The sequence below is a fragment of the Schistocerca serialis genome, chromosome 1 (assembly GCF_023864345.2).
Source record: "Schistocerca serialis cubense isolate TAMUIC-IGC-003099 chromosome 1, iqSchSeri2.2, whole genome shotgun sequence".
NCBI lineage: Eukaryota > Metazoa > Arthropoda > Insecta > Orthoptera > Acrididae > Schistocerca > Schistocerca serialis.
Window position 1 is genome coordinate 647977833 of NC_064638.1, and position 72089 is coordinate 648049921.

At 42.8% G+C, this 72089-nt stretch overlaps 1 pseudogene; it reads right to left on the bottom strand.

The window, feature by feature from the left end:
• Positions 1 to 10475: 10475 nt before the first annotated feature.
• LOC126420210 (peptidyl-prolyl cis-trans isomerase 5-like) lies at positions 10476 to 50218 on the bottom strand (annotated as a pseudogene).
• Between the last annotated feature and the right edge of the window lie 21871 nt (positions 50219 to 72089).

The following is a 72089-nucleotide window of genomic DNA, read 5'->3' on the forward strand; positions in this document are numbered from 1 at the left end:
TCCTTTGCTGTCTCTGACAGAATTACAATGTCATCGGCGAACCTCAAAGTTTTTATTTCTTCTCCATGGATTTTAATACCTACTCCGAATTTTTCTTTTGTTTCCTTTACTGCTTGCTCAATATACAGATTGAATAGCACCGGGGAGAGGCTATAACCCTGTCTTAGTCCCTTCCCAACCACTGCTTCCCTTTCATGTCCCTCGACTCTTATATCTGCCATCTGGTTTCTGTACAAATTGTAAATAGCCTTTCGCTCCCTGTATTTTACCCCTGCCACCTTTAGGATTTGAAAGAGAGTATTCCAATCAACATTGTCAAAAGCTTTCTCTTTGTCTACAAATGCTAGAAACGTAGGTCTGCCTTTCCTTAATCTTTCTTCTAAGATAAGTCGTAAGGTCAGTATTGCCTCACGTGTTCCAGTATTTCTACGGAATCCAAACTGATCTTCCCCGAGGTCGGCTTCTACTAGTTTTTCCATTCGTCTGTACAGAATTCGTGTTAGTATTTTGCAGCTGTGGCTTTTTAAACTGATTGTTGGGTAATTTTCACATCTGTCAACACCTGCTTTCTTTGGGATTGGAATCATTATATTCTTCTTGAAGTCTGAGGGTATTTCGCCTGTCTCATACATCTTGCTCACCAGATGGTAGATTTTTGTCAGGACTGGCTCTCCCAAGGCTGTCAGTAGTTCTAATGGAATGTTGTCTACTCCCGGGGCCTTGTTTCGACTCAGGTCATTCAGTGCTCTGTCAAACTCTTCACGCAGTATCATATCTCCCATTTCATCTTCATCTACATCCTCTTCCATTTCCATAATATTGTCCGCAAGTACATCGCTCTTGTATAGACCCTCTATATACTCCTTCCACCTTTCTGCTTTCCCATCTTTGCTTAGAACTGGGTTTCCATCAAAGCTCTTGATATTGATACAACTGGTTCTCCTTTCTCCAAAGGTGTCTTTAATTTTCCTGTAGGCAGTATCTATCTTACCCTTAGTGAGATAAGCCTCTACATCCTTACATTTGTCCTCTAGCCATCCCTGCTTAGCCATTTTGCACTTCCTGTCGATCTCGTTTTTGAGACGTTTGTATTCCTTTTTGCCTGCTCCATTTACTGCATTTTTATATTTTCCCCTTTCATCAATTAAATTCAATATTTCTTCTGTTACCCAAGGATTTCTACCAGCCCTCGTCTTTTTACCTACTTGATACTCTGCTGCCTTCACTATTTCATCCCTCAAAGCTACCCATTCTTCTTCTATTTTATTTCTTTCCCCCATTCCTGTCAATTGTTCCCTTATGCTCTCCCTGAAACTCTGTACAACCTTTGGTTCTTTCAGTTAATCCAGGTCCCATCTCCTTAAATTCCCACCTTTTTGCAGTTTCTTCAGTTTTAATCTACTGGTCATAACCGACACATTGTGGTCAGAGTCCACATCTGTCCCTGGAAATGTCTTACAATTTAAAACCTGGTTCCTAAATCTCTGTCTTACCATTATATCACCTATCTGATACCTTTTAGTATCTCCAGGGTTCTTCCATGTATACAACCTTCTATCATGATTCTTAAACCAAGTGTTAGCTATGATTAAGTTGTGCTCTGTGCAAAATTCTACAGGGTGGCTTCCTCTTTTGTTTCTTAGCCCCAATCCATATTCACCTACTATGTTTCCTTCTCTCCCTTTCCCTACACTCGAATTCCAGTCACCCATGACTATTAAATTTTCGTCTCCCTTCACTAACTGAATAATTTCTTTTATTTCATCATACGTTTCTTCAATTTCTTCGTCATCTGCAGAGCTAGTTGGCATATAAACTTGTACTACTGTAGTAGGTTTGGGCTTCGTATCTATCTTGGCCACAATAATGCGTTCACTATGCTGTTTGTAGTAGCTTACCCGCATTCCTATTTTCCTATTCATTATTAAACCTACTCCTGCATTACCCCTATTTGACTTTGTGTTTATAACCCTGTAGTCATCTGACCAGAAGTCTTGTTCCTCCTGCCACCGAACTTCACTAATTCCCACTATATCTAACTTTAACCTATCCATTTCCCTTTTTAAATTTTCTAACCTACCTGCCCGATTAAGGGATCTGACATTTCAGGCTCCGATCCGTAGAACGCCAGTTTTCTTTCTCCTGATAACGACATCCTCTTGAGTAGTCCCCGCCCGGAGATCCGAATGGGGGACTATTTTACCTCCGGAATATTTTACCCAAGAGGACGCCATCATCATTTAATCATACAGTAAAGCTGCATGCCCTCGGGAAAAATTACGGCCGTAGTTTCCCCTTGCTTTCAGCCGTTCGCAGTATCAGCACAGCAAGGCCGTTTTGGTTATTGTTACAAGGCCAAATCAGTCAATCATCCAGACTGTTGCCCTTGCAACTACTTAAAAGGCTGCTGCCCCTCTTCAGGAACCACATGTTTGTCTGGCCTCTCAACAGATACCCCTCCGTTGTGGTTGCACCTACGGTACGGCTATCCGTATCGCTGAGGCACGCAAGCCTCCCCACCAACGGCAAGGACCATGGTTCATGGGGGGGGGGGATACATTAATAACAATCTCAATACATTAATAGCAATCTCAATATAATCTGGTAATGGCGCCTTGCTAGGTCGTAGCAAATGGCGTAGCTGAAGGCTATGCTAACTATCGTCTCGGCAAATGAGAGCGTAATTGTCAGTGTAACATCGCTAGCAAAGTCGGCTGTACAATTGGGCGAGTGCTAGGACGTCTCTCTAGACCTGCCGTGTGGCGGCGCTCGGTCTGCAATCACTGACAGTGGCGACACGCGGGTCCGACGTATACTAACGGACCGCGGCCGATTTAAAGGCTACCACCTAGCAAGTGTGGTGTCTGGCGGTGACACTACAGACCCCACGAAGCCATGGGTCCAAGTTGTCAACACGGGACTGTACAAGGTGGTGGTAGTTCCATAATGGTGTGGACTGGATTATCTGATCCAATTGAACCGATAATTTTCGGCTACTTGAAGACAGTTTGCCGCCATTCGTCGATTTCATGACACCGGACTATAATTGTTTGCGACTGGTTTGAAGAACATTCCGGACAGTTCAAGCGAATGATTTGGTGACCCAAATCACCCGACGTGAATCCCATTGAAAGTTTATGGGACGTAATCGAGAAGTCAGTTCGTGCACAAGATTCTGCGCCGCCAAAGCTTTCGCAGTATGGACAGCTATGAGGCAGCATTGATCGGTATTTCTGCAGGGGCTTCCGACTGGTTTTTCGCCAGGAAAAATAAGACCCTACACTATATTAGGAGGTATCCCATAACTTTTGTCGCAGTTTCCTGTCTCAAGTTACGTGTTTCACGAATAACCAGTCTGCAAACATGTTTTCTGAAAGAGAACCGCGCTGCGTAATCTTTCCTTAGGCAAAGAGTGTGTAAGGCACTTTTCGTACTTGCGGTGTACAGTTGCACTGAAAGGTATTTACTTGCATCGAAGGATGTGGTACACTTCAGGCCAATCTGAAGTCTGCTGGATGCCACCTTCATTGCACAAATACAATTATCGTGTTTGCCGCCGGACTGTATTGGCCAAATCCCGCAATATTTCTTTCTGTTGTCACTGCTGTAAGATACTAGCTGGAACAGTGACAACAGCAGCTACCATCACCTGAAATGTCGAACAGTTGTAACGACGAATTTTTGCGTTACTTGGACAACATGCGTCTTTGTTTTATGTTTTTCTTGTGTCATCAGTCTTCTGACTGGTGTGATGCGGCCCGCCACGAATTCCTCTCCTGTGCCAACCTCTTCATCTCAGAGTAGCACTTGCAACCAACGTCCTCAATTGTGTGATGGATGTATTCCAAAATTTCCCTTCCTCTTCCGTTCTTACCCTCTACAGCTCCTTCTAGTACTATAAAAGTTATTCCCTTATTTCTTAAGAGATGTCTTATCACCCTATCCCTTCTTCTTGTGAGTGTTTTCCTCATACTCTTTCCCTCTGCAATTCTGCGCAAAACCCCCTCATTCCTTATCGTATCAGGCAAACTAACTGTCAACATTCGACGGTAGCACCACATCTCATACGCTTCAATTCTCATCTGTTCCGGTTTTCCCACGGTCAATGTTTCACTACCATACAATGCTGTGCTCGAAACGTACATTCTGAGAAATTTCTTCCTCAAACCGTTCCACGCACGCCGGACGGTGAATCCGTGGATCACGAAGTTGTTCAAATTCTGATTGAGCTTCCTCATCCCAACACCAATTAGAATTCCTTCCAGATAGTTCACATAAACTAGGTGTGGCCAAATTGTCCAATCTAACAAAGCGTCTAAGAAAATTACAGACACCAAGGAAACTACGAACATCACGTTTTGTAGTAGGAACAGCATAATTACGAATAGCGTCTAGTTTCTCTGGATCAGGAAGAATACCTTCTGTAGAAATAATATGACCAAGAAATTTCACCTGAGAACGACCAAATTCAGATTTTTCCAAGTTCACTGTAATGCCAACTCTTGCAAAAATACGTAATAATGAATCCAAAATTTTGTTATGCTCACGCCAAGAACGTTTAGCAATAAGAATATCGTCAACATATGAAGTAATATTGTCACGAAGATAAACAAGTAAAATTTCGTTTAAACCACGAATGAATGCTGCTGAAGATACAGTAAGTCCAAACGGTAATTTCCGAAATCACTTTTGGGTAAAATAGTCATATCCGGTTATTCTTTAACGACTCTCTAGATAGATTGATAGTTGAAGAGTTGTTTTGATAGATACAAAGAATAGTAAAAGAGTAGGCAGCAGTGCAGAAAACTAAAAGGGAAATAGCACCACTACAGCTCGAGGCCCTGTGCACGCTACGGCACATATTCACTTAGTGTAGTGAATCCCCTGAGGACTTAAATAGCCGCACGTAAATTCCAGTTTGTGACTTAGTGGCCAATTTGGTGGAAGTGCGTACATAAATTGATCTAACCATGAACATGGATGTATGTCATTCTTAGAATTGCGAAAGATCTTAAATTTCCGAACAGTTAAAAAGTGTTTGTAGTCGAAGTTTTCGCCTCGTGGCGACAAAGACTTACCGCGTCTGTCCCAGTCAGAATGTCGATTATTGTCAAGTTCGCGAGCCTGGCGCTCTCTTGTTGCATCTCGTAAATGAAATAAATTATTTTCTTCAAAGCTCTCTGCTATCTGTGATTCTAAATTTCTTCTGCTGTCTTTTCCTACGATTTCGCTTTCAATTTGTTTGACTTGCTTTCGTAACGCCTCAAATTCCCTTTTAACGCATTCATTGAATTTTCCCTGATTTTCAACATGTTTATTTATGTTCTGGTACTCTTCGGTTTCTGCAAATGGCAATGGAGCTGTATCATCTGAATCTCTGTCCCCATTTAAATGAAGACTTGTCAATTTATCTGAAATCTCCTCAACTCTTTCCGATAAGTCACCTATTTGTTCTTTCTGTTTATTTACTTCTTCCGTAAGCGTCGCGACTCGGGTTTCAGTATTGACACATTTAGTAATTAACTGTTCATTCTGTTGTGATAGGTTATTTATTCTGTCATTTTGTACAGATTCCTCGATTCGTTCAAGTATTTCTTCCTTATCGTGTGAACGTTGTAAATTTAACTCTGAAAATTTTTGTACTATCACGCGATCTCTTTCTTCCTGTTCTCTATCCTGTTCCTTTTGTCTGATTTCTATTGAAATTAATGTATTATTGTGAACATTCAAAATCGGTTGTGCTTCTTCTCTAATTCCTTTCTTTAATTCATCTTTCATGTTTTTAAAACATCTCCCTATTCGTGAGTCTAACCGTGTTTCCATTGTTCCCATATCAGTTTCTAACTGTGTTGCCAAAGTTCCCATCTCTGTTTTCAATTCAGGTCATAACTGTGATCCCAGTGAGTCTAACCATGTATCCATTGTTCCTATCTCAGTTTTAATTGTTCCTATTTGTGATCCCACTGTTTTTAATTCAGATCCCGAATTTAATATTGCACTCATCAACTGCTCCATATTTACTGGTTCGAAATTCTTTTCACCCCTAACATTTCCCGCAAAACTAACTTCATTCGTCACAGCTGTAAAGCTATCTGTGTTCGATACTATTCCAGAATCTTTGGTCGTTAATCTCGTATTCTGAAAATTTTTGATTGTGAAAAATTTTGAACTAGTTCCGGACTATTTTCCCTGTTTATTAAATTATTTTCTACTTCATTATTCATCATACTGTTTTCCTGTGTTGGTGAGTTCGCCATGTTAACAATTTCGTCATTCTGACTATCCATCATTTTTGCCTTTTTCATCGATCGTGTAATCATTTACAAAACATACAAAACTCGTCACTATACGAAAATTACACACAATATGACACTTTATCACCAACAATACCATTCACACGAAATGCTTCCAGACAAACACACCTAATGAACAATTAAAACCTTCACAATTGCACAAAATTGTCAAAGCCGTATACGACATCAAAAATTAAATTCTGCAAAAATACCATTAGAAGAAAGACAAGACAACTACAAATGTTCATTACCAAATCTACACATGCAATATAGACTACAATTACTAAACTACAAATTACTACGACAATACTACTATCTGCTATTTTTACTGTCAAAAGAATTTCAAGGGACGATCCTGGCAGGGTCGCCACGTGCATGGGGGCTTAATTAAATATAATGCAAATAATTTTAATTTTAGTCGCTGTCTGTCCGGTTACGCAGTCTCGTAACCGGTTGGCTCTGAGTATTATTAGTACGCAATCTGACTGCATAGAATAACAATAAAGAATGAAAGGAAATTTCCGTTAACACAATTAATTAATTAAATCCCCAGCAACTATAAAAGCTACGAAACAACAAGCCACAAGTGTAACTGTTCTGTGTGTGGAAGTGTGATTCAACGTAGACATCTGGCACGGTTCTTCCTCAATACGACAAGATATTTTAAACACCATTTGTAATGAAGTAATTAAAAAACCAGAAATACTATAATTGCATATAGAAACCAGAATTACAGTCTAATACATGAACACAAGCCAGATGCTTTGTTGACTGAACCTGTGACCAAGAGGCATTATTATTTAGGAAATTTGAAATAAAAAAAAATTTTGTTACCTTCATATATATTGACGAAAAATACACTGTGATCATTACAACATCCCCAATCGAACAGCATCTGGTGTCTAGCCCAACAGAACAACTGCACACGACATGCCCTTAACTAGTACTGCTATCGACATTCTCTCAACAAGCACTGCCCATGGCAACCTCTGAACTTCGACTGCCCACAGCAACTTCTGAACTACTACTCCCCAGTGGAGGCGGCTGAATAATACTCTTTGGCGCAATCTCTGGCGCTGTGACTCAGTGTAGCCACCTTTCAAATGCTGTTCTCAACAGTGCTAATCTTATCCTTGCCCTGTTCGTAATTCTTTATTTTTCTGCCTAGGTATCAGAATTCGTTAACTTCATCTAGTTCGTGACAACCAATCCCAAGTTTCTCGAAGTTTTAATTTCTGCTACTTCTCATTACTCTCGTCTTTCTTCATATTACTCTCAAGCCATATTCTGTACTTATTAGACTGTTCATCCCGTTCACCAGATCATGTAATTCTTCGTCACTTTCGTTAAGGGTGGCGACGTCGTCAGCGAATCGTATCGTTGATATCCTTTCCCCTTCAATTTTAATTCCACTCCTGAAGCTTTCTTCTATTTCCATCATTGCTTCTTCGGTATACAGACTGAACAATATGGGCGAGAGGGTAATCCCTGTCTTACACTCTTTTTAATCAGATCACTTTGTTCTTGGTCTTCCATTCTTATTATTCCCTCTTGACTCTTGTACATATTGTATATTACCTCTATCTCCCTACAGCTTACCCTTCTTTTCCTCAGAATTTCGAATATATTGCATCGTATGACATTGTCGAACATTTTTTCCAGGTCGACAAATTCTATGAACGTGTCTTGATTTATCGTTAGTCTTGCCTCCATTATCAACCATAACGATAGAATTGCGTCCCTGATGCCTTTACTTTCCTAAAGCCAAATTGATCAACACCTCAGATATCCCCAATTTTCTTTCCCTTTATTCTGTATATTATTCTTGTTACCAACTTGGAAGCATGAGCTGATTTTGCTTGGATACTGATTCTGCGGTAATTCTCTCACTTGTCTGTCCTTGCAGTCCTCGGAATTGTTTGTCTGATACTTTTCCAAAAGCCAGATGTTATACCTCCAGACTCTTACATTCTACACAGCAACGTGAATTGTCGTTTTGTTCCCAAATGATTTTTAGAAATTCTGAAGGAATGGTATTGATCCCTTCTGTCTTATTTGATCTTAAGTCTTCCAAACCTCTTTTACATTCTAATACTAATACTGGATCCCCTACCCCTTGTTTCTTCTTCAATCATATCAGACAAATGTTCCCCCTCATAGAGGCCTTGACATGCAACCATTTCATCTTGGCTTCCCTGTACTTCCTATTGACTTCATACCTCAGCCACTTACATTTCCGTATTCCTGAATTTCCGTGAACGTTTTTTACTTCCTTCTGTCATCGATCCAGTGAAGTACATCTTCTGTTACCCATGGCTTCTTCGCAGTTCGCTTCTTTGTACCCATGTTTTTCTTTCCCCCTTTGTGATTCTCCTTTTTAGAGATGTCCCTTCCTCTTCAACTCAACTGTCTGCTGACTTATTTCTCATCGCAGTATCTATTCCTTAGACAACTTCAAACGTATCTATTCATTCCTTACTACTTCCTTATCCCACTTCTTTGCGTATTGATTCTTCCTGACTAATCTCTTAAACTTCAGCCTCTTTTCATCACTACTGAATTTCCGTGAACGTTTTTTACTTCCTTCTGTCATCGATCCAGTGAAGTACATCTTCTGTTACCCATGGCTTCTTCGCAGTTCGCTTCTTTGTACCCATGTTTTTCTTTCCCCCTTTGTGATTCTCCTTTTTAGAGATGTCCCTTCCTCTTCAACTCAACTGTCTGCTGACTTATTTCTCATCGCAGTATCTATTCCTTAGACAACTTCAAACGTATCTATTCATTCCTTACTACTTCCTTATCCCACTTCTTTGCGTATTGATTCTTCCTGACTAATCTCTTAAACTTCAGCCTCTTTTCATCACTACCAGATTGTGATCCGAGTTTACATCTGTTCTGCTTTACAATGCAGAATCTGATTTCGGAATCTCTGTCTGATCAAGATGTAATCCAACTGAAATATTCCCGTACCTCCCGGCATCTTTCAAGTATATCTCCTCCTCTTGTGATTCTTGAACAGAATATTCACTATCTGAAACTTACTGCAGAATTGAATTAATCCTTCCTCATTCATAGTACCAATTCAACATTCTCCATAACCTTTTGTCTACTCCTTCCCGTAGAACCGTATTCCAGTCTCCCATGAATATTAGATTTTCTTCTCCCTTCACATACTGAATTACCCATTCAATATCCTCGTTTACTTTGTGTATCTCTTCGTCTTCAACTTGCGACGTCGGCATGTTTTCCTTAACTATTGTTGTTGGTGTTTATTTACTGTTGATTCCGATGAGAACAACTCTTTCACTAAACTGTTCACAGTATCACACTTTTTACCCTACCTTCCTATTCATACCGAATCCTCCCGTTATATCATTTTCCGCTGCTATTGATATTACCCTACACTCATCTATCCAGAAATCCTTGAATTCTTTCTGTTTCACTGCATTAACCCCCACTATATCTAGATTGATCCTCAGCATTTTCCTTTTCTGATTTTCTAGCTTCTCTACCTCATTCAAGCTTCCGTTATTCCACATCCCGACTCGTAAAACGTTATCCTTTCGATGTTTATGCAATCTTTTTCTCGTGATCACCTATCCCTTGGCAGTCCCATCCCGAAGACCCGAAAGGGGGACTATTCCGGAATCTTTCGCCAATGAAGAGATCATCAGGACACTTTTTCAATTACGGGCCACATGTCCTCTGGATACACATTACGTGTCTTTAATGCTGTGGGTTCCATTGCCTTCTGCATCCTCATACTGTTGATCGTTCATGATTCTTCTGCCTTTAGGGGCAGTTTCCCACCTGAAAGGCAAGAGATTGCCCTCAACCTCCGTCCACTACTGCGCCCCCTTTGATAGGGCCATTGGAAAAATGAGGGTGACTTCTTACACTGGAAGTCTTCGGCTGCCGGTGCTGATTTTTATTCAAATGTAGGCAATGGCAGGGTTCGAACTCGGGACTGAAAACAGTTTCATTACTACTCAAAGAAGCTACTCTCTGTTATTCTGTTAATAAAACTATCCTTATTCTTCATTTGTAAAGACACACAAACACAAATGTTCAAATTTGTACAAAGATCATTTATCCAACATTTGTGGAATGATCTGGCCACTGACTTCTCTGTAATTCCTGCTTCTGTGATATTTGTTCACGTCGAATTCTACTTACACGTCTTCATTGCGTGACATCTTCCTTAGCCTCCGTAAATGTTTCAGATACAGTCTCTGCGCCAGAGTCTGCTATAACAACATCTTGGTTCAAAATGGCTCTGAGCACTATGGGACTTAACATCTTAGGTCATCAGTCCCCTAGAACTTAGAACTACTTAAACCTAACTAACCTTAAGGACATCACACACATCCATGTCCGAGGCAGGATTCGAATCTGCGACCGTAGCAGTCCCGCGGTTCCGGACTGCAGCGCCTAGAACCGCAAGACCACCGCGGCCGGCAACAACATCTTGGCTTGGCCTTTCTCTGCCGTCCGCAGATGTGGATTCAATCTTCCTGACAACATCCGGTCCCTTCAACACTTTTTCAAATACCTCACGTCTCCCATCAGGCCATGGTGTTTGATTTGTTGTGTGGAGAACTTAGAGTTATTTGTGTCCTTTCCTGCATTGACCATTGAGAGCCAATCTGCTCCATAGTGCTTTAGCTTGAAATTTTCATCAGCAAACCTGTCTCCATAGGAGCTTGGACCTTCAGGTCCTTCACCCCTGGTAAAATCATCTCCTTATATGATGAAGTTCTTAGTCATTCTAAGAAATCTGCTTCCCTTCTAACCTCCAGCTGCAGGCTTTTGTCCAAGCTCAACAAAATTCTTAAGTGTATTAGGTACAATTTTACCGAACAGAGTGATATCTATTCTGCCCACATTTTCCTTACCTATCTTTACGTCAGACCACACCTTATCAGTTACTTTAGGGCCTTACTTTTGCTCTCCCTCCGCAGCAACAGCGTAGCAGACTACAAAAAGAGAAAGTGGCACCAGAACTTGCCAATGTGCCGTTGTTTGAACGTCACATCAAAAGCACACAAGCAACAATACCTCACTGTCAGTCTATCCCCTACAACAGGAGTGGCGTATTAGCGAACATTTTTCGCCAGAATTAAGAAGCATATGAGTGTAGGTGGAACAAAATAAAAGTAGACGCAAGGCTGCTGCAAGAAAGGAGTTGTCAAAACTGTTTTGTTGGGGGAGGGGGGGGGGGGGGTAGTGTGGTGCAGCAGGTGGTGGGCTGCGTCCGCTCCGGCAGCCGAGCGGCCGTTATTGCAGCACAGGCGGCGCCGTTACGGCTCTCCGGAAGCCGCCCCAGGCGTAATCTGCTGGCGGGACCAACTTTTAATAAAGCCGCGCCAACCGCACAGTCTCAGGACGCAGGTTTCACGAACCTTTCCTGACTTTCACTACTGGCTGTGGACTCGGGAATTGTCTGAATTGTCTAGACACAAAGATTCTAGACTCTTTCTGATACACTCAGTACTTTCCTCTTGTACTGAAGTGATAGTTCTATTTGATTAATTTAAGGAATAATTTACAGTTGCGATAACACATAAGTTCGATTCCCTTCTGCCCCTTGAATTGTATCACTAAAATAACGTACTTCTGCTCTCAATGTGCCTTTTAGAATAACGGACGACTACAGTTCGAATAATAAATTGCGAATGAGAAAGATAGTTCTGAAGTGAGCTTAAGATGCTTATCAATAATAAATGCAAAAGTAAAACCAAGATACTGGACAGACTGAAAAATGAGAGGAAAAAGTTCCAACCTAAGCGAAACTGAGATATTTATATTTCAAATTACCTGTATCAGGAGCATGTAAAAGGTTAGATATGTAGGAACGGTGAGAGTCCAGAACAGTAAAAGATTTTATCACACAACTTGGTTACTTGCAACAAATAGTACGTTTTATACAGCCACTATCAAACAGTTCAATTTGCTAAAGAAACGGATATTCTTCCATAAGATTCAGTGAGAACTCTTTATGGACGAGTATAAAGCGTACATACTTTTTCACTGAAAGAAGTACTAAAACTATCAGGTGAAATGAGTTTGGAAACGACATCAGGAAAAAAAACACTACTGGACATTAAAATTGCTACACTAAGAAGAAATGCAGATGATAAACGGGTATTGATTGGACAAATATATTATACTAGAACTGACATCTGATTACATTTTCACGCAATTTGGGTGCATAGATCCTGAGAAATCAATACCCAGAACAAACACCACTGGCCGTAATAGCAGCCTTGATACGCCTAGGCATTGAGTCAAACAGAACTTGGATGGCGTGTACAGGTACAGCTGCCATGCAGCTTCAACACGATACCTCAGTTCATCAAGAGTAGTGACTGGCTTATTGTGAGGAGCCAGTTCCTCGGCCGCCATTGACCAGACGTTTTCAATTGGTGAGAGATCTGAAGAATGTGCTGACCAGGGCAGCAGTCGAACATTTTCTGTGTCCTGAAAGGCGCGTACACGACTTGCAACGTGCGGTCGTGCATTATCCTGCTGAAATGTAGGGTTTCGCAGGGATCGAATGAAGGGTAGAGCCACAGGTCGTAACACATCTGAAATGTAACGTACACTGTTCTAGGTGCCGTCATTGGGAACAAGAGGTGACCGAGACGTGTAACCAATGGCACCCTATACCATCACGCCGGATGATACGCGAGTATGGCGATGGCGAAAACACGCTTCCAATGCGGGTTCACCGCCAAGTCGCCAAACACGGATGCGACCATCATGATACTGTAAACAGAACATAGATTCATCCGAAAAAATGACGTTTTGCCATTCGTGCGCTCAGGTTCGTCGTTAAGTACACCTTTGCAAGCGCTCCTGTCTGTGATGCAGCGTCAAGGGTAACCGCAGCCATGGTCTCCGAGCTGATAGTCCAAGCTGCTGCAAACGTCGTCGAACTGTTCGTGCAGGTGGTTGTCGTCTTGCAAACGTCCCCATCTGTTGACTCAGGGATCGAGACCTGTCTGCACGATCCGTTAGAGCCATGCGGATAAGATGCCTGTCATGTCGTCTGCTAGCGATAGGAGGCCGTTGGGATCCAGCACGGCGTTCCGTATTACTCTCCTGAACCCACCGGTTCCATATTCTGCTAACAGTCATTGGATGTCGACCAACGCGAGCGGCAACGTCGCGATACGCTAAACCGCAATCACGATAGGCTACAATTCGACCTTTATTAAAATCGGAAACGTGATGGTACACATTTCTCCTCCTTGCACGAGACATCACAACAATGTTTCACCAGGCAACGCCATTCAACTGGTGTTTGTGTATGAGACATCGGTTGGAAACGTTCCTCATGTCAGCAAGTTGTGGGTACCGCCACCAGTGCCAACCTTGTGTGAATGGTCTGAAAAGCTAATCAATTGCGTATAACAGCATCTTCTTCCTGCCTGCTAAATTTCGCGTCTGTAGCACATCTTCGTGGTGTGGCGATTTTAATGGCCTGTAGTGTATATATACTGTCTGTCAAAAAATGACGCACTATGAAGGAAATAGTCGAATGGGAAATCGTTACATGCGATGTATATGTACGAAAAAAAATGGCGAGAAATTCAGAAAAATTGGATAAATTATTCAAGAGAAATAGTTTCACAAATTGAGCGAGACATATACACGTTGGTCCACCTCTGGCACTTATGCAAGGAGTTATTCGGCTTGTCATTGACTCATAGGTTGTTGGATGTCCTGCTAAAGGTTGTCGTGCAAAATTTTGCCCCAAGCAGTAGAAACTCTCGCCTTGTACGGGAGGACATCATCTTGCTGAAATCTTTTAATCCCAGGACGGTTTACCAGAAAGGGCTACAAATCAAGCCGCAGAATATCGTCGACTTACCGTTGTACTGTAAGTGTCCTGCTCTGAAAAGAAGTGGCACCCCAGACCGTCACTCCTGGTATGGCAGGGGACCATCGGATTGCTATCACATCGTTGTCCTGGGTGTCTCCACACTCATGTTCGGCCTGGAATCTCATTGACTAGAGTAGAATTGTCTTCAGTGATGATTCCCGCTTCGAAGTGAGATCCAATGACAAGCTAAGACTTGTCTGGAGACCATTCCAAACAACGATGGGATACCAGCCTTACTGTCACCCGCCAAACGGCCGGCAGCCAGGAGTGGGCAGAGATCCGGTGACCTAGCGGGTCAAGGTAGGGTTCGACAAGCACGAAGATAACCAGTAGAAACTCTCACCTTGTGCAAGTGGTTCTAGGTTGCTATTTGTTTTCATAAGAGAGCAGCTTTAGCTGTCATTTGCGGCATTCTTACAGCAGAGCGGTACGTCAAAGATATTCTACGCAAAGGTTAGTTGCCCTTCATGGTAAGCCATCCTGATCTCACATTACAGCAAGATAATACCCGTCTGCACAAGGTGAGAGTTTCTACCGGTTATCTTCGTGCTTGCCGAACCCTACCTTGACCCGCTAGGTCACCGGATCTCTGCCCAATTGAGAAAGTTTGGTGCAATACGGGCAGGGCCATCCAGCCAAGTAGAGACTTTGACGATCTAACGAGCCTTTTGGACAGAATTTGGCACTATATCCCTTAGGAGCACATGCAACTCTGTCACTCAATGTGAAGCCGAATAACTGCTTGTATGAGCGTCAGAGGTCGACCAACGCGTTATTGACTCACTCGATGCGTGTGGCTCTTTGTCTCCAATAAATAACTGAATTTTTCTGAAATTGTTTTGTCTGTTCGTGTACATCAAATCTACCGATTTCCATCCCATTCGGATAATTCCTCTGTGACGCGACGATTTGTGTGCGAGTATGTGTGCATGTGTGTGTGTGTGTGTGTGTGTGTGTGTGTGTGTGTGTAATATTGCATAGGAATGGAACTATGTCATAAAAAAAGATTTCATGAAGGTAGCAGCGGGTGCTGTGTGGCACAGGAACGGACGCTAATGAACAACCTGCAGAGCGCCCTTAAGGGGAGACTCGAGGCAGAAAAAGAAAAAAATCAATTTCAGTTTGCTTGTTTCATTACAATTGTAGCATCTCCTTCACATTTCTTACATTACTTTATTTGGAGTAGACAGTTTCCTGGTGGTTTTATGGCATCGTTCTTAAATGTATTGTGAGTTTGACTCTTCTCGAATTACTTCGGTTTATTTTACTAGTCTTTGTTCCGAAAGTATTTACTCTAAGAGGCTGTGCTTTTCGTTGTTCTGGGCAGACAACCTGCGATACAAAGTGTTTTGGAGATCTTTGTTTTAATGGTTCTGCGAGTTACGTAAAAAAAATTCGTTGACAGTTTTGGATTAGGCTAGCAAGTATTCATTGTGGGTATTTTCCAAAAAAGTAATGACGAGGATAAGAAAAATCTTTAAGAAAATGTAATTATAGTAATTATAGGGAACAGGTTTTACCGAAATTTGTAGGTGATACTGAAAAATGTTCGAGAATAACACAAGATACTCCTGTGACAAAACAAGAGCATTGCGAACTTCACTCCGTGCTTCAAGAAATATAGTGAGTGGACTTCGGCGTTTATGAGGCACCCACTGTAGAGAACGGCATGGTCAATACTATAACTTTGAAGTTTTATATGTTAAACGGTGTTCAGAATGAAATAGTGAGCTACTCTCTTTTTGTGGTGCAGTAGCAATGGAGTTTTAACACCAAGAAAAATAAAGCGTCCTAACTACATGTTAGCACTACATTTGTATGTACTGGGACAAAAAGTTGAAGATTAGGGACCTATGACGCTCTACTTATTTTTAATAGTGGACCGGTGGAAGATGAGAATGATTGAGAAACTAAAAGTGAGTTTTGAGAAGCACGCAGTAAAAGGAGTTCAGGAAATGTACACAGCGAGAGTAAGAAAAGCTGTGTCAACGGAAAGCATATTCGCTACAAAGGAAAATAGAGTTGTTACTTGATAACAGTGCTGAATATGATCACCCAGAAAATGGAGCAGAGTGTTTTTAACTAATACCAGGTAACAATGAGTATAATAAATATCACATGGAAATTTTAAATGCTTCTTTCATAGCTTGTTCGTTTTCGATACATGTGCCCCGTTTTCTTAGAAACTACTCAGCCTTTTATTCTGGAACGTCTACGGGTTGATACACAACACTCCGCAAAGCTATACTCATGAATATTCTTTCAGCTGTGTTTATTTTATGAAGGTATATGTTATCAAAATTGTAACCAAATTATAGTTTTTGACACAGTAGGTTAGTAGAAGAACAACGCGATCATTAACGTGTGGTAGTACTTACAAATTCCAATATTTAGCACATGTAACGAGTCATGAGCATTGGATATTTAACTTTGGGCGAAATATGGCCTTGAATCTTCCATTAAAGCAACTAATAGAACGCCAGCCGGTGTGGCCGTGCGGTTCTAAGCGCTTCAGTTTGGAACCGCGTGACCGCTGCGGGCGCAGGTTCGAATCCTGCCTCGGGCATGGATGTGTGTGATGTCCTTAGGTTAGTTAGGTTTAAGTAGTTCTAAGTTCTAGGGGACTGATGACCTCAGGTGTTAAGTCCAATAGTGCTCAGAGCCATTTGAACCATTTTGAACTTTTAGAGAGGTGGAATGACCCCCTACTAGCCCCACTCTTCTAAACTCCGCAGAGGTTTTTGAAGTGTTAACAGTTTGATGCCCCTTGCTTCGACCTCGACGAGTGACACGCGTGCCATTGCGTCGGTACCACACATAGCAACTCTTACAGAGCGGTCTTGGACGCCGTTAAGTGTCGAGCTGTTCGACGGAATGTAGACGTTTCGGAGGATTCTCACTTGTTCAGACAGCCGGAACTGAAGAAAAGGCGTAGATGAATCACAAACACAAATGTTTGGGCGGGAACAGACATAATGTAAGACGTCGACTGTTACGTAGGGAGTCAAATATGGGGAGCACCAATACCAGGGTCGGTCCGAACAAGCAGTCCGTCTACCATATCCTAATATACTACGGTGGTTGAGTAGAAAGACAAACATGCAGACCAGGCATCGTCCTGCTCAGATACGAAACGTTGTAACGGCGGTAAGGAGCATTGTACTACGCTCTGGCCGGCTGCCGACGTAACAGGTTGACAGCGTGCTCGTCGGCAGCAACTAGTTTCCTGCTGATTAATACTTTCTTCCGGATCGCGCCTAGACCCAGCGTCCTTGCACTTTTCCGGCCCTACTTTTTTTTGTATTTTCTTCAGGCTTCTAAATGGTTTGATGCAACCCGCCACGAATTCCTCCCCAGCGCCAACTTTTCACCTCAGAGTAGGATTTGCAATCTATGTCCTCAGTTATTTGCTGGATGCAAAAATGGTTCAAATGGCTCCAAGCACTATGGGACCTGACTTCTGAGGTCATCAGGCCCCTAGAACTTAGAACTACTTAAACCTAACCAACCTAAGGACATCACACACATCCATGCCCGAGGCAGGATTCGAACCTGCGACTGTAGCGGTCGCGCGGTTCCAGACTGTAGCGCCTAGAACCGCTCGTCCACTCCGGCCGGCTACTGGATACACTCCAGTGTGTTTTCCTCTACAACTTTTACTCTCTGCAGCTTCCCCTGGTACCATGGAAGTTATTTCCTAATGTCTTAACAGATGTGCTATCAACCTGTCCCATCTTCTTATCAGTGTTTTACATATTTTCGTTTCCTCACTGATTCTGTGGAGGAAGTCACTATCAGTTCACCAATTCTCCAACATTCTTCTGTAGCGTCACATCTCAAATGCTTCTGTTGTCTCCTGTTCCGATTTTCTCACAGTCCCTGTCTTACTACCATATAAAGCTGTGGTCCAACGTACATTCTCAGAAATTTCTTCCTCACGTTAGGGCCTATATTTGATATTAGTTGACTTCTCTTGACCATGAATACCCAGTATTTCAGCGTCTGTCAACTTTCTAAGTTCTGCATGCTCTACCCGTCATACACACATCAAAAAAGGTTTTGCATTACCTCGGTTCCGAGTGTTCCGGAACCTGTACAGAAAATTGGAATAGAGATCAACATAAACATCATTTTCGCCCTTTGTATTGCTCATGAAAACCACACATGGTATGTTGTACCACCATACAGACAGACCTTCAGAGGTGGTGGTCCAGACTGCTGAACGCACTGGTACCTCTAATACCCAGTAGCACATCACTGATGCGTGCCTATATTCGCCGTGGCATACTATCCACAAGTTCATCAAGGCACTTCTGGTTCAGATTGTCCCACGCCTCAACGGCGATTCGGCGTAGCCCCTCAGAATGGTTGGTGGGTCACGTCGTCCATAAACAGACCTTTTCAATCTATCCCAGGCATTTTAGATAGGTTTCACGTCCGGAGAATATGCTGGCCACTCTAGTCGAGCGATGTCGTTATCATGAAGGAATTCATTCTTAAGACGTGCACGATGGGGAAGCGAATTGTCGTCCATGGAGACGAACGCCTCGTCCATATTCTGCCGATATGGCAGCCTGTGGCGGAAAGTTTCAGTCGTAACACGACGTCCTGTGGCTGCGCTAAAAGCATTATTCAACATGGTCGCGTTGTGTCAGGGTTCCTCCGAGCCATAATCCGTATGTAGCCCTCATTCACTGCAGTAGTGGCCCTTGGGCGGCCTGAGCGAGGCATGTCATCGACAGTTCCTGTCTCTCTGTATCTCTGTCGTCTTTCTTCCATTTACTCTCAATCCTTATTCTGTACATACAGGGTGTTTCAAAAATTACCGGTATATTTGAAACGGCAATAAAAACTAAACGAGCAGCGATAGAAATACACCGTTTGTTGCAATATGCTTGGGACAACAGTACATTTTCAGGCGGACAAACTTTCGAAATTACAGTAGTTACAATTTTCAACAACAGATGGCGCTGCAAGTGATGTGAAAGATATAGAAGACAACGCAGTCTGTGGGTGCGCCATTCTGTACGTCGTCTTTCTGCTGTAAGCGTGTGCTGTTCACAACGTGCAAGTGTGCTGTAGACAACATGGTTTGTTCCTTAGAACAGAGGATTTTTCTGGTGTTGGAATTCCACCGCGTAGAACACAGTGTTGTTGCAACAAGACGAAGTTTTCAACGGAGGTTTAATGTAACCAAAGGACCGAAAAGCGATACAATAAAGGATCTGTTTGAAAAATTTCAACGGACTGGGAACGTGACGGATGAACGTGCTGGAAAGGTAGGGCGACCGCGTACGGCAACCACAGAGTGTTTCCGTTCGCCGTGTTGCAGCTGCGGTCCAAATGACGCCAACGTCCACGTATCGTCTCATGCGCCAGAGTTTACACCTCTATCCATACAAAATTCAAACGCGGCAACCCCTCAGCGCCGCTACCATTGCTGCACGAGAGACATTCGCTAACGATATAGTGCACAGGATTGATGACGGCGATATACATGTGGGCAGCATTTGGTTTACTGACGAAGCTTATTTTTACCTGGACGGCTTCGTCAATAAACAGAACTGGCGCATATGGGGAACCGAAAAGCCCCATGTTGCAGTTCCATCGTCCCTGCAACCTAAAAAAGTACTGGTCTGGGCCGCCATTTCTTCCAAAGGAATCATTGGCCCATTTGTCAGATCCGAAGCGATTACTGCATCACGCTATCTGGACATTCTTCGTGAATTTGTGGCGGTACAAACTGCCTTAGACGACACTGCGAACACCTCGTGGTTTATGCAAGATTGTGCCCGGCCACATCGCACGGCCGACGTCTTTAATATCCTGAATGAATATTTCGATGATCGTGTGATTGCTTTGGGCTATCCGAAACATACAGGAGGCGGCGTGGATTGGCCTCCCTATTCGCCAGACATGAACCCCTGTGACTTCTTTCTGTGGGGACACTTGAAAGACCAGGTGTACCGCCAGAATCCAGAAACAATTGAACAGCTGAAGCAGTACATCTCATCTGCATGTGAAGCCATTCCGCCAGACACGTTGTCAAAGGTTTCGGGTAATTTCATTCAGAGACTACGCCATATTATTGCTACGCATGGTGGATATGTGGAAAATATCGTACTATAGAGTTTCCCAGACCGCAGCACCATCTGTTGTTGAAAATTGTAACTACTGTAATTTCGAAAGTTTGTCTGCCTGAAAATGTACTGTTGTCCCAAGCATATGGCAACAAACGGTGTATTTCTATCGCTGCTCGTTTAGTTTTTATTGCCGTTTCAAATATACCGGTCATTTTTGAAACACCCTATATTAGATAGTTTATCCCATTTAACATATGTTTGTAAACGTTCTTCACTTTTACTGAGAATATCAGTGGTATCAGATAATCTTATCTTCGATATCCTCTCACATTCAATTTTAGTCTCAATCTTGGACCATCCTTTTATTTTCATCGTTGCTTCTTCGATGTATAAAATCAACAGTAGGGACGAAAAACTAATTCACTGACTTACACCCTTTTTAATCAGAGCACTTTGTTCTCGGTCAACTGCTGTAATTTTTCCCTCTCGGTTCTTGTACATATTGTATATTAACCGGCTTTTCCCGCAGCCTGCCCTTATCTTTCTCGTAATTGGGAACCATAATTTCGAACACCTTGCACCATTTTGGATCGTCGAACTCTTCTTGATGTCGAAAATCCTACGAACGTGTCCGTTATCAATCACAGCGCCAGAACTGTGCCTTTGGTGCCTTTATCTTTCCTAAAGCCAAACTGATCGTAATGTAACAGATCCTCAATTTTCATTTTCCATTTTTCTATATTTTACTCTTGTCAGAAACTTGGGTGCATGAGCTGCTACGCTGACTGTGCGATAATTATCTCACTTGTCAGCACTTGCAATGTTCGGAATTGTGTGAATACTGTGCTCCTGAATGTCAGATGCTACATCGCCAGACTCTTACATTGTTCACACCAACGTGGATTGTCTTTTTGTTGCGTCTCCTCCAAAGATTTTAGAAATCCCGTGGAATGTTATCCATCCCTTCTGCCTTATTTGCTCTTAATTCTTCTAAAGCCTTTTAAACTCTGATTCTAATGCTGGACCCCATCTCTTTTTTATCTACCCCTGTTTCTTCTTTTATCATGTCATCAGAACACCTCCTATCCCGTCATAGAAGCCTTCAGTGTACTCTTTCCAGTGCTCTTCACAAGAGCTATTCAGTTTTGGCAGATATGGAACTGTGAAGACGGGACGTTCGACGTACCTTGATAGTTCTGGCCCTAATACCATTGACCATGGACTCCAAAGTTGCTTGTTCGACTCCTGCACCGATATATAGTTGTGATATCAGGGGTTTCAAAACAGTGATTACTCCATTGCAGACTGATATTTCTAGTGAGACATCATGTATAGTTGTGTTATGATTATCATCTACTACCTGATCTGCAATATACACTAGATCTCAGTCACGTACGTCCTTTTTGGTCATGCAGTTTTCACGGCCGTTACAAGAAGCGTCGCTATCAGAGCGAAAGTCTTTTGCTTGACTGCGGTGTGAGTGTGTCGTCGTGTTTCTTGCGGCCAGAGAGAGAGAGAGAGAGAGAGAGAGAGAGAGTGTGTGTAGCCCTCCCGCGCTGATCAGAGACCGGCCAGCGCGGCCCGGGCTGCTGTGTTATTCAGGGCACAAGCCGCGCCGCTCTTGTTTGCGAGGCGACGCAATTTACGGGCGCACAGCAGCGCGGCACGGTTCTTGCAGCCGCCCACAAGTCCGTCTTCTCTCGCCGTGCAGCCCCGGACGGAATGGAATTTCTTCGCGACCTGCATAGCCGCACGAGAAGCGGAGGGAGATAAAGCACACGGCACACTGAATTTTCACGCGAGATATTCCATTCTCTGTTTAATTAAAAGTACACGGTAGCAAGAAACCTGGGTGGTCATTAGAATTACAGACAAATGAAGTAAATACAGATTACTGGACTATTCCAAAATTCTTAATTCTTATGGACTCCCTAGAGAGAGCCATTTCGTACCTCTGCGTGCTACAGGGTGACAGTTATTGAACTATATGAAACAAAATCGTCATGGTTTCTGTACGGTTTGCATTAGGGCGTTCAAAGTGCACGGTTGGCCGCGGGGCGTAGTGGGAATTAGTATGCGCATTCGCACACGCCTTGTTGTTTCTCTTGGATAGGTTCGTCAATAAGCATAATTGGCCCATTTGGGGGACTGAGAATCCGCATTTCACGATTGAGAAGTCTCTTCACCCTCAGCGAGTGACTGTTTGTGTGCAATGTCCAGTCACGGAATAATTGGTGTGATATTCATTGATGGCACAGTGACTACTGAATGCTACGTAAAGGTTTTGGAAGATAATTTCATCCACATTATCGGTGGTGACCCTCATTTCGACAAGATGTAGTTCAAGAAAAACGGATCTCGACCCCACCGAAGCAGAAGAGTGTTTGATGTCCTGGAGGAACAGTTTGGGGACCGCATTCTCGCTCTGTGGTACCCAGGGGCCTCTGGAATGGGCCTCGATTGGCCGCCATATTGTTCGGATCCAAACACACGCTACTCGTTTTTGTGGGGCTGTATTAAGGTGTAACCATTGCTGAACTGAAAACAGCAATTTAGGAGGTGATTGACAACATCGATGTTGCGACACTTCAGTGTGTCATGCAGAATTTCGTTATTCGTCCGCACCATATCATCGCCAATGATTAGAGACATATCGAACATCTAATAACCTAAATGCGAATATCTGTGGTAGAAGCTCGTGGTCTAGTGGCTAGCGTTGCTACTTCTGGACCCAGGTTCGATTCCCGGCTGCGTTGGGGATTTTTCTTTGCATGCGGACTGTGTTTTCGTGTTTTCCTCATCATTTCGTCATCATACTCATCATTCGAAACAGTGGCTAGGTTGGACTGTGAAAAAAATTGGACTATGAAGAAATTGGGATATATTGCGGGCGCTGATGACCTCGCAGTTGAGCGCCTCGAAAAACAAACATCGTCATCCTTAGTGACTATTACATGTTGAATAAAGTGTATGCACGCCAAAATTTGTATCTAATTTACGTTTTTTTATCGTATAGTTTAATAATTGTCACCCTGTACATGGTCGTCGAATCGAAGACTGCATCGATGCAGCCCGGTTGTCTGTCCTGTGTAAACCTCTTCATCTCTCCGTAACTACTGCAACATTTTACCAGGTGCTTATAATTAAAGGGCTGCGACTCACAGAGATCCAGTGTGGGCTGTAATTGTCGTATTACAGGAAATCTCGGTACTTATGCTTGTTCGTTAACGCGGAACAGATTTTCACAGGAAAAAATTATTTCCAGTTTTGGCCACGAGGTGCATATCTGGCACTGTGAATGCAAGAAAGACGCACAGAAATGTTCCCGTATGTAATGGATTGTGATCGGGACGTGGACAGAAAAGTTCAAACAAGTGAGGAAGGCGTTATGGTAATTTTACGATTAATTGCTGCTTACAGAATTTGTCGAGTCGGAGCACTGGAGACGTCGACCAGATGTTGCATCCGTAAAACTGTGTGATCAACAGTTGCTCGCAGCAGGTCCGATATAACTGAGTAACAAGTTTCTGTCTAATGGCCTACAGATGAGGTAGAGTCCGAACATGTCCCTGGTAAACGCGTTCTTTTGGACATCAGTGCCAAATGTCACTTGGATTCAGGCCAGATGATCTCGCAGATAATGGATCTGGAAAACCCCTGATATAACACGTTCGTGGAAGGTTGCATTAAGCATATCTTCCACTAGGCGAGCGGCGTGAAATGTTGCCCCTTTTGTGGGAAAATAACAGTTTCCACACAGTTGCGCTCTTCCAAAGCAGGAATCATGTTGTGCACAAGGAGGCATCGATAACATGCAGACGTCAGGTACATCTGACGAGCTCTCATTGTGTATTCTCTTCAAAAAAGAAGATGCCGAGATAAAGATGCTTGTGAATTCACACCACACATTCACATACAGTGAATGCAATGGCTCTTCGTGAGAAACACGCTGTTTAACAGTACCCCGAGTTATGCAGTTCTATGTATTCTTTGCACTCTGTAGTGTAAAATATACCTTGTCACTTTATGGAATATTGGACGGCCACGTTTCATCAATTTTGATCCATAACATTAACCGAAGAGCAAATTCTGAACGTTGCTGCCGATCATGAAGTTTCGGTTGCTGCAGCCTCTGGATCTTGTAGAGATACCAGCGTAAAATAGACTACAAAACTTTCCTTACTGCTGACCACGAGATGGACAATTCTCGTGACACTGCACGAGCACTAGCACTACACGGAGTACGTGCTGTATGGTCAGTTACAGCAACAGCAAGCTCGTCAGTATCTCCCATTGGGATAGGACGTCTGACTCTTCCAGTTGCCACACCAAGCCCAACAGTGTTTTCGAATTTTAATTATCATCTTATTTAGACAATTTAAAGACGTACGGCCTCTCCTGAAACCTTTCAGTCAGTAATAATCTATCAGTGTAGCACTGTAATTGCTACCGCTTACATACAACAGTTTCACTAATAACGCATGGTTTCTCTTCTCGATAACGGTATTTTTCACTTGCGTTATGACTCGTCAAATGACAGGGTCGATTCCATTGCGTCATACAAACAATCTAGAGCGCCAGATTTGCATCTGTTGGCCACAGTTCGAAATAATTGTTTTTCCATCGCAAATCGGTTCCGCATTAACGAATTAACGTATCTATCAAGTTTCGCAGCCATAAGATAATTACAGCCCACGCTTGACGTCAGTGAGTAATTGTAGTTTAATCATAACCACCCAGTACATCCGCTTGAACCTGTTTATCGCACTCATCATCTCCCTCTATAACTTTTACCCGCCTCCCCCCCTATCCCCACACATTGCTGACTATTGACGACTCTCTAATACCTTAGGTTTTGTCCTAGGATTCGATTCTTTCTCTTAGTTAAGCTTTGTTACAGCACACATTTAGCTTCCATTCGAGGCTAATCCACAGATCAATACCTTTACTAAAGGCTTCCTCACATTTAAATTTGTCTTAGATGTTAACAAATATCTCCTTTTCTGAAATCATTTTCCTCCTATAACCAGTCCGTATGATCTCTAATTTTGCCATCATTCGTATTTTGCTGCCCCGATAGTAAAACACATCTATTACTTTCAGGTCTAATTCCTAATTAAACTTCCTTAGCATTGCCTGATTTAATTCGACTGCGTTCCATTACCATTACTTTTGTTGTTGTTCATCCTGCAACCGCTTTTCATCACTCTAACCATTCCGTTTAATTGAACTTCCAGGTCCTGTGCCGTCTCTGATAGAATTGCAATGTCATGGCAAAGCTCAAAAACTTATGCCATGGCAAAGCCCAAAAATTTTTATTTCATTTCTCTGAATTTTAATCCAATTTCCTAATTTCTCCTTAGTTTTCTGCACTGTTTGCTCAGTGCATAGACGGAGTAACGTAGGTTGCTTTTCTGTCTCGTTCCCTTCCGCAGCCATTGTTCCACTTCCTTGTATTTCGACTTTGTAACTGTAGTCAAGTCTCCGCACGAGTTGTAAATAATCTTTTACTTCTTGTGTTTCTTCCCGGTACTTATGCTGAAGGGAGGATATGATTTGCTGCAGAACAGAGTAAAAACGACAACGTGGGGCAAAACTGACAATCAACTACTGTTGCAATTCCGTTCGTCACAACAATAATTCGTACACTAGTAAGCAGGAGACAGTCGAGGGTAGCTGGACACAGTACAGTTCAATAGAGAGCGCTATGATTTAATAATCAGACATACTTAGTTCTCTTTTGAGAAGCAGTCATGTTGAACATAAAAACCATTCCGAATCTCTAACAAAGTGTTATGTCAACTCAACAGCAAACTTCTTCCTCTGGAGCTAGAATCCTTGTACAGTGCCGGTGATGATGAGAAACGAGCAATAATCAGAATCAAAGTAATAAAGAGTGCAATAGCCGCAATGAGAAATGGGAAAGTATCAGGTATGTGTACGACAGCAGGATAAATACTAAAATGTTTGAAACAAGAAGAAATTATGGAAATATTGAGATTAAGTAGCAAAATATGATGATGGAAATTGCAACAACAAAAAATAATTTCTTCATACTGAAATTTTGGAAATACATTAATCTGTATAATATATTTAATTGATTAACATTGCAAGATAAATGTGAGATAAGTCATTGTAAATGTGAAAGGCTGGCACATTGATAATCGGTTTAGCCGCCAAATGTTGAATGCAGACTTGCACTCATTATGCTGTACATGTGGCAGATGTCAGTTTATGGGATGTAGTTCAACGACTTTTGCACTTGGTCGGTTAATACAGGGCGGTTATTGCTGCTTGCAGATGAGGCTTCAGTTGTCGTCCGATGATGTCTCATATGTGCTTGATTGGGAATACATTTAGTGATTGAACGGGCCAAAGCAACATGTCGAAACTCTTTAGAGTATGTTGGGTTAGAACAGCGATGTTTTGGCGAGCATTATCCTGCTGGGAAACACCCCTTGGAATGCTGTTCGTTCCAGGCGCTTCAGTCCGGAACCGCGCTGCTGCTACGGTCGCAGGTTCGAACCCTGCCTCGGGCATGGACGTGTGTGATGTCCTTAGGTTAGTTAGGCTTAAGTATTTCTAAGTTCTAGAGGACTGATGACCATAGATGTTCAGCCCCATAGTGCTCAGAGCCATTTGAACCATTTGATCACCAACATTGCAGCTTGTATTTAAAGAAAATACACTTATCCTGGTACTCTTCGAAGAATGCATGTACGCTGTGAGCTGTGTGACGCATTGCATTCTCCAGCTGGTAGATGTCAGCGAATTAAAGAATGACAACCTACGTGTAGGGTTACATATGGTCCTAAAGGATAAATGCCTACTTGTGTTGATCCACTGTGTCTTCTAGAATGACGAGATCAGCCAGTGAAGGCCACAAAGTATTCCCCAGACTATAACTCTGGTGTTAGGGAGATTGCGGCACCACTCAAATTGTAATATCAAATTGGTATCATACTGTAAACAAATTAATTAAATTTAGAAATTAATTACCTCCATTCCACGCCCCACCCACCACCCACCCACCCAAATCCCCACCCTAGGATCACATCATGTGTTTTCCCCAGCCTGCACGTGGGTCCCTGTCCCCTATTCATGTCCTCACACCACCCAAGCTACTGGCGGGAATTTCGAATTATGGTAGGAATTTCTCTGCCCCAGGGCTAAATTAACGCCCCGCCCCCACCATTACCACTCACAACCCCCCCCCCCACCCCGCCCTCCACGGAAGTTTGCGGAAAATTCAAAATGGCGGCTCCCTTTATGTGAATCGAAACCTACTCTGTCTATGGCGGAAAGCTCAAGTACACCCCCCCCCCCAACAAATGGAAACTGTCCAGATGCAGGAGAGGAAGTTTAGGTTGGTGTACTTCATTTATTGTGATTGGAAAACACACGTAATTGGTCCTAATTACGTAATTAATCATAAAGGTCAGTCGTAATTACACAACTACGCACATAGCGCTACGCAATGAATGCCTAAAATCGCAATACATTTCTGGAACTGACGATGCCATCCAACTGTTGTTATTCCGCTGAGAAAAAATTTCACAATACCACTCGAAACTAGAGGCAGAGCTCAAACCCTACCGTTCACCTACAAGCTGGCGGGAAAAAGGATGGAGTGGAAGGTACTATCTTTACCTTTTTGGCAGGAAATACAATCAACACACGAAATGCTGGTGTTGGACAAAGAGTAGTTTAATACACATTTTGTCTGTAAGCATACAGCTGAGGACAGTATCTATTGTTGTTCGACGTCAGAGTTCGCTACAGATGCCTGCGCAATAAACACCCTGCAACCCAGGTAATCGAAGCCAATACATGCTACAACAAATGATTGAAAAGCTTCACTGTCCTAATTACACATCGAAATAGTGAAAAAAACTAGCACTCGTAATCAGTGGGACCTAATGGAACACAGGTGCGGGCCAAAATAATTGTCCCGAAAGATTGCAGAGTGCTGGTAGTTGAGCATGCGATCTCCTCAATGTACGGCCAGGGACTAACGAATTTATAGGCACTCCTACCACCCCTCATCCCTCTCCCTTCTTCGCTCCACCCACAGTGTTACACTGGGGACATGGTATTTTCAATTGGTCAACTGCTACTAATAGTTTATCTGCAGCATACCGCCCTTCCTCCGGCAGATGATTGTCACCCAGCCCACCTTAAGGCAACGGCCCAGGCATCGGCCCTCCACCAACAGAAAAGGATGTAAATCAAATTAAACAATAGGGGGTAAATGAGGGCCAGCCCAAGTGCGCATTCTATATCGTCTAAAATGTAGCGGCGCCGCACACTGCCACCCCACACCTCCGCACATGTCACCCACTGGCCGAGGCGAGCTGCGACGACAAGCACGCAGAAGAGGAACGCTCCCAGCAATAGCCGTTCCGTGATGTAGAACGCATTTCCTTTACATCAAAGCATCTCTTACCACAGAGTGAAAACACAGTCGCGACAATGAAAAATGTCCCTCTTTCAACAAAAATAGGTGCAGCAAATTTCCTGTTAGTTTTATTAGCAAAATTGGTATAGTCTTTAAGTTCAACTGTAGATTATACAAATCGCATCTCGTTACCTTGCGACATCCAACGAAATGAAAAAAAAATTACAGCGCTGTCTCTGATTACAGGAGATCAGACTGCAGAGGTCGGTGCTATACACTCGTCAGATGTATTAACTTATTTTAAAACTCCTATATATGTTTACACTGCCTTAAATCGGAAAAAATTTCTCTACTTTGCTGCAAAAACTACCAATAACTGCAGAGTGTGCTTGTTATTTCAAAACCGCTATCGGAGTAAAGAAAAAGCGAGAATTTCAGTTCCAAAGGAAAGACATCTACACTATGCAATTAAAAGTACCCGGACACCCCAAAAACATACCTTTTTTTCATATTAGGTGCATTGTGCTGCCACCTACTGCCAGGTACGCCGCATCAGCAACCTCAGTAGTCAAGAGACATCGAGAGAGAGCAGAATGAGGCACTCGGCAGAACTCAGGAACTTCTAAGGTGGTGAGATGATTGGGTGTCACTTGTGTCATACGTCTGTACGCGAATTTTCCACACTCCTAAACATCCCCAGGTCCACTGTTTCTGATGTGACAGTGAAACAGAAACGTGAAGGGACACATACAGCACAAAAGCGTACAGACTGACCTCGTCTGTTGACTGACAGAGACCACCGGCAGTTGAAGAGGGTCCTAATGTGTAATAGGCAGACATCTGTCCACACCATCACACAGGAATTCCAAACTGCGTCAGGATCCACTGCAAGTACTATGTCAGTTAGGCTGGAGGTGAGAAAACGGATTTCATGGCAGAGCGGCTGCTCATAAGCCACACATCACGCAGGTAACTGCCAAACGACGCCCCGCTTGGTGTAAGGACCGTTAACATCGGACGATTGAACAGTGGAGAAACATTGTGTGGACTGACCAATCACGGTATACAATGTGGCGATCCGATAGCTGGATGTGGGTACGGCGAATGCCGGTGAACGTCATCGGCCAGTGTGTGTAGTGGTTAAAAATCGGTGTTACCGGAAGCCCTTTGTTATTTCATACCTCATAACCTCTAAATGTAAAACAGACAACACTTGAATTATAGGTCATTATAGAACCTGGAAATGAAAGTGCGTTGCGCGAAATGTGAGTAGATTGCGTGAAACAGGCTGTGATGATCAGATACCTTACAAAACTAAAACGCAAGACTCTGCTACTATTGCGAATGATTGTTTGCTGTAGCTGTAGACGGGACGAATGGAGCAAAAATGTCAAATGTGACCACGCCGACGTATTTAGTATCTATGTGTCGGAAGATAGAGACGTGGTAAAATCTTATAGGGGGTTCTATTACAACACAGGCTCTCACGATTTGTTTCATAAACGCCAGTATGATTTAGTATTGCATCGATAAAACGGGATCTGTCCTAGTGTACAAAACAGTAAAGCTTGTTTTACACGAAACTAAAACGATTGTGTTCTCTTCCGACATATGAGCAAATGGTATGAAAGGCTGTATTCTGTAACGTTATTTCACTTGTCTGAAATGCTTGTAATATACACGTGCTTGACAATAAATTTACGGACTCTTATTTGAACACAGGAGATGCTCTCAGGTCGTGTAATTTGTCCATCAAGCTGAAAGAAATTGCTTAACATAATGTCTTTGCTTTGAAGTTTAAGTTCTCGCTTTTTCTTTACTCCGATGATTGTTTCGAAATAACAATGACACGGCAGTTAGCAGCAAAATAGGGAATTTTTTCCTATTTTACGCAGGGTGAACATGTATAGGAGATGAAAATAAGTTAATACATCTGACACGCGTATAGCACCGACCTCTGCAGTCTGATCTTCTGTAATCGGACGCAGTGCTGTAGTTTCTTTTTCTTTTCACTTCGCTGGATGTTGAAAAGTAATGAGATGTAATTTGCATAATCTGCAATCGAACATATAGACTATACTGATTTTGGCGATAAAATTAAAGAAAAAGCACTGTGCCTAATTTCGTGAAAAGCGGGCCAGCCGGAGAGGCCGAGCGGTTCTAGGTGCTTCAGTTTGGAACCGCGTGACAGCTACGGTCGCAGGTTCGAATCCTGCCTCGGGCATGGATGTGTGTGTCGTCCTTAGGTTAGTTAGGTTTAAGTAGTCCTAAGTTCTAGGGGACTGATGACCTCAGATGTTAAGTTCCACAGTGCTCAGAGCCATTTGAACCTTCGTGACTGTGTTTTCCTTTTTAATAGATACTCGATTGTAAGAGAAGCCTTGACATAAAGTAAATGTGTTCCCCATCGCAGAACGGTTTTTGCTGGGAGCGTCCCTTTCCTGCGTGCTCGGCGATACAGCTCGCCCCGGCCTGAGGGTGACGTGTGTGTGTGTGTGTGTGTGTGTGTGTGTGTTTGTATGTGTGGTGGGGTGGGGGGGTGCTTTGTGGTGCCGCTGCATTTTATACGGTAAAAAAACCACTTGGGCGGGCCTTCATTTGCCTCCTATTCTTTAGTTGACTTTACATTCTTTAGTGTTGGTGGAGGGCCGAGACCTAGAGTGTTGCCTCAAGGCGGGCTGGGTGATGGCCCTACCAGTGGAAGGGCGGTATGCAGCAGAGAATCTACATCTACATCTACATCTATACTCCGCCAGCCACCTTACGGTGTGTGGCGGAGGGTACTTATTGTACCACTATCTGATCCCCCCTTCCCTGTTCCATTCACGAATTGTGCGTGGGAAGAACGACTGCTTGTAAGTCTCCGTATTTGCTCTAATTTCTCGGATCTTTTCGTTGTGATCATTACGCGAGATATATGTGGGCGGTAGTAATATGTTGCCCATCTCTTCCTGGAATGTGCTCTCTCGTAATTTCGATAATAAACCTCTCCGTATTGCGTAACGCCTTTCTTGAAGTGTCCGCCACTGGAGCTTGTTCAGCATCTCCGTAACGCTCTCGCGCTGACTAAATGTCCCCATGACGAATCGCGCTGCTTTTCGCTGGATCATGTCTATCTCTTCTATTAATCCAACCTGGTAAGGGTCCCATACTGATGAGCAATACTCAAGAATCGGACGAACAAGCGTTTTGTAAGCTACTTCTTTCGTCGATGAGTCACATTTTCTTAGAATTCTTCCTATGAATCTCAACCTGGCGCCTGCTTTTCCCACTATTTGTTTTATGTGATCATTCCACTTCAGATCGCTCCGGATAGTAACTCCTAAGTATTTTACGGTCGTTACCGCTTCCAATGATTTACCACCTATGGCATAATCGTACTGGAATGGATTTCTGCCCCTATGTATGCGCATTATATTACATTTATCTACGTTTAGGGAAAGCTGCCAGCTGTCGCACCATGCATTAATCCTCTGCAGGTCCTCCTGGAGTATGTACGAGTCTTCTGATGTTGCTACTTTCTTGTAGACAACCGTGTCATCTGCAAATAGCCTCACGGAGCTACCGATGTTGTCAAGTAAGTCATTTATGTATATTGTAAACAATAAAGGTCCTATCACGCTTCCCTGCGGTACTCCCGAAATTGTTGGCCATTTGAAAACTGTGTCCCCACTGTAGCACTGTAGACGGTGAGAAGGAGGAGGAGGGATGAGGGGAGGTAGGAGTGCCTATAATTTAGCTGCTTCCTGGCCATACATCGAGTAGAACGCACTTTCGACTGCCGCCAGTCCTAACTCGTTTGGGACAAATATTTCCCCCAATGCATCTGTTATGATCTGTTGATTATGAGAGCTAGTTTCTTACACAAGTTCGATGTGTAATTAGATCAGTGAAGCACTGTCCATAAGTTGTAGTAAATGGAAATGAGCGTTTTTGAGTCATTGACGGGGAGGCCCCTTGCGGGGCTGGTCTGGCTGCCTTGGTGCAGGTCTTATTACATTCGACGCCACATGGGGCTAACTGCGCGCCGGATGGGGATGAAATGACGATGAAGACAGCATAATACCCAGTCCCTGAGTGGAAAAAAATCCCCGACCCAGCCGGGAATTGAACCTGAGCCCGTAGGACGGCAATCCGTCACGCTGACCACTCAGCTATTTTTTTTTTTTTTTTTTAAATCTCATTTTGTTCGCTTTTGTTCGTCGCAACTGCTTCATCTCAGAGTAGCACTTGCAACCTACATCCTCAATTATTTGCTTGATGTATTCCAATCTCTGTCTTCCTCTACAGTTTTTGCCCTCTACAGCTCCCTCTAGTACCATGGAAGTCATTCCCTCATGTCTTAGCAGATGTCCTATCGTCCTGTCCCTTCTCCTTAGTGTTTTCCACATATTCCTTTCCTCTCCGATTCTGCGTAGAACCTCCTCATTCCTTACCTTATCAGTCCACCTAATTTTCAACATTCGTCTATAGCACCACATCTCAAATGCTTCGATTCTCTGCTGTTCCGGTTTTCCCACAGTCCATGTTTCACTACCATGCAATGCTGTACTCCAGACGTACATCCTCAGAAATTTCTTCCTCAAATTAAGGCCGGTATTTGATATTAGTAGACTTCTCTTGGCCAGAAATGCCTTTTTTGCCATAGCGAGTCTGCTTTTGATGTCCTCCTTGCTCCGTCCGTCATTGGTTATTTTACTGCCTAGGTAGCAGAATTCCTTAACTTCATTGACTTCGTGGCCATCAATCCTGATGTTAAGTTCCTCGCTGTTCTCATTTCTACTACTTCTCATTACCTTCGTCTTTCTCCGATTTACTCTCAAACCATACTGTGTACTCATTAGACTGTTCATTCCGTCCAGCAGATCATTTAATTCTTCTTCACTTTCACTCAGGATAGCAATGTCATCAGCGAATCGTATCATTGATACCCTTTCACCTTGTATTTTAATTCCACTCCTGAACCTTTCTTTTATTTCCATCATTGCTTCCTCGATGTACAGATTGAAGAGTAGGGCCGAAAGGCTACAGCCTTGTCTTACACCCTTCTTAATACGAGCACTTCGTTCTTGATCGTCCACTCTTATTATTCCCTCTTGGTTGTTGTACATATTGTATATGACCCGTCTCTCCCTATAGCTTACCCCTACTTCTTTCAGAATCTCGAAAAGCTTGCACCATTTTATATTGTCGAACGCTTTTTCCAGGTCGACAAATCCTATGAAAGTGTCTTGATTTTTCTTTAGTCTTGCTTCCATTATTAGCCGTAACGTCACAATTGCCTCTCTCGACCCTTTACTTTTCCTAAAGCCAAACTGATCGTCACCTAGCGCATTCTCAATTTTCTTTTCCATTCTTCTGTATATTATTCTTGTAAGCAGCTTCGATACATGAGCTGTTAAGCTGATTGTGCGATAATTCTCGTACTTGTCAGCTCTTGCCGTCTTCGGAATTGTGTGGATGATGCTTTTCCGAAAGTCAGATGGTGTATTGCCAGACTCATATATTCTACACACCAACGTGAATAGTCGTTTTGTTGCCACTTCCCCCAATGATTTTAGAAATTCTGATGGAATGTTATCTATCCCTTCTGCCTTATTTGACGGTAAGTCCTCCAAAGCTCTTTTAAATTCCGATTCTAATACTGGATCCCCTATTTCTTCTAAATCGACTCCTGTTTCTTCTTCTATCACATCAGACAAATCTTCACCCTCATAGAGGCTTTCAATGTATTCTTTCCACCTATCTGCTCTCTCCTCTGCATTTAACAGTGGAATTACCGTTGCACTCTTAATGTTACCACCGTTGCTTTTAATGTCACCAAAAGTTGTTTTGACTTTCCTGTAAGCTGAGTCTGTGCTTCCGACAATCATATCTTTTTCGATGTCTTCACATTTTTCCTGCAGCCATTTCGTCTTAGCTTCCCTGCACTTCCTATTTATTTCATTCCTCAGCGACTTGTATTTCTGTATTCCTGATTTTCCCGGAACATGTTTGTACTTCCTCCTTTCATCAATAAACTGAAGTATTTCTTCTGTTACCCATGGTTTCTTCGCAGCTACCTTCTTTGTACCTATGTTTCCTTCCCAACTTCTGTGATGGCCCCGTTTTAGAGATGTCCATTCCTCTTCAACTGTACTGCCTACTGCGCTATTCCTTATTGCTGTATCTGTAGCGTTAGAGAACTTCAAACGTATCTCGTCATTCCCCAGTAGTTCCGTATCCCACTTTTTTGCGTATTGATTCCTCCTGACTAATGTCTTGAACTTCAGCCTACTCTTCATCACTACTATATTGTGATCTGAGTATATATCTGCTCCTGGGTACGCCTTATAATCCAGTATCTGATTTCCGAATCTCTGTCTGACCATGATGTAATCTAATTGAAATCTTCCCGTATCTCCCGGCCTTTTCCAAGTATACCTCCTCCTCTTGTGATTCTTGAACAGGGTATTCGCTACTACTAGCTGAAACTTGTTACAGAACTCAATTAGTCTTTCTCCTCTTTCATTCCTTGTCCCAAGCCCATATTCTCCTGTAACCTTTTCTTCTACTCCTTCCCCTACAACTGCATTCCAGTCACCCATGACTATTAGATTTTCGTCCTCCTTTACATACTGCATTACCCTTTCAATATCCTCATACACTTTCTCTATCTGTTCCTCTTCAGCTTGCGATGTCGGCATGTATACCTGAACTATCGTTGTCGGTGTTGGTCTGCTGTCGATTCTTATTAGAACAACCCGGTCACTGAACTGTTCACAGTAACACACCCTCTGCCCTACCTTCCTATTCATAACGAATCCTACATCTGTTATACCATTTTCTGCTGCTGTTGATATTACCCGATACTCATCTGACCAGAAATCCTTGTCTTCCTTCCACTTCACTTCACTGACCCCTACTATATCTAGATTGAGCCTTTGCATTTCCCTTTTCAGATTTTCTAGTTTCCCTACCACGTTCAAGCTTCCGACATTTCACGCCCCGACTCGTAGAACGTTATCCTGCCATCTATGCAACACAATTATTTCGTGCCTATTTTGGACAGCGAAATTTGGCCATACATGGTAAACTTTTAACTACGGCAGCACACGGATAGTTCACAAACTTAGTCGTTTCGGAAATGCTTCCACCTCGGCCCAAAGGCAAAGATTATGCCGGTTTTGACGACAGGTAAATCGTTCCCTCTCCACATCACGACAACGAGTTCATTGGTTCCCATGTCACATGCCCCTCCAACACGCTTCATATGCCCTTCACCTCTAGCGCTGCCGCCTTCTGTCTGTGAGACGTTACTGCACGTTGACATCGAACATCGAACGTAGGCGGTGGTCACAGTAATGTGGCTGGACCGTGTAAACTGCTGTCCTGTATATTGCTGCAACGTGTACATTGAGGAAGAAAGATCAAGCAGAGGCTTCTGATATTTGGAAATGGCGATTAATAGAAAGATGTATGGGAAGAGTAAAAAACGAGAAAGAACTGTGAAGACTGGGTGAGCAAAGACAGTTAGTGATTGTAATAAGCAGAAGGAAAAGAAAGTGCTTTGGACATATATTAGGAAACAAAAAGCGGTTATAAATAGTTTTTTAGAACTGTATCTGGAATCGGAGATGAAGGAGGAAGAGATGCTATGTCCATGATGATGCGATGGATGGCAACATATACAGGTAGCAAGAAATGGAAATGCAAAGATCTGATAACAGTAAAGAACTGATGGCGATGACTTATTCTGAAATCTAATTTCACCGACTTGATGTCCCGAGTTGTGGCGCCCGGAGTGGGGGTTCCGGTGTGGCAAACGGAGCTGTCGTGGCTGCAGGGCGTGCAGCCGCCGCCGGAGAGAGCTGGGCCAACAGCGACGACGGCCCAGCGCGCGCGTCCGCGGCAATTTCATTAGCCGCTAGTTACGCCGCCAGCCGCCGAATGAGGCTAATTGGCGCAGGCCGGCGGATCGCGTGCGCTCCCAGGGCCGCAATTTTGGTCGCCAGGCCGTGCCTCACTGCGTGCCGAGCCGAGGGTAGCCGAGGCGGCGGCGCTCCCTCCACCGAGCGCGGCTGTCCGTGGCAAATCGCACATCACTGGGGCCCAGCTACAGCCACGGCAAACGTTTGTGAACTCACCAAGATAGCTCTCAGAACACAGGGACACTCCGAAACGGGGCCTGTTACACCAACACTTGTAAATGTTTTTATGTTTCCGGAGGAAACAGACACATCCAGTCGTTATTGGCGTCCGAAGTAACAAGTCGGTGCACAACTAGCTGACCGCAGCCTGAGTTCAGAGAAGGGATAGCCATGACGCATCAGACAGATTTACTCTATACTTTTTTTGTTTATTCTTGTTTCTGACTGTCTCGATGCAGCCCGCCACGAATTCCTCTCCTGCACTCAAAGCACCCCACGGCCTCAATTGTTTGATACATATATTGATATCTGTCTCTCCCTAGAATTTTTATCCTCTATAGATCATTAAGGAAGCTGTTCCTTGATGTCCCTCCTTCCATCAATATTTTAAGGATGGCCTGAATGTTTATACCGTGTAGCAGGTCGTGATGACGTTGCTGGATCGTAGACAGGGAAACTAACCGCAAATTAATTTATCAGAATTCATATAGCAGCCGAGGCCTCGACCAGATGGCAAGCAGAGGCTTCAGATCCCGTGGCGGCGCAACACCAGCAGTGTGCTGGCTGTGCACGGCCACCAGCGATCGGAGTCCCTTACGTCAGTGGTCTTGTGGCTGTCGCAGAGGTAGCGGCTCGCCAACAGCAGAGCATCAAATGAGCCGAACGCCGACAGCCGGCAGCAGCTGGTCAGGAACGGGAAGACCCCCAGTGCTGTCGCTGCACAAAAACCACCAGTCGCGTCCTGCAATTCTACATCTACATCTACATAAATACTCTGCAAATTACATTTAAGTGCCTGGCAGAGTGTTCATCGAACCCACCTTCGCAATTCTCTATTATTCCAATCTCGTATAGCGCGCGTGAAGAATGAACACCTATATCTTTCAGTACGAGCTCTGATTTTCCTTATTTTATCTTGGTGATGATCGTTCTTCCCTCTGTAAGTCGGTGTCAACAGAATATTTTCGCATTCGGAGGAGAAAGTTGTAGAAATCAGCCATAAGTACGACCCCAAATGCAAGACATCAGTTCAGCTCACAGCAGCCTAAGGGATAGGCACAATCGATAGACTCACAGTTAGCTGAGTGTCTTCATTCTGCGACGTATTATTTCTTTGCCTGCGCTAGTGTGCTTCCCACATATTCCTTCCTTCCTCAGTCATGAATAATTTTGCTACGAAGACAGAAGGATTCCTTTAAGTTTTCTACTTTCGTGTCCAAATCTGTGATGTCACGATAATTTTTGATACTCTTCATTACAGTCTTCTCCCTCGGTTTTCCTCCAGTCCATTGTATGTTCTTGTTAGTGTTCCTTATATTTAACATGTCCTGCAATCCTTCTTCACTTTCATTGAGACAAGCAAAATCTTAAACGAATCTTATTACTGACACACTAAGTGATCAAAAGCATCCGGTCCACTACTGAAAATGCCTTCCAAATTCGTGGAACCGTCCATCGGTAATGCTGGAATTCAATATGGTGTTCGCCCACTCTTAGCCTTGATGACAGCTTCCACTCTCGCAGGCATACGTTCAATCAGATGCTGGAAGGTTTCTTGGGAAATGGCAGCTCATCCTTCACGGAGTGCTGCACTGAGGAGAGGTATCGACGTCGGTCGGTGAGGCCTGGCACGAAGTCGGCGTTCCAGAACATCCAAAAGGTATTGTATTGGATTCAGGTCAGGACTCTCTGCAGGCCAGTCCATTAACAGCGATGTTACTGTAGTGTAACCACATCCTGTGCACTATGAACAACTGCCCAATCGCGTTGAAAGATGCAATCCAATTGCTCTTCAACAGTGGGAAGAAAGAAGGTGCTTAAATCATCAATGTAGGCCTGTGCTGTGAGTGATAGTGCCACGCAAAACAATAACGGGTGCAAGCCCCCTCCATGAAAAACACGACCACACCATAACACAACCGCCTCCGAATTTTACTGTTGGCACTACACACACTTGCAGATGACGTTCACCGGGCATTCGCCGTAACAACACCCAGTCATCGGATCGCCATGTTTTTCCACTGTCCAATCGTCCAATGTTTACGCTTCTTACTCCAAGCAAGGCATTTACCGGAACGATGTGTGGCTTATGAGCATCCGCTCGACCAAGAAGTCCAAGTTTTCTCACCTCCTTCTGAAATGTCATAGTACTTGCAGTGGATCCCGACGCAGTTTGGAGTTCCTGTGTCCTGGTCTGGATAGATGTCTGCCTATTACACATTACGACCCTCTCCAACTGTCGGCGGTCACTGTTAGTCAACAGACGAGGTCGGCCTGTACGCTTTTGTGCTGTACGCGTCCCTTCACGTTTCCTCTTCACTATCACATCGGAAACAGTGGACCTATGGATGTTAAGGAGTGTGGAAATCTCGCGTACCGACGTATGGGAGAAGTGACACCCAATCACCTGACAACGTTCGAAGTCCGTGAGTTCCGCGGAGCGCCCCACTCTGCTCTCTCATGATGTCTAATGACTACTGAGGTCACTGATATGGAGTACCTGGCGGGAGGGGGCAGCACAATGCACCTAATGTGAAAAACGTTGTGTGGTTGTGTCCGGATACTTTTGATCACATAGTGTATTATTCCACCACGAATTATAATCTCACTCACAAACATGTTATTTCCGTCATTGCTGCATGGAAGTATACACTAAACAGTGGGAATGAAAGACTGCAGCCCTTTCATACACTGTTTTTAACACTATTAGTTCGTCCTTCGCAGTCGATTCTTATTTCCCTCTCTTGGGTGTTGTTCATTTTGTTCACTGATTAGCCAGAACATTTTGATCTCCTACCGACTGTCGATGTAAACCCATCCAGGCGATAGAAGCATCACCTGGAGAGGAATGGCTGCTAGTCCGAAACACGGACGGTGCATGTAGAATCAGTGAGCGTGCGGTCCGCGTCTAGAGTGGTAAATGCGCGTGATCTATCTGATTTTGACCGAGGGCAGATTGTGATGCCACAGAGGCTCAGTACGAGCATTCCGGGAGCTACAGAACTTGGGGGGTGTTTCAGGAGTGCTGTGATGAGTGTCTTCAACGCGTGGAGAAATCAAGGTGAAACCACGTCCAGACGCCCACCTCTTATCACATATGTCAGACGTTGTCGGTGGGGTGTACTGGTAAAACCGGACAGGAGTGAACTGTGGCGGAACTGTCATCAGACTTTAATGCTAGGCAGAGTACATGTGTGCCTGAATACGCAGTGCACGGAGCACTCCTAACGAAGGGCCTTCGAAGCCGACGACCCATGCATGTGTCAATGTTAACACGACGACATTGGCAGCTACGACTGAAATGGGTACGTGAATATCGGCGTTAGACGTTTAAGCAGTGGCAGAACGTTGCATGATCTGATAAATCCCGATATCACTCGCTCACAGAAAGATATGTACCTAAAGACTGGAAAATTGCTCAAGTCACACCAATACACAAAAAGGGAAATAGGAGTAACCCGCTGAATTATAGGCCTATATCACTAACGTCGATTATCAGTAGGGTTTTAGAACATATACTGTACTTGAACATTATGAATTACCTCGAAGGAAACGATTTATTGACATATAGACAGCACGGATTCAGAAAATATCGTTCTTGTGTAACACAACTAACTCTTTATACTCGTGAAGTATTAAGTTCTATCGACAGGGGATGTCAAATTGATTCCATATTTTTAGATTTCCAAAACGCTTTCGACACTGTTCCTCACTAGCGTCTTCTACCGGAACTGCATGCCTACGGAATATCGCCTCAGTTGTGCGACTGGATTCGTGATTTCCTGTCAGAAAGGTCACAGTTCGTAGTAATAGACGGAAAGTCATCGAGTAAAACAGAAGTAATATCCGGCCTTTCCCAAAGAAGTGTTATTGGCCCTCTATTGTTCCTGATCTATATTAACGACATAGGAGACAATCTCAGTAGCCGTCTTAGATTGTTTGCAGATGATGCTGTCATTGACCGTCCTGTAGAGTCATCAGATGATCAAAACGACTTGCATAATGATTTAGATAAGATATCTGTATGGTGCGAAAAGTTGCAATTGACCTTGAATAAAGAAAAGTGCGAAGTTATTCACATGAGTACTAAAAGAAATCAGCTACATTTCGATTAGGCGATAAGTCACACAAATCTGAGGGCTGTAAATTCAACTAAATACTTAGGGATTTTTTTTGGTTTTTTTTTTTTTTTTTTTGTCATCAGTCTACTGACTGGTTTGATGCGGCCCGCCACGAATTCCTTTCCTGTGCTAACCTCTTCATCTTAGAGTAGCACTTGCAACCTACGTCCTCAATTATTTGCTTGACGTATTCCAATCTCTGTCTTCCTCTACAGTTTTTGCCCTCTATAGCTCCCTCTAGTACCATGGAAGTCATTCCCTCATGTCTTAGCAGATGTCCTATCATCCTGTCCCTTCTCCTTATCAGTGTTTTCCACATATTCCTTTCCTCTCCGATTCTGCGTAGAACCTCCTCATTCCTTACCTTATCAGTCCACCTAATTTTCAACATTCGTCTATAGCACCACATCTCAAATGCTTCGATTCTCTTCTGTTCCGGTTTTCCCACAGTCCATGTTTCACTACCATACAATGCTGTACTCCAGACGTACATCCTCAGAAATTTCTTCCTCAAATTAAGGCCGGTATTTGATATTAGTAGACTTCTCTTGACCAGGAATGCCTTTTTTTGCCATAGCGAGTTTGCTTTTGATGTCCTCCTTGCTCCGTCCGTCATTGGCTATTTTACTGCCAAGGTAGCAGAATTCCTTAACTTCATTGACTTCGTGACCATCAATCCTGATGTTAAGTTCCTCGCTGTTCTCATTTCTACTACTTCTCATTACCTTCGTCTTTCTCCGATTTACTCTCAAACGATACTGTGTACTCATTAGACTGTTCATTCCGTTCAGCAGATCATTTAATTCTTCTTCACTTTCACTCAGGATAGCAATGTCATCAGCGAATCGTATCATTGATATCCTTTCACCTTGTATTTTAATTCCACTCCTGAACCTTTCTTTTATTTCCATCATTGCTTCCTCGATGTACAATTACAATAAACCTAAATTGGAACCATCACATAGACCAAACCAAAGACTGCGATTCATTGGCAGAACAGTTAGAAGATGCAACAGGTCTACCAAAGAGACTGCTTACACTACGCTTGTCCGCCCTATTCTGGAGTACTGCTGTACAGTGTGGGATCCGCATCAGGTGGAACTGACGGATGACATCGAAAAAGTACAAAGAAGGGCAGCTCGTTTTGTATTATCGCGATATAGGGGAGATAGTGTCACAGACATGATACGTGAATTGGAGTGGCGATCATTAAAAGAAAGGCATTTTTCGTTTCGACGGGATCTTCTCATGAAATTTCAATCACCAGTTTTCTTCTCCGAATGCGAAAACATTCTGTTGGCCCCACCTACATAGGGAGAAATGATCATCACGATAAAATAAATCAGGGCTCGCACGGAAAAATTAAAGTGCTCGTTTTTCCCGCGTGCCGTTCGAGAGTGGAACGGTAGAGAGACAGTATAAAGGTGGTTCATTGAACCCTCTGCCAGGCACTTTATTGTGAAAACCAGAGTAATCACGTAGATGTAGATGTAGATCTTCATCATTCCGATAAGAAGGCGAGAATCTGTCCTTTTCCAGGGGTGCAGCTCCTTCTCACCTGTAGTGTTGGGTGGGGACAAGCTCGCGGCAGCTCAGTTATGCTATGGGGAGCATTGCGTGGCCATCCATGGGTCCAGCTGAGCTCGTGCAAGGCATCATGACGACCAAGGAGTATCGTACATTGGCTACAGACCACGTGCACCCATTCATTACGATCTTGTTTCGCGACGGCTGTGACATTTTTCAACAACATAATGCGCCATATCACAAAACCGCGATTGTGATAAAGTGATTCAAAGAACGCAGTGGTGGGTTCCAGTTGACCTGCTAGCCCCAGAATTGCTGACTGAACCCGATAGAACACATTTTGAATGCGATTGAACGTAGCGTGAGATCTCATCGTCTCCCCTCCCAGATGGTACAGGAATTTGATGACGTGTGTGCAGAAGTGGGGTCAGCTCTCTCCACCAACCTATAAATACCTCACTGCTTACATTCCAATACGCGTCGCACTGATATCCGTGGCAAAGGTGGTCGTACCGGCTGTTAGTTAGGGTTTTCGAAAGTCTTGCTTACAATATTTGAGGAAAACTTGAGAATAGCACCTCTGGCCTCTTTAGTTTTGCTAAAGCCAGACTAACGTTCATCTGACAGATCCTCAGTTATCGTTCCTACGGAATATTTATTTCAGTCATCAGTCATACTAGCCTGATACTGTGTTCCAAATCTGCTTGCTGGTCAGCCCTATGTAACTACTAAACATGACAGCCTATATAAGCTACTTTACTACTTCTAGTCTCTCTCCATCAGTCTGTGACACTGGAAAAGGTATATACCTGAGTGGAGTCTGTTCCGTCAACATGTCCAACAGAACAAACACAAATCAAATATATACATTTTACAAAACGAGGGGAACGGTGTAAGTTAACCCTGTGGGGCTCTTAAAAATGATTGAGAATGTATGCAAAATATAGTTTACTAACAACATTTATTTTCCCAAAACAAAGACAGCCATGAATTATGCTAAACAGTTTATTCATTGAATACCGGAAACAACTAACAGTTAGTTTAAGAGTATAATGGACAAGGATTCTTGGTGGCAGAAGAGAGTCAAGTACTATGGCGCTAAAAATGAGGATAACGCAATCTAAATTGATCTGACGCTGAGCAGACTTTGACTGATCAAAACTACTGTGGTTACACTACATAGCTGCAGCTGAGAGCAAGTGGCGATTGAGATCTATAAACACTGACAATGCGGGAGCGGCAGTATGTTAACCCTGTTTACTTTGTGCGGTGATGTAACTTGCAGCTGGCGAGATGGTTGCGGCGGAGGTGAGACATGAGGCGGCACCTGTGAATCGATCTCAGTCACGAAAGAAATGCAAAAATCTCATGGTCTAGCGATCAAGCAGACGGATCGCAATTTACTCTCTACCGGAGCCCTGAAATTATGGTAGACTTCAGTGTGTAACACACCTGTTCGCTGGTCGTACCATGGAGCAATCTCGCTCACTTATATGACAGAGCGCACAGGGATACCAAACGTTAAGACCGGTAAACCAAAAAAGAATAAGTGTGCCCCCGGCAAATGAGTAATCCGAGACATTTGAAGTCACACTATCAGTACAATAAGAACTTCACCACAGGCTGCCCAGCCTACATCTACATCTACATCTACATCTACATTAATACTGGGCAATTCACATTTAAGTGCTTGCCAGAGGGTTTATCGAACCACAATCATACTATCTCCCTAACATTCCACTCCCGAACAGCGCGCGGGAAAAACGAACACCTAAACCTTTCTGTTCGAGCCCTGATTTCTCTTATTTTATTTTGATGATCATTGGGTTGGGCTCAAAAAATATTTTCGCATTCGGAAGAGAAAGTTGGTGACTAAAATTTCGTAAATAGATCTCGCCGCGATGAAAAACGTCTTTGCTGTAATGACTTCCATCCCAGTTCGCGTATCATATCTGCCACACTCTCTCCCCTATTACGTGATAATGCAAAACGAGCTGCCCTTTTTTGCACCCTTTCGATGTCCTCTGTCAATTCCACCTGGTAAGGATCCCACACCGCGCAACAATATTCTAACAGAGGACGAACGAGTGTAGTGTAAGCCGTCTCTTTAGTGGACTTGTTGCATCTTCTAAGTGTCCTGCCCATGAAACGCAACCTTTGGCTCGCCTTCCCCACAATATTATCTATGTGGTCTTTCCAACTGAAGTTGTTCGTAATTTTTACACCCAGGTACTTAGTTGAATCGACAGACTTGAGAATTGTACTATTTATCGAGTAATCGAATTCCAACGGATTTCTTTTGGAACTCATGTTCATCACATCACACTTTTCGTTATTTAGCGTCAGCTGCCACCTGCCACTCCATACAGCAATCTTTTCTAAATAGCTTTGCAACTGATACTGGTCTTCGGATGACCTTACTAGACGGTAAATTACAGCATCATCTGCGAACAACCTAAGAGAACTGCTCAGATTGTCACCCAGGTCATTTATATAGATCAGGAACAGCAGAGGTCCCAGAACGCTTCCTTGGGGAACACCTGATATCACTTCAGTTTTACACGATGATTTGCCGTCTATTACTACGAACTGTGACCTTCCTGACAGGAAATCGGAATCCAGTCGCACAACTGAGACGATAGCCCATAGGCCCGCAGCTTGATTAGAAGTCGCTTGTGAGGAACGGTGTCAAAAGCTTTCCGGAAATCTAGAAATACGGAATCAACTTGAGATGCCTGTCGATAGCGGCCATTACTTCGTGCGAATAAAGAGCTAGCTGCGTTGCACAAGAAAGATGTTTTCTGAAACCAAACTGATTACGTATCAATAGATCGTTCCCTTGGAGGTGATTCATAATGTTTGAATACAGTATATGCTCCAAACCCTACTGCAAACCGACGTCAATGATATAGGTCTGTAGTTCGATGGATTACTCCTACTACCCTTCTTAAACACTGGTGCGACCTGCCCAGATTTCAAATCTGCAGGTACAGATCTATCGGTGAGCGAGCGGTTGTATATGATTGCTAAGTAGGGAGCTATAGTATCAGCGTTATCTGAAAGGAACATAATCGGTATACAATCTGGACCTGAAGACTTGCCCGTATCAAGCGATTAGAGTTGCTTCGCAACCCCTAAGGTATCTACTTCTAAGAAACTCATGCTAGCACCTGTTCGTGTTTCAAATTCTGGAATATTCCATTCGTCTTCCTTGGTGAAGGAATTTCGGAAAACTGCGTTCAATAACTCCGCTTTAGCGGCACAGTCGTCGGTAACAGTACCATCGGCACTGCGCAGCGAAGGTATTGACTGTGTCTTGCCGCTTGTGTACTTTACATACGACCAGAATTTCTTCGGATTTTCTACCGAATTTCGAGACAATGTTTCGTTGTGGAACCTATTAAAGGCATCTCGCATTGAAGTCTGTGCCAAATTTCGTGCGTCTGTAAATTTTAGCCAATCTTCGGGATTTCGCGTTCTTCTGAACTTCGCCTGAACTTCGCCTAAACTACTCACAAGTGAAGTCAGTCTCAGGACAGGTGCCAAGCACTAACCAGATATGCCAGAGCATCGACCAGAAGTCTCCTATCAGACCAAAGTCCAGCACCCGAGTGCTTCGCACCTCTCCAGAAAAAAAATTGTTTTTGCACATACTACATGAACGACGCCGCTTTCACGCTTGAGCTCTAGAGACGCTAAATCTCCCCTCCCACATGATAGAACAAACTCCGGTTGCACCAGGGCAAGTATTAAGAAAACGGTATCACTGGAAATAAAACGCCAATTACTGGCTTTTTCTAAGATTTTGTGGAGGGAGAAGATGATTTTCTCCAAAGTCGTGTCACTTCCCACAGTAACAAGCGAACAGATACAACCTTAATGAGCTTTATCTAAATCCCCTGTGCCTTGGAGCTAGTTAGTCCTAGCTATGAGGTGTAATAAAGATTCTATCTGTAAAAGTTTCTCAGACGCTTGAGTTTCTTATACAACTGAGGCAGCCGATGGAATCAGGGTCACAGGCCTATTGATGAACACGAAAACTTGTGAATTTTTATTATGTGTGGCACTGCACACAATGCCCAGTTTATGGCTCCACTGTGTAGACACGTTCCTTCAGTCCGTCGCCCATAGGCCAGGCTTCAGCTGGCGCCAGTTCAGGTATCGTGGCATTGTTCTGCTGGAGACCTGTCTCAACATGGGGCTGCTCTGTCTCCTCTGCATGTCTGTGGGCTGCCTGGCAAGATTTACTGAGGGATGGGCTCGCTGCCAGTTGCTTCCAATTCCCAACATGCCACTTCTACGAGCTAAGACCCATAAACATACCCATGCTTTTAGCGCCCTACCAGGCTCCATCAACGTCTGCTCAGACCGTTAACTTTCTAGAGTCTCGCTCAAGTTGCGTCAGGTTGTAACAAAATCTTTAATAACTTTCTGTATACGAAAAATAGGTGAGAGAGTAACTTATCCCCTCTCAACAGCTCCTCGATTTGTTTGTGTGTCAATCCACAAATATCGTCCTAACTCCTATAGCAATTAGAATTTGAAGTACAGTGTTTAATGGACGAGGGACGCTGCATTGCCCATTAAGGATCGTGTCCAGATGGCCGAAGAGGCGGTGGTATGGTAGATCAGCGAGCTCAGTAAGAGAGTTAGTTCTCCTCTGTAATAAAAAGCTGTGTGAAAGGATCAACAATGAACCCGAACAGGCGTCATGGGACATCCGTCCTAAACAACGAATAACGAACAAAAATAGATTAACAGGAAAAGAAAGCAGTTAAGACAACAGCTCATAAGAGATGATAAATCCGGATTCGAGTCCCGATTCGGCACAATATTTCGCCATTGCTTTACCACAATACACTGTGTGGCTAGCTGTTTACATGTGGGAAAAGGTCTCAGGTGACTCCAGTTAAAGAAAGAAGTAAATATTTGGAGGCAAAGAATTACATAGCCATATAGCCGGCGTACCTCTCCTGCTGGTCATTAGTGCATCTAAAAATGGAATAGTGTGACGTTCCTCAACGAAAAAGATCTTTTCTGAAAGAATCAACACTTATTAAGGAAAAGTTCTTGCGTGAAAAACAGCTTGAATTATGCATACACGACGTAAAGCAATGGACGCTGTTCAACACGTTGGTTCTGTCGTCCTGTCTTTCCGAAACGTGTTCGACATTGTACCAAGATCGATCACACGAAGCATTTTTGGAAACGTGTGAATGCCTCCATGACTAAGAGAACAGGGTAACAATGCTGGATGACGAATGTTTCACTGAAAAAATATAACATTTATCAGAAGGCATACGCAGAATTATAAGATTGTTCACTAAGGCTCCCGTTGTCTGCAGGAACGCAACGACCTGTAAAGGGGACGGTAAGAAAATTTTATTTAGTGTAATAAATAGCAACTCCCTTTAACTGTTGATTACTGTACTATCGTGCTTACAGCAATGGAACCTCATAGTGCCCGAGTGCAAGAGCAGCGGTCAACATCTTCAGTACCCCAGAAGCGTAAGTATTTAGGGGGAAAGCAAGAAGAAGTAACATCTGGGACGATGTCATAATGTTCGTCCTGGAAAGCTAAATGGAAGACATAAATTTATCGGAAGGATCCTGAGAAAACACTAAGCACTCGTGAATGAAAGTGCATTCAAGATGCTATAGTGACCAATTCTAGACTTTTTCAAAAAAATGGTTCAAATGGCTCCGAGCACTATGCGACTTAACTTCTGAGGTCATCAGTCGCCTAGAACTCAGAACTAATTAAACCTAACTAACCTAAGGACATCACACACATCCATGCCCGAGGCAGGATTCGAACCTGCGACCGTAGCGGTCGCTCGGCTCCAGACTGTAGCGCCTAGAACCGCACGGCCACTCCGGTCGTCTATACTTTTTCCAGTGTTTGGTCTGCTTACGACACGACATTGGAGAACAGAGACGTGCTGTCACGAGAGTAACAGGTCGATATAGTCAACACATGGATGCAACAGAGCTGCGCGGGTATCTTCAGTGTGAATCCTTGGAAGGTCGATGTAGTTCTTGCCAAACCGTGTTGGGTAAATTTAAGGAATATGTATTTTAAGAAGGCTGTACAAACATTATGCTGCCATCATCGAACATCTCGTGTAGGTATGATGGGAATAAGTTCTTAATGGGGTATAAAGTCATTTTCCTTTCGTTCAAAACGCCAGTGGAATAGGAAGGAAAATTGAAAATATTTGTAGCACGTATCCTCCGTCATGCACTGCACTATAGCTTGCATGGTTTGTAAGTGTTCTAGAGTGGCCATTACCTATAAGCAGAATTTCCAAAGTTAGAATTTTGCCTCTCCCAGCGCTCGCTCTGTTCCAATTCAAAGAAAAAAAATACAGTTTGTGAAAAACTTCGCCTCAATTCAACAAATACTCAACGCCTTGAAGTTCGAAATAGCATTCGAAAGACCTATTTCCGTTAAAACCCGTCGTGTTCTTCCTGATTTCCATTGAAAACTTGTCTTCCGCAACATTAATGTATGTGATACATTCAAGCAATTGCAGCAATGGTTTAAAATCATTTTTAATCATATTACTGAGAAGAGCATTCGCTGACTTCAGAAAATAATACGAAAAATTTAAGAAATATTAAATTTACTTTCTGTAATAGAGACATTCTCAATCTGAATCATTTTTATTTACAATAATGATTTTGCAAAATTCATTTCTGTAAAATCAAAAGATAATTTGGTTGAATGAACACTGAACATTATGTATCAGTAAGAGAAGTTTTTAAGCTACTGGGTACTTTGATTGGTCTTCCAACAACAATATGTAAATCAATTTGCTTCTCAGTTTTGTCTTTAAGGACAATATTGTTGTAGTCTTGAGTGCGTTCGGCACCTCTCTCTGCAGCATCGCTCAAATCAACCAAGTTTCTGGAGTCCGCGTTTGTAACGAAATTTATCTTTGCATGTTGAAGGGTCTTTGTGGAGAAAATCGGTACTGACAGGAAAACTCCTGATGAAAGTTTTTGTAACATGTGTTACAAAAGATGGAAGGTAATTTTGTGTGTAATACTTTTTCAACTTGATTTACTTTCTTCTTCCTCTTTATATTTTTCTATTTCCAAGATAAATGTAGCTTACTCGAATTTGTTTTGCCCTTTGTTGGAGCAATGTCATAAAACACAGCTAAGTATCAGAAGTGATGTGAAAACTTGTTTTGCAGCAGTCTTACTGATTATTAGATCAATATCCGGATATCAGTTGACTCCTGACAGGAAATTATGACAAGATGCCTCAGGTGCTTCTATTGAAGGAAACCATACTCGGACGTACACGCATCCAAGAGAAATACATGCTCTTGTCAATAAGCTCTTCTCCACATTAGGTAAACTAAACTGATCTTGAAACACGTCTATCTTGAAGGCATATATGGTCTTTGCCATCCACTTGTAATAACTTATAACTCTGGGATGCGAAACGATATTCCATTCCTTAAAATACCATCTCGCTGTTGTTTCTGCGAAGAAACTTAGTTTTTTAGAAATATCACAATAACAGACTGCAAGTCACCAGGTACGTCACTGCCGAAGTTGCCTCCATTAGTGATTCGAAATAGGTCCTCTACAGCAATTCAGGAATGTGATGATAGCAAAGGAGGTATAATAGTTACGATTGAACAATTTTTGTAGATTTGTAGAGCTGCCATCTGCTTAACCTGTCTCGCTTACTGCCGTATCACAGCGAATTTCCTGAATTTTGTCAGCTATATCCCATTTCTCTGATGGCTGGTGAACAACCATGGCTTGATCTATTCCAGAAGATGTTGGAACCTCAGGGACTCCCAAGAATTGTTCTTCGCCTTCAAATGTTACTAATACCGCCAGTTAATCTATCTTTTGAACACAAATGAACTCTGCGAGCAACTTTCCATTCCAGTCCAACAGAAAAAATAACACAGCGCGCTATCCCATGGTCGTGCGTGGTAGCCGAGCGATCTAGTGCGCCTTGTCATCACGGTCCGCGTGGCTCCCCCCGACGGAGGTTCGAGTCCTCCTTCGGGCATGGGTGCGTGTGTTGTCCTTAGTGTGAGTTAGTTTAAGTTAGATTAAGTAGTGCTTAAGCTTAGGGACCGATGACCTGAGCAGTTTGGCCCCATAAGACCTTCCGGTAAATTTCCAATGTGCTATCGCATGCAAGTATCGCCAGGAAACTCGCTGACAGTATCACAGTAGTCTCTTTGTTTGGTTTTAATTGTTCACCGCTAGGTTTTCACTACTCTCTAAATCAATGAAAGCAACACATCACTTTCACTCCCATCTGGCTACTACAGCCGTCTTTACTAAAACTATTAACGTTTTACTGTTAACCGAGTTATGATATACTTATACCTCACACTACTAGGATAAATGTCTTAAAGCAGGGTTTGAAAAGGACATATCTCTAATAAAAAAAACTTTATTTAATAATAATGATATGTGAACTGCGTTGCAAAATTCACAGCGAAAATTAAAATCTAATTGCTTGCTGAGGGTCCCCCTGTAGTTTTCCGACCGAACTGAAATTTTTCATATGTCATGTTTTCATTGACTGGAACAAAATAGGGGCGGTGGGAGGTGGAAGCTAAACGTCCTGACAGCTGAATAATAAGGGCCGCCCTAATGAAGATATAGATGAAAACCTCGTGGACTGGATCCAGTTTTTCCTTTCATTCTTTTGTTTCTGTGCTCCAAACTACGTTTTCCTTTTAAGCTCGTTTCAGCACTTGGTTAACTATTCCTTAGTGGCATAGTAGACGACTCTCTTACCTGCTTCTTTTATTGGTATGGGTCTTCCGTAGACTTCTGTCTTCCTCTGTTCCTTCCAACGCGTCATCAATTCGTATTTTATCTGTCCGTGTGATTTGCTTCACAGCACTGCACTGTAAATGCTTCTCTGGATTTCTGACGATCACTACGCTTCCATATAAAGCTCCTTTACTGAGGCAAGATTTCTTCTCCTGCTTTAGTGTGCTTCTGGTAACTCTTTGCTTCGATATTGCAAGCCATCACACTTCGCAGTTTGAAGAATTATTTCGTACTGGCTGCAAAGCTCGGCGTTGCCTGAAATGTTTAATGTCTGCCATACAAAGTGATTGACCCTGTGCCTTGTCTACATTCATAGTGAATGCGAACTGCGTGAGCAACAGCAATCGCTTTAAATCGACTGGCATATTTAAATCACGGGATGTCAACGAAATGCGACGAATAAATACATCTTCACCTCTATGAAAAGATGATTAGTTGCAACGTCTGTCGTTACATTTTGCGATAACTATCTCATTGTGTTTTTGGAGAATTCGTTTTCTATGATTTCAGATCGGTTTTCACTGTTACAAGTAGGGCTGTTTTTGAGTATGACTGGAACTGCCCGAACAGCTTAAGTCATCGTTCGGGAAATCTCGGATTCTGTTCGATATTTTGATCGGCTCGTGACCTAGTGGCTTTTGTCGGTACTATATCCATGACCAGCTTTAGCATTTGTACGGATTTACAGGGATAGCAGATGATATAGCCCCCTTCTGGCGGAATGACCACAGGGCCTCAAAGGAATGGATAGCTTAGTTTTCAGAGAATCTGACTTAAGAATAAACAAATGAAAGCCGAAGGTGATGAAAAGTGCTGTAGATAGAAGAACAAAGACTTGTTTAATGTCAAAACTGGAAAGAGACAGTAGTGGAAGATGTATAAAAAAGTGTCAGTTTGTTTGTTTGTAGTTTATACAAATCTACTATTTTATTACGTTCTTGAAGAAGTTATGCGCGCTTTGCCGTCAAATAACTGTGAAACACGGACTAAAACATCTTCTAGAGGACATGTCATATGTAACAATGGCAAGTAATCAGAAAATAAAATTTACAATTACGTTTCTGTCAAGTTCTCAAACTTTCGCTCGTCCCGCTACATAATGACGTATGATGGTACTATCTCCAAAACGGGTATTGCCGTTGTAATTTCGTAAATTAGCTTTTTAAGCTCTGATTAATTCATTCGTTGTTTCGTTTGACTGTAGAAATCTGAAGAAAGTTGGCCAGAACTGTGACATCATTCATTCAAGTACTTTCCGAAATGTTTGGTAACAACGTTTCTTAAAAATACATAGCCTATACCAGTCAAGAGCTCACTGAGAAATCGTGTTAAAATTCGGAGTAAATCTTCCAGAAATTTTAGATATTCAGATACAAACATGAAAAAAAGTTTTACGTCACCCTGGTTCCCAGAACTCCTGAAGACAGAGGTTCACTGTGGTTGTTGTATCGTAGACACAGCCCCTTTGACAGTTCAGAGATGTCACTAAACCCGATCAAAGATGTAAACAACCGTGAATCAGCAGCGCCTATTAGACGGAAAAGATCCGACAGCTCATCAGTTGCAGTCATTCCGCCAGGAAGGAGGTACACGGCTCGTGCTTCACCCATCCCTAGACGATCAATACCACGGTTCGATTGCGTCCGCATTATTACTTTGTGCCAGAAAGGGCTCTCAACAAGGCAAGTGTCCAGGCGTCTCGCAGTGAACCAAAGCGATGTTGTTCGGACATGGAGAAGATAAAGAGGGACAGGAACTGTTGATGACATGCTCGCTCAGGCCGCCCAAGGGCTATTACTGAAGTGAATGACCGCTACCTATGGATTATGGCTCGCAGGAACCCTGACAGCAACCCCACCATGTTGAATAATGCTTTTTGTGCAGCCACAGGACGTCGTGTTAAGACTCGAATTGTGCGCAATAGGCTGCATGATGCGCATCTTCACTGCCGACGTCCATGGCGAGGTCCATCTTTGCAATCACGACACCCTGCAGCGCAGTTACAGATGGGCCCAACAGCATGTCGAATGGACCACTCAGGATTGGCATCACGTTCTCTTCACCGATGAGTGTAGCACATGCCTTCAACCAGACCATCGTCGGAGACGTGTTTGAAGCCAATTCGATGAGGCTGATCGCCTTAGACACACTGTCCAGCGATTGCAGCATGGTGGAGGTTCACTTCTGTTTTGGGGTGGCATTATGTGGGGCCGACGTACGCCACTGGTAGTCATGGAAGGCGCCGTAGCGGCTGTACGATACATGAATGCCATCCTCCGGCTGTTAGTGCAACCGTATCGACTGCATATTGGCGAGGCATTCGTTTTCATGGACGACAATTCGCCCCCCCCCCCCCCCCCCCTCCCATCGTGCATGTGTTGTGAGTGACTTCCTTCAGGATAACGACATCGCTCGACTAGAGTGGCCAGCATGTTCTCCAGACATGAACCCTATCATACATGCCTGGGATAGTTTGTGTAAAGGACTGTATTTGGAAGACGTGACCCATCTGATGGATCTACGCCGAATCGCCGTTGAGGTGTGGGACAATCTGGACCAACATGCCTTGATGAACTTGTGGATATTATGCCACGACGATAAGGCATGCATCGATGCAAGAGTACGTGTACTAGGTATTAGAGACACTGGTGTGTACAGCAATCTGGATCACCACCTCTTGATGTGTGTATTACATACATGTAGACAGAGATCTTCCTCTTGTCTTGACGGCAAAGCGCGCATAACTTCTTCAAGAACGTAATAAAATAGTAGATTTGTATAAACTACAAACAAACAAACTGACACTTTTTTATACATCTTCCACTACTATCTCTTTCCAGTTTTGATATTAAACAAGTCTTCGTTCTTCTATCTACAGCACTTTTCATCACCTTAGGCTTTCATTTGTTTATTCTTAAGTCAGATTCTCTGAAAACTAAGCTATACATTCCTTTGAGGCCCTGTGGTCATTCCGCCAGAAGGGGGCTATATCATCTGCTATCCCTGGTATTAGGGTCTATTCCTTTTGCACCTTCTGTTATTTCATAATTTTCTCTAACTTTCTTCTTGACTTCTCCGACCTACTATTTGCAACAGAATTTATGGCGGTGTATATTTTTCAGTTAGTAGTATTAATGGCGAACGAAGAAAACAATGGAAGATTAGGGACTGGACATGGCTGATGGTAGAAAACGGATGTTCTTTTTATCTTGAAAGGTGCTTTCAAAGAATATGGGAAACCTGCGACGCGAATATAAATTAGATGGGACGAGAAATGAACATGTTACGCCCTCAACATGTGTCCAATCGTTAGCTCTGGGACACATTATTTTAACCTGAGTTAATCATGGTTTGAAACTGGGTGTGAAACTTTTCTCCCGACGTTTAAACGATTCGTAACAACAGCAAGAGAGCAGCCGAATGACGTCTTCGACAGCCGCCCATATTTCGACAGGTGAAAACCCACCATTTTCAAAACAGTGCATGAATTTGTGCCTTGAAAATGACGGGATATTTATCTGTGAAAATCGGCGATTCTCGAAGACGTTATCCTGCTGCATTCGGTATGTTGTTTAAAATTGGAAGTGTATTACCAGAAGAGGCAAACTTCAAGTCCACGCTGCGTGTCCGCATCATGGTGCTTATGAGAGAAACAGAGAGAGAGAGAGAGAGAGAGAGAGAGAGAGAGAGATAGAGAGAGAGGAGAGAGAGGAAGAGCGGGGAGAGCTGTCAGGGATTCGCCGCGTACCAACAATTAAACGTTGATTAGCGCTTCTGTTGGGCCAAACTCATCGCACTCTATCATTTTGCCACCATTTATTCACAATTTAATGAATGTTATTACGCTTCTAACACTGACCATTTCAATTCCGATACTTAATTATTTCGTGAAAGATTAAAATAGTATAGCCATTGTACAGATATGTTCGCCGTTCACATATGTTCGCCTGTTTCGTTTTGGTGCCGTTTGCCCCAAAGATAGAATTCTTTTTCTCGGGTTTCTTTAGTAGCCTTCAACTCGAGAAGTGAGTAGCAAAGTATTAGGGTTTTCTTTTTGTTCTTCATAGACATACAGAATCCGCTGACTAGCAGCATATTTAAGATAATCGTCGATGGAATACTTTATCGTAACTGCTTCTTTATTATAAGGCACACATCGGGAGTAGATAATCGTTTTAAAGCACCTTCACAATTTTACAGGGCGCATCTGTTGCACTGTTTTTTCTATTCGCTTGTCACTCCCTATAAATTTTAATGTCAGTAATAAGCTGACGAAACGTGGCTGTATCTGGTTAAATGACGAAGCTTCTCCGATACTGAAAAGTTGTTATTCACGTCCTTGGTAGTTGGAAAATATTTCCCTTTACTTTAACTAATGATTACGTCGTCATAACCCAGTGAGATCTCTGTAATTTTATACCAATAGAAAAATTTATTCTCTTCAGGATGTTTCCAGCTACCCTGTTAAACATGACCCTACTCTCCAGTCCTCTTTCTATAGTCTGGAGATTACGCAGTCCTTTATTTATCAATCGTCTACACACTGTAGTAACTACGATGTCCTCTGGATTAAATACCTACTATGTCTTTCTTACTTTGACGAATATCACAACATCATTTTGTTGCCTTAGTGTTGATAGCTATTCAGAAGCACTGTTTTGGATTATTGTTTCACACTTGTTTAACCAAAGGAGAAAGCCAGATCACAGGAATATACCGTCAGACTTTCAAAGTTATTACACTGCTTTTGCCCCATGGTCTGTATTATGACCAGTTATTACAACGTTTCGTGCAAAACGTTTCTGACGGATTGAAAATAATGATCAACATTAGTACAAATTCTAAACATGATCCAGTATCTCTATGACATGGGATATCAGGAATTCTTCCTCGATGACCATTATTTTCCACGCGTTCAGTAACGTTTATAATCTATTCATGATACAGGGCTAGTCATGATGTTGACTAAAGGTAAAAATTGCTGTAACACCTCTAAGACAATTTATTTACCTTTCTTTCCATCTGATATCCTCCTCACTTGATCCCGACCGCCATGAATTTCTTTGTTATGCCAGCCTCTTCATCACAGAGTGGCACCTGCACACAAAGTCCTCAGTTATTTTTAGATGTACATACATCAAAAAAAGTTTTGCATCACTCTTTTCCGGGAGTTCGGAACCTGTACAGAAAATTGAAATAGAGATCAACATAAACATCATTTCCGCCATTTTTATTGCTCATGAAAACCACATATTGCATGTTGTGCCACCAGACAGCGAGACCTTCAGAGGTGGTGGTCCAGATTACTGCTCACACCGTTACCTCTAATACCCAGTAGCACGTCCACTTGCTTTAATACATGCCTGCATTCGTCCTGCATACTAGCCACAAGTTAAATCAAGGCACTGTTGGCCCAGATTTTCTCACGTCTCAACGGTGATTCGACGTACATCCCTCATAGTGGTTGGTGGGTAACGTCGTCGATAAACAGCCCTTTTCAATCTATCCCAGGCATATCTGATAGGGTTCATGTCTGGAGAACATGCTGGCCACTCTAGTCGGAGCGATGTCGTTATCCTGAAGCAAGACATTCACAAGATGTGCATGATGGGGATGCGAACTGTCGTCCATGAAGACGAATGTCTCGCCCATATGCTGCCGATATGGTAGCACTATCGGTCGGAGGATGGCAATCACGTATCTTACAGCCGTTACGGCGTCTTCCACGACAACCAGCGGCGTAAGTCGGCCCCATATTCTCCACCCCAAAACTGTGGGGAACCTCCACCTTGCTGAACTCTCTGGACAGTGTGTCTAAGGCGTTCCAAACACGTCTCCGGCGATTGTCTGGTTGAAGACACATGTGACACCCATCGGTGAAGACAACGTGATGATAATCCTGAGCGGTCCATTCGGTATGTTGTTGGTCCCATCTGTACCGCGCTGCATGGTGTCGTAGTTGCAGAGATGGACCTCACCATGGACGTCGGAAGTGAAGTTGCGTATCATGCAGCCTATTGCGTAGGGGAGAGTTAGGTTAACTGGGCCACATTTTTTAAAATTGATCTGAATCATTTTCTGTACAACTTACCAGTGTTTAATTTTATGGGAAGCCTAGGATACATGTTTTCTTTGCAATGTAGTGTTCAAAGACACTGTATTACTTCCAGTTTGTGTGACATCTGAGATAATAAACTTCTTCGCAAAATGACCTCTTAACCTAACCGTTAAGGTTAACTGGTGCGAGGTGATATGATTAATTGGTCCAGGTAGTAAAATCAGTAGAAATACAGTAAATAAATTTAATTTTGAATTTTACAATGTTTTAAAGTATATTTCACCAACATTTCGTTTTTATTACATTATATGTCAAATGTACTGATTGAAATTTTAAATAAAAGCAGTCTTGGTGAAGGCTGTATTCATATAAATCGACGTTGAAATAAATCATGTCTTCAGATCTTTGACGGAAGTCTTTAAGGGGCTGGGGTAGTTTTACAATAATATCTGCAGTGGCAACAAATGCATTTTCATTTGTTACGGAAAATCACTTCAGCCCCAGAACTAAGAGTTTTTTTCACAACAGCTACGTAATTGCTACCTGAGCCTTTTTTTAATTCCATGGACTTTAACAATTAAGATGTAACCAGCTTTATTTTCTGAAATGTCCTCATCTGCTTCAATGTCTTCATCCCATAAACAATCGGATTCTTCTAAAACCAAGTGAGTGCTGTCTTCTGATGATGAATCTAGTTCTTGTGGAGTATGTTTCTTTTTTTAATGCTTTTTATTCTTCTTTTCATCTCTGGTAGAGGCTTCTTCTTCCAGGCGAGCCTTCACTGGTGAACTTGTAAGAATAAGAGATTCTCCTTTATTTCGGCCACAATTATCTCTTTTTCGGGGACCACACTTTGGAAATGGAAGCAAGGCTTCTGGATTCACAAACAGTGCTGCTATGAATTCTTGTTCATGAGGAGAATGAGGAATGAGATTATCAGCAGACGTTGAAGGAACTGGATGAGAAGCAGATGCAGGAGGAGGTGGAGGAACTGAACCTGGAACTGTATTAAGAACATTACTTTCTGAAACAACTTCATTCTCAGTTGGCTCAAATGGTCGGTCTGTCACAGATGAACACAAAAAATTTGCGTCACTAAATGTTTCATCATTGAAAGGCATTATTCCTGTAGCTTCGAAACCTTTGCTGATATTAGACGGAGTGAAAGCAGATGGAAATGCTTCACCTACTAGTCCTGCTACATCATAGATAAGCAGTGTCTGACCAGGATGATTTAGTAGCCATCTGTCACAAGCTTTGTTGCAAAAGGACTTGAAACGCCCAAAAACGGCAACATCCAGAGGCTGTAGATTATGGCTGCAGTGTGGTGGTATTGTTAACAAAACTATGATATTTGCGTTGGCAAATGTTATTGCCCTTATGCACATGTGGCTTTCATGATTGTCAATGATAAGAAGTTTTGGCTTTCCTTTGCTTGGTCGTTCATGTTTGACAAAATGTGGCAATACATCCATATATATGTCCCCGGTCATCCATCCTGAGGGGTGAGCCCCCCTGCGCTTCCAGGTGGTGCATTGTGGAGCATGTGATCATGAAAATGGACACGTGGGAACACAAAAAATGGAGGAACAGCTTTTCCAGTGCTCCCAACTATGCCACACATGGTTACAAGCGTACAAGCGTGCCTCTCTCTGCAGAAGTTATCTTCCCCACTTGCTTCTGGCCACATGGAGACACTACCTTTCCAGGCTTCTGTACTGTTGTGAGGCCAGTCTCATCAAGGTTGTAGACGTCTTCCGGACCTACTTTGAAGTTTCTATAAGCTTCCCTCAAATTGGTATAGAATTTACCAACATTTGACTTATTGAAACTAGTAGTACGACTCACACTAGTAGCTTCAGGTTGTCTAAGAGAGAGCTAATGCCTCTTCATAAAAGAACGAAGCCACTCCTTCCCAGCAATATTTTGTTGTTGCCAGTTTTCCAGAAGTTCCTTCTTGTTAGCTGCAAGCAAATTCATATGCTAACTTCCTCGTATCTGTGAATGATAAACCGTAATGCATACCAGCAATTTCTTTCAAGTAGCAACACAAAGAAAGCTCCTCTGCTGGTGTAAACACCCTTTTGTGCTCGTTTGATGGCCTGAAGTTTACTTCACGGTCATCAGCAGTTTTGCAGACATAACGTTTTAGCGTTGTTCGAGGAATCTGAAACCGATTAGATGCTGCACGAATACTAGTTCCTTCTTTGATAGCTGTCACTGCTAGTTTAAGATCTTCAGCTGAATACGACCGGTGGTTAATTGTACAAATACGAACTCGTGGCATCTGAAAGAAAAACTTATACCTCAGCTAAAACAGGCCTTATGTACAGTTCATCACTGTTCTAAGTAAATATTATGTGAAATATTTTGAAATTAAAAGCTGTGTAAGTTACAAAAGTAAATAGTTATGTTGGTGTTAACTGGACCGGTCCACATAACCTAACTGCCTTGGTGTCCAGTTAACCTAACTACACATTTCTTTAATGTCGCTAAAACAACTGCTAAACTAACGTTAGTCAAAAACAGAACCATCTGCTGTAAAGGTTAAACACTTACAATTGCTATGGTGTATTTAACTTCTCCAAAACTCTTCCCGAAGTCACAAATAAACAACAAACAATATGAGCGGGAAAAAAATGTGGGACTTCGGAAACAAAGAAAGCCACACAAAACAGTTGTTTATTGCTTTTCAACTGTTACTAGTAGCTTAAGGTCTTTGACCTAAGTAGTTACTTGAGCCATCTGCTGGAAGACACAGAAAACAGATTCTGATACAATTTACGAGCAAGGACCAGTTGACCTGACCTGTCCAGTTAACCTAACCCTCCCCTACAGTTTGAGTCGTAACACGACGTCCTGTCAGATTAAAACTGTGTGCTGGACCGAGACTCGAACTCGGGACCTTTGCCTTTCGCGGGCAAGTGCCGCGAAAGGCAAAGGTCGTGAGTTCGAGTCTCGGTCCGGCACACAGTTTTAATCTGCCAGGAAGTTTCATATCAGCGCACACTCCGCTGCAGAGTGAAAATATCATTCTGGACGACGTCCTGTGTTTGCACAAAAAGCATTGTTGAAATGGTGGCGTTGCTGTCATGGTTCGTCCGAGCTATAATCCGTAGGTAGCCGTCATCCACTGCAGTAGTAGCACTTGGACAGCCTGAGCGAGGCATGTAATCGATAGTTCCTGTCTGTCTGTATATCCTCCATGTCCGAACAACATTGCTTGGGTTCACTCCGAGAATCCTGGTGGAATGACTGGAACTGATCGGCTGTTGGACCCCCTCCTTCTAACAGGCGCTGCTCATGCGTGACTGCTTACATCTTTGGGCGGGTTTAGTGACATCTCTGAACAGTCAAAGGCGCTGTGTCTGTGACACAATATACACAGTGAACGTCTATCTTCAGGAGTTCTGGGAACTGGGGTGATGCAAAACATTTTTGATGTGTGCATTTTGATCTCTGTCTTCCTCTATGTTTTTTATCCTATAACGCTGCCTCAAGTGCCGTGAAGATATTTGTTGGTGTCTTGATATGTATCCTACCATCCTTCATTTTCTCTTTGTCAAAGGTTTTCAAGTGTTCTTCTCAATAATTCTGCGGAGAGCTCCATAGTTTATTATTTCAACCATCCACATAATTTTCAACATCCTTCTGTAGCACCATATGTCAGAGGTTTCGATTCTCGTCTTACCCGATTTTCCATAGTCCATAATTCAATTCAATGGAATGTTATGGTCCAAAATCGCATCCTCTAAAATTTCTCCTTCAGATTAATGCCGACGTTTGATGCTAGTTGATGTCTTTTGGCCAGCAATGCCATCCTTGTCTGGGATCATCTATTTCCTATGCCGTCCTTGCGTCGAGCGTCATATGCTATTTTGCTTCGACGCTGCATTCCCTTCGTCTACCAATTAAAGATTATTTAAAGCGAATCCCAGACTGAATTACGGTAAGATATCACATCACTCTGAGTGTTGGAATTTCAATAGTGGCAACAACTTAATTAATACTTACACTAGATAGATATATGTTTTACTGTTCTTCAGAGTAGTTGCCAGCATTGTGTATAACCTGTTGCCAGCGTTGTGGATGTCGCGGGACACCGATGGAAATGCCATTTCAGTTGATAGTTCGAGTGGAGCGGTCTGTTGCCCAATTAATGTTTGTAAGAGTTCTGATGCGAATACCATGAAATCATACTGAAGTCACAATGGAGTCCGTGGAGTGTTGTGAGTGGTGCAGCACTTCCCAGTGCCATCGATCGAACAAGTCAGTCACAGCTTTCTCCACATGCAGTCGAAGATTGTCCTGCAGAAAGTGTCGCCTCTCCTTTCTCTAAGCTGATAGCAACCTGTATTCAAAAAATGAACTGCTGTAGGATCCACCCATTCGTCTGTAGAAAAATGCTCAGGAGCATATTGCGCAAGTTGAGTCCCTCTCCGGACTTAAACCTTTGTGTTTCAACTTGATTCCTAAGAGGAAGGAAGCACTTTATGGCACTTGGTTCACAGCTGCTACAGAGATTCATTGAGCAGTCGACAGTTGCATTTGAAGTATCAACACAGATGGCGCTACTAAGTACATCCTACGACTTACGCATTGCTGGCAATGGGGTATACACAATGATGGTGACTACTTTGAAGAACATGTATATTTTGTGTAAGTTGCAGTAGTTGAGACTATTAATGTTACGACACCTGATTTAGAGGTAGCACTTAAACCGTAAGGGAATATGAATGGAAAAGTAAAACTTGTTCGAAGGATTCCAAGAAAGTAATGGAAACTGCATACAAGACGCTAGTGCTACGAGTTCTGTTATTCCAGCGTTTGAAATCCTTACCACTTAAGAACAACAATAGACGTCAAATGCACTAACGCTGCAACAGGTTGGTACAAGTATGAAGGTGTAATAGGCATGCTCGTGTTACCGAAATGGGGACCAAATGGCTCTGAGCACTATGGGACTTAACATCTATGGTCATCAGTCCCCTAGAACTTAGAACTACTTAAACCTAACTAACCTAAGGACAGCACACAATACCCAGTCATCACGAGGCAGAGAAAATCCCTGACCCCGCCGGGAATCGAACCCGGGAACTCGGGCGTGGGAAGCGCGAACGCTACCGCACGACCACGAGCTGCGGACAAAAATAGGGACCCCTGGAAAAGAAATACCCCACTGGTTACTTGTCTGGTAGATGAGTGTGGGCAATAGTGTGAATATAACCAAAAAATTTTTATTCTTAATTATTCATAATAAGTAACATAAAAATGGCTGTAGGTAAGGTTGCCGTGTTTGCTCTACTTTAATTATACTACCCTAAATTTAAATGTAAAATAAACAATGAAGTTTATCTTCAAATACCACAAAGATGTGAATGCACATGCTTGGGCACACCACTGGGTACCTATCTGCAGCGGTTGATAATGGATTCCAATATTACATGAACATCAGTGAAAATAATCGCGTCTTAAATTATCTGACATATCCTGTTGGGAAATTAGGATACTGAAATGAATTTATAATCACTTTCATTTCCAGTAATCAACAATCTGTACAATGGCCATTTCTTGGATGAGCAGCTACCACAAAAATAGTCTATGGATGTCTTCTTAAGTATACGCAGCACCCAAAACACCTGTACCAATTTTCTAATCTTTACCCGCTCATCCACAGTTGTAACATAGGTCATTAGATCCTTTAGTATGTGTAAGTAGTAATTTCAATGTGGCAGCAAAATGACAATCATAACCTTCGTCGTTATCATCACAAATACCGGCAATATCCCATGACGTTCCCTCCAAACTCATGGTTTCCTTTATCTTCTTTTCTGCCTGCAAAGTAAAGCAGCCACTTACAAATTTCTCATTCCTGTGATTCAAATCAGTAAGTTTCTTTTCTATAATTATTTTCATATTCATTTCAGTTTCTTCCAGATTCCTTTCTCACGGGGGTATGCACCTGTACCCTTTCTGCTCACTATTGCCCCCATCCCCTCTTACATACTAACGTAATAAGATTCTGTATGTTAAATTATTACATCTGGGAAGCAAAGCTATCAAGTGATGCAATGAATTACAGGTTTGAATGCAGTAGCAACTGTAAGCTTACCTTCTTGTTTTCTGTCTTCTTAAAGAAAAAGAGAGAGAAACTGTCTTATTTTATTTATCTCTTACTCCAGAGTTCCACAGCTCTAATGATACCTACCCTTTTTGTTACTTTTGTTGCTTGTAGGACTTACAAGAGGACAGCAACAATTAGAAACCGTCTTGTTTACCGCGAAATTCATATACTGTATGCTTACCACCACCTAATGTGCACAATTACAGTGCACTCCTGCCCCCTCCCCCACTCCGCCCCCTCCCAACCTTCTACACTTTTCCCCTGTCAAATCGTTCTGTACAATTCTTCATCACTACTATGGCTAAAAATCCGTGTCATTTAACTCGATTAGTATTTCTGCATCTGAGTCATTACTTTCAAAAACAAGCTGCGTTTTGGCTCTTACTGCTTGCTCCATAGGAATGATATCTTTTGCAGCTCTCTTTGTTTTTTTTCTGCTTTTATTCTATGAGTTCTTGTTTTTCTGAGATGTCTGTCAAAATTCGTGTTTTGCCTCTTTTCCTTCCGGCAGTTGAACTTTTCTTTACCGGTGCCTTTGGGGATGGAATAATTTCTTGATGTGTGACAGACACTTAAAAAGCCGGGTTTAGCATTTTCTTACAGTTTCCTGGACTCAACGATGGTTGATGAAACACTGACATTATCGACTTTGTCATCAATTACATTAAAGTTCCATTTTCCTCAGTTAGTTCACACTGCGTTGCAGAGGCAGACAGAAAATCTTGCTATGAAAAATATCTGTGTTAAGAGAGTAGATTTGAGTATACTGGAATTCTGATGTAATATCGGATACTGTGAATGCCATCAGATATGCACTTCCAATAGTGCTGTAACATTTTTTTATCACAAATGGAGTAATAAAATCTCTTAAAAGGACCATAAACAGTTTTCTCTGGAAGTGACAGTTTGTGGCTACAATGATGTGGGCGTGTCAGAATTGTTACACTATGCTGCTTTTCTGTGTCAATACATTCTATATTGAAATGGCGCCCACGATTCTCATAAATCAACAGAACTGGATTGTCAGCTGATGCACGTGAATATTTCACAAAATGGTTCATGTAATGAACAAAATATTCCTTTGTCAGCCATCCTGACTTATGAGCTAACCCTAGCACTTACGGTGATGTGCCATGTATCATGTGTCCAGCACAACAAACCCTAGGGAATATTGTTGGAATAGAGTTCTCCAGCGTATGAGGAGGTAGGGTAACAAGTTGGCCACGTTCGGCATAACGTGCAGCGCCCTACCTGTTTTTGTCCTTTTGGAGCAATGAGTTTTGCTGCACGGTTGTCACTCCACTCTAATCCAAATTGTATAGGATTCAGGGTCATATAGATGGCGATTGAAGATCTGCACCACTTTCCCAATGAACATTCCCATATTGTGAGGGTTGAACCTTGCTCTTGACAACTATTTAACTCTGGCTCCCTCAAACTCAGTGAATGATATCTGCTCAAAAACTCCTAGTGCCAATCTGAACCAGCATGTTTACTTGTGTCCCAATTTCCTGGCATTCTTCTGTTATTGCTAGTTGCGGTCTCATATGCCAGCTCATCAAGCTGCGTATGGTATTAAAATACAGAATGTTAGCAGATACCGTGACATACTCAGGTGAAAGTTTTTCTTACTGCAATGTAAAAACTTGTCTAGAATTATACTTTAAATAAATTCGAACATCTTTTTAAGGTAGGTACGGCCTTTGCTTTGTTCAAATACCTGGAAAAATACATTTGTGAATTAGCATAGAGTTATATACTTCTTTCGAATTGTATTTTCAAATTTGGCCATAGATTAATAACGCTAACATACCGTGTAAGTATCTGTCTAGTAATCCCATATTCCTAGATGCTGCAGACACAGCATAACCATCTTCTAGGACAGCTTGTACAGTTCTTTCATCCTGTCTTTAGGAGTCATAACAATATTAGTTATCCTTTTCAAATTCCGGATCATATTTCTTGAAACATGAGAGAGAAAACAGGGTAAGACTACAGAGTAATAATTGCAATGATAGCGGGGCGCACTGCACACTATGCCCACTGTGCCCTAAGCATCAATTGCCACTGTGTACGCAAAACTTACTACATAATAAAATTACAAGTACATGTATGATCGATCTCAGGGCTTAAACATCATTTCTAAACGTGCTACATTCTTGCTTATTGCTTCAGATTTCTCACGGCAACAAGCTAAACCGGTAGAAACGTTTTTATTTCACGGAAATCTTGCAAGAAACGAAGTTCAGATGCACGAGCGATGTTTGATTGCAAGCCATGGAGAGAGGCCATCTTGCAAAGCCAGTTAGCGTTACCAGCATATGAGTACCTTCCCTTGGGTAAATTACGTCACCCTACATTCAAACATAGGTTTCTTTTAACGAACTGCTCACTGTGCCCCTATGCTCACTTCACCACGGTCTCCCCAACATCGAAATCATAGGGCACGTACAATGCACGAAACACAGACTGGTAAAGAATGTCTACAACGATGCAATCATGAGTGTCTCTGATATTAGTTGAAGTTCATTCGTATGTTTGAAATTATCTAAATAAGATGAACGCCGTTTTCCCTACAGCAGGTTTTACTTTTAGATAAGGTCCAGGACTCTGAATCGAATAAGTCGGTATTTAAAAGATTAAAACGGAACTTCGTAATTAGGCAAAGTGATTCCGCGAATCTTTGCTCTGCTTTGAAGATTTGCCTCCTTAAAAATAATCGCATTAAGGCTCGCGGCCACCCAATTTCCAACTTGTCTTTGGTAGCATTTAAGCAAAGTTAAGAGATTTCCTTTTGTACATCTAAAACGAATTTCTTAATATTTAGTAATAAAGATTCAGTTTGGCGTTTCATCACGGGCTGCTGGGAGGGAGTGGAAATACGTGCACACATCGTTCATGTTCACATTTCTACATCTTGGTGTTTGGTCTGATATGGGGCTGTAGGTTTATAGGATGGAAATGAGACGTACAGTCTGTTTCCCCATGAGCAGACAAGAGGAGTCTCACCCATTAATCTTCTGTTCCCAGCCCGTGGACACACTAGCATTAATCATCTGCAACAGGGGATTCTTCTTTTTCTTATACCTTTGTCGTACATTGACGCAAGGTCAGCTTGATTACAAATGAATTTGGTTTAGTTAATTCGAGGGGTGCCCGAATGCCCTTCCAGTCATCACCATGTTAAAAATGTTTGCAATTCGTGTACCTGAGGGGGGACGTGCTTACCACGCCGGTATTTACCTAGCGCGATATGGGAAACAACCAAAAAACCACAAGCAGAGAAGTCGACACACCGACCGTCATCATTAATCCGCCGGGCGGGTTTGAGCGGTGGTCGGCAAACTTCCGCGCCCCGGAAGCAGCGCCTTAACTCTTTCAGACGCTCCGGCTACAATTGTGTACATTATTTTTTGATGTGTCTTAGCTGCCAGAGAAATATTTTTCCCCAATGGAAACCTCATGTACACATTTGTGAATGTTCAATCTTTTCATTACGCACAAGTGCTACCAATGTTGGGCATCACTATAAAAACAAGTCAATGTAGCAGCAGGCTGCAGCTTGTGACTGGCAGGATATATGGAAGTGGTTGCTTATTTATAGTTCGTTGTATAATTGAATGCTATTGTTGTTATTTTGCGTGATTGCTAGTGAATGATCAGTTTATTTATTACAGCAGTGAATATTTCAAAATTAGTTATTTTTTCCATAAAAAGAACCCAAGAGTAAAATATAAAATTTTGGAAATGTGTGCCTATTTTTGTATAAATCTTCCGTCTAAAATCATTAAGAAATTCCTAAGAGCATTAGAGTATAAAGAGAAAATGTCCTTCTCACATAAAAAAATTCGTTAATACGCACGCTTATACGGGTGGATAAGCTGTTGCCTGTATAAATGAATTAAAGAAGGGGAAAAAGGAAAGCTACAGACCAGTAACAGACAGCGAATTAAAACTAAATCAATAATGTTCACCAGAAATCATATAAATCCGAGGTAGCCTTATCGCAAAGAATGGATTTTAATCAACCAGCAATTTTGAGCTGTCTGCCAATCTGCCGAAATGGTGTATTCACGAAAAACAATGACAATGAAACGAGAGAAAAAGACAGCTTGCCCAGTCCCTAGAGAGAGCAATAATGGAAGAAAACAGAGATAAGTTTGCGAAAGAATGTAGTTGGCTGTGAGGAGTCACGTAACCCCAAGTGACGGAAGCCTACACATGTACAATAAAATTGCGGCAACTCCCGCACTACTATTAATAAGATGTAACAAGTAAAGCCTACAGAGAACTGCAGCGAAACGGGCTGGGAGAACGTATCTCTGTAGCTTTGTCACGTCAGCTACAGTCCAACAGTGTCTCCCCCGACTCAGAAAGGACTCTACAGCCAAAATGACTGCAAACGTTTCCTACTGCTTATGGCCGCAGGAGCAGCTAGGCGTCCTGGCACTCAGGTTGGTGGCCCTGTAAAAGCGCCAGTTGTCTGAAAACATGTAGAGCTAGTGTTCTTAGGTGGTGTTGCCGAGATTGAGGCTTCCATTTTAAAGTAACAACCCGAATTCATACAGATTTTCGTCATTTTGTAAGTATTCTGTGTCAATTGATTGGTGAACATGAAAATTTCTCCGCATCCATCATTCGATGTTCCTCTAATCAGTTTTGGCATCGGTAGTTCCAGTCGGCTGGGGAAAACTGCTTGTAGTACATAAATTGACTATTGAACTTACTGACAAATTAATTAATTGGTTTAAAATACAGTGTCTACTGTCAGTGATCATCTAAGCAATACGAATCCACTATTGGAGATTTTAATTGACTTCAACCGTCTTACTTCGTGAGGGAACTGGAGTAGGCAGCCGCGAACGTTCCTCCAGGTGCTCTATACAGTTCAGAAAAGTCTTCATGTTACCACTGACTAAGTACTCTGAACGCAGAGAAACGAACTCACAGAATTTATCCACCGTATTTAACAATAGACACGTACGAAATATCAAGAGAGAAAGACAGAGAGAGAGAGAGAGAGAGAGAGAGGGGGGGGAGGGAGGGAGGGTGGGAGGGAGGGAGGGAGGGAGGGAGTCTGAAACGCATGACAATTCTTCCCTGCGGTTATACAGTCGCTTTCACTGATATGAATGAGATTCTCCACTGTGAGATATTAGTATCGTAATGTAATTCTGTGGAATCCAGATTATTTTACCAGTTTCGTCACTAGCAAAGTGCCTGCTTATCTCTAGCAGTCAGTCTTTGGCCTTGATATATCCAACACACCATGCCAGTTTCTAATCACCGACATCTGATTCATCTAAAAGCATGGTTTCTAAGGTCAGCATCCTCATCTGTAGCCGGAGTTAGGGAAATAAGATCGCAATAATCTCTAGACTTCAAGTGGCCTTTTGATGTTACCAAAATTAGCATATGTTACGTAAATACTCTTTCACAACTGTAGAGAAATTTATCTTCACTTGCACAACTTTTAAGGAACTTAATTTTCGTGACATAAGACTGTCTCACATTCTCGTGTTGGTGAATAAGCGGTGTGTCTGCTTACGAGACAGGTAGATGGTGCATCCGAACCAGATCGAACCCACGAGCAACAGTAACATCTCTGATCTGGTACACTGCCATGGTTTTTAGGAGACTTAACACACGTGTCCAGGCAAATGTGGGATAGTTTTCCCATCGCACCTCAGGCAGGAAAAAGAGAAACAGGAAAATTACGAGTACGAACAGGAAGAATATGTTTCACTCACACGTTCGAACATTTTAAGGAAGAGAGAAGTTGGAGATAGGGAAGACAGAGGATATAGTAGTAAACAACAACAAAAATACCAACTCATGTATATTCGATGGCTTATCGGAACCGGACCCTGGCACAGTTAAGAAAAAAGGGCGAGAGAAAGCAACATAATTAGTTTGCCAACATAGTGTTATTCTGTTTACAACTATCCCAAGATGCACTAAACGGGTAGGAATAAACTGGAAACTTTTATGTCATGGTGTGTGATTCTTGCATTCAGTAGAGCACCAATAGAATTCTCTCGAAAACTCATTCAAGGGGGAGGTGCAAACTCGTAGTACTCCAGAGTTCCTTTCTGGATACCTGCCGAATTCCAAGACTTTCTTGAACCAAGGCCGTTCCCAAATATTTTACCACGTTCTGTGGCGTAAAATTAAGTCCAAGCACCGGATACAACCGATTTTCACTGTATATGGCTCCTGAGAAGTAATGATAATAATTTATGTTGAAAATTCAGACACCTTTTTGATGAGTTACGTTTCCTTCAGTTTCTTCCAACGATCCTCAGCCTAGCATCTCTTGTTGCTACGATTCCAACTCAGACCGCTCCGGATATTACTTATAGGTGTTTTGCAGTACTTTGTAGTTACATTTCGCCAATAGTGTAATCGTACAGTAGTGGATTTATTCACCTATTTCTGTGCAGTACGTTACTTTTATTTACGCTCAGAGTGCACCTTCTGTGCCTTCGCCAACCCCCAATTCTCTGCAGGTCTTCTTGCAGTTCGTAGTCTTCTGTCAGTAGACGGCTGCACCATATGCGACCAGCCTTAAAATCTACAGAAGTTATCCGCTAGATCATTTCTGCGCACTGAAAACAGTAACGGTCCTGGCAAACTTTCTTGAGGTGCTTCTGAAATTTACACCTGTCGAATTTGTTCCGTTAAAAGCGACACCTTGATTCCCGTCCGCAAGGAAGTTCTGAATGCAGGTCCACATCTGGTCCGATACTCAGTAAGCTCGTATTATCTTTTACTATAAGTCAGTGCGGAATCAGATGCGTTCCTTTTGTCAAGCAACAGGGCCGCGACCGGTCTCCAATGACTACTACGTTGTGGATCTCGCGGACAAACAAAGTAAGCCGAGTTTCGCAAGATCTCTATATGCGGAAACAGTGTTCACTTTACAGATGTGATTTACGTTATCCATGAATGTCGTGATGCGTGAGCATGGAACATGTATATTTCAAGAATAGACTGACATCAGCGATAACGGTCCGAAAGTATATGCATTTTTTCTTCTTGAGCACGTGGATATCATGCGCTTCCTTCCAGTGGCTAGGATATCTTCATTGCTTCAACGACATATGATAAACTATGGCTAGAAGGGTAGCAAGTTGTTTCATGTGATCTCCGTTAAGTCTCACAGGATAAACATGAGACTCGCGTTTCGACTGACAGCTACTTACCAATCATTTAGAAAGGATTAACTCAGTCAACACTGAGATGTGCGGAACAATTGTTTCGTTTCCCAATTTCATGTAAAATCCAAATTAAATTAGAATTGATTACACCGCGCCTGGTACACACGGCGCTCGGGGACCACATAACATCTACGACACCTAATGATGGGTTTATAACAGTCCGAAACCGGTCGTGTGAATATGAAGTAATTTACAACTGAAGTAGTATTTTCAACCTCTGCTAGAATTGATTAGTTTTAATGTACAGGAGGTGGACAAAAATAAGGAAACACCAAAAACGTAACACAGTACCATACCTAATGCGGCTGTATGGATAAATCCGGGCCCTGTGTTGTTTCGAGTAGAATCTTACTGGCATGTTCAGGTAACGACGGCGGTGGTGGATAGGGATCACACACCCTTCTCCCCAAAGTAGACCACAAGGTCTCAATACTGTCGAGATATTGTAACTATGGTGGCAAGGGGAGATGCGAAAATTCATCTATGTGCTCAGAATTGAATACTGGACGATGGCAGCTGTGTGAACAGGGGCGTTTTCCTCTCGGATCCCAGTGTTACCAATGGGGAAAAAATATTGTGCTATAAAAAGGACACGATCAGCCGAAGTGGTCATATAATATTTGCAAGTAATACGACCTTGAAGAGCGCCATAGGGCCTATGGAATAACACAATATTGCTGCCCGAATCATCACGAACCCCGCCTTGTTTCACTCTTGGAAGCAAGCAGGTTACATCGTGGGCTTGGGATGCCGTATTCCAGATGTAAAGTTAACCAGAACTTCGTAACAGTTTGAAACAAGACTCATCCAACCAAATGACTTTCTTCCATTGCGCTGTAGTCCAGCTTTTATGCCGTCGGAACCACTATCTGCTGTTACGGGCATTTGCACTACCGATGAGTGGTTCTGGACTTCTAGTTGATCCTGCAATTTCCAATTTATGCAGCTCCCTTCGCGTTGTTTTGTTGCTGTCAAGATTCGCGAGGGCGACATTCAGTTCCGCAGTGACTTCAGCAGTTGTCGTCCTCTTATACACTACTGGTCATTAAAATTGCTACACCACGAAGATGACGTGCTACAGACGCGAAATTTAACCGACAGGAAGAAGATGCTGTGATATGCAATTGATTAGCTTTTCAGAGCAATCACACAAGGTTGGCGCCAGTGGCGACACCTACAACATGCTGACATGAGGAAAGCTTCCAACCGATTTCTCATACACGAACAGCAGTTGACCGGCGTTGCCTGGTGAAACGTTGTTGTGATGCCTCGTGTAAGGAGGAGAAATGCGTACCATCACGTTTCCAACTTTGATAAAGGTAGGATTGTAGGCTATTGCGATTGCGATTTATCGTATCGCGACATTGCTGCTCGCGTTGGTCGAGATCCAATGACTGTTAGAATATGGAATCGGTGGGTTCATGA